Genomic DNA, 72089 nt, shown 5'->3' on the forward strand with positions numbered 1-72089 from the left:
TTCTATGCAAGGCAGACCCACCTGCCCGCTCAGGCTCTACAGACCATACCCATCACCTGGCCATTTGCTGTGTGGGGTCTGGACCTCGTCGGCCCCTTGCAGAAGGCACCCGGGGGCTACATGCACCTGTTGGTCGCCATCGACAAATTCTCCAAGTGGATTGAGGTCCGACCCCTAAACAACATCAGGTTCGAACAAGCGGTGGCGTTCTTCACCAACATCATCCATCGCTTTGGGATCCCGAATTCCATCATCACCGACAACGGCACCCAGTTCACCGGCAGAAAGTTCCTGGACTTCTACGAGGATCACCACATCCGGGTGGACTGGGCCGCCGTGGCTCACCCCATGACGAATGGGCAAGTAGAGCGTGCCAACGGCATGATCCTGCAAGGGCTCAAGCCGCGGATCTACAACGACCTCAACAAGTTCGACAGGCGATGGATGAAGGAACTCCCCTCGGTGGTCTGGAGTCTGAGGACAACGTCGAGCCGAGCCACGGGCTTCACACCGTTCTTTCTAGTCTATGGGGCCGAGGCCATCTTGCCCACAGACTTAGAATACGGTTCCCCGAGGACGAGGGCCTACGCCGACCAAAGCAATCGATCTAATCGAGAAGACTCGCTGGACCAGCTGGAAAAGGCTCGGGACATGGCCTTACTACACTCGGTGCGGTATCAGCAGTCCCTGCGACGCTACCACGCCCGAGGGGTTCGGTCCCGAGACCTCCAGGTGGGCGACCTGGTGCTTCGGCTGCGACAAGACGCCTGAGGGCGGCACAAGCTCACGCCTCCCTGGGAAGGGCCGTTCGTCATCGCCAAAGTTCTGAAGCCCGGGACGTACAAGCTGGCCAACAGTCAAGGCGAGGTCTACAGCAACGCTTGGAACATCCGACATCTACGTCGCTTCTACCCTTAAGATGCTTTCAAGTCGTTCATACACCTCGCTCATGCACAAAGTTTAGTCATCAAGGAAGGGTCAGCCTTGCCTCGGCAAAGCCCGACCCTCCCTCGGGGGCTAAAAGGGGGGAACCCCCTCTGCGTCAAAATTTTCCTCGGAAAAAGATCTTTTTTGCCAGAATGTCTTTCGTGCTTTTCGACTACTTCGAAAGTGGATCCTGAAAACGACGGAGTACACGTAAGCAGCCAAGGCTGACCGAGCCGAGGGATTCCTACGCCTCCGGGATACGGATACCTCACTCATCACCTTCTGCGATAAGTAACTCACGCTCGGATAAGTGATTCCGCGGACCGAACAAGTCTTCACGCTCGAAACCTCTTCTGCCGAAACGATTTTTCGGGCCTTCTCGACCACATCGATAGCAGAATCCTACGGACGAGTAAGAATACACGTAAGCGGCAAGGCCGACCGAGCCGAGGGATTCCTACGCCTCCGGGATACGGATACCTCACTCATCGCCTTCCGTGAAAAGTAACTCTTGCTCGGACAAGTAATTCTGTTACCGACAAACAAGTCCAGACACTTGAAACAAGAGGAAAACAAACGCAACTTTACAACACGACGACAGTATGTTTAGGCCTCGGCGGCCGCAGAAAACATACGCACACTACAAGATAACACGATCCTGCAGGCTCGGATCTTGACAGTTGAAGGGAGCAGCAGCACCCTCGGCGTCATCTACACCTTCGGCGAGGTCCGGCCTAGCCTCGGATGGAGACGCGGTCGGAGGATCTCCACTCCGAAGGACGACATCAGCACCACGCCCGGGCCATCGCTGCCAGGGTCTTCTCCAGGAATCCGGCTCGAGCGGATGGCTCGGCCGGCCACCCCGAAGCCTCAGCCAGCTGTCCCCCGAGGACATCAGCCTGGCTCGTGGCCTCTGCAACTCAACTCCGGCGTCGGTCCCGCCAGTGGACGACCCGGCCAGGCTCCGGCCGACCAAATCTTCTTTTCGAGCCAACTCTGCCTCTGTCCGTGCTGACACCGCTACCTCCGGCTTTGGCTCATCGAAGAGCGGTCGAGGGTTCCTTTAACTAAGCAAGAGAAGCCTCAGACAGCAAGGCCGACCGAGCCGAGGGATTCCTACGCCTCCGGGATACAGATACCTCACTCGTCACCTTCGCACGAGGCAACTCACACTTGGTGAAGCGGTTCAGATAGCCGACAGGCGAGTCTTAGTGCTCGAAATGAGGAAAAAACACGGCTCCGTGCCAAAGATACATACATGTTCAGGCCTCGGCAGCCACAATGAACAAACACCGACACTCAAGGTGCCATTGCAAACGGAACTCCGGTTCCGTCTTCGCGGGTATGAACAACCTCCACACCGGGGAGCCTGCGGGGCGACAAGCTTCGTGCGACTTGCCAGCGACCTCTGCAGCAGCAGCTATGGTCCCAGGACGGACGCAGCCACCAGAAGGCTCTCGTTCGCGTCCCCGCTCAAGGGACGCGAACCAGACATTAAAGCCACAGAGCTAGAGGTCGGTCCATAGGCGGCGCCGACGGCCTCGACGGAGGGGAAGCTTCCTCCAGCTGCCATCACGTCAGCACCGACGGCGGCGTCCGCCTCTCCGCCAACGCCGCACCGGCGAGCTCGGGGCGCTCCAAAGCGCACCGGCAGGTCCTCGCCATGAAAGCGAGGAGGAGGACGGAATGTTGCATCCTAGCTGGGCAGCAACAGTTCGCCTTCCCCGGCATGGCTGGAGGACGCCTCCTCCGCAGAGCTGGAGGATGGTTTCCACCACCAGAAGCTGGAAGAAGAGGTGGCCAGCCGACCCACGCGGGAGGTAGAGCCCCGGCTCACCTCGCTCTCCGCCCCAGCAAGGATGATGAAGATCCTTGAAGCTGAGGGCGGGACCAAGATCGCAGCCCGACTTGCTTCTCCCCACCCAGGGGCTGGTGGTCACCGTCTTGGGTGACCACCGACGAGAGGATGCGGCCGGGCTGCCTGATGAAAATCCTTGAAGCCGAACGATGGCTGAAAGGTACCAACTTCCACGAAGTTGCGTTCCTCCAACGACAAGGCGGAAGGATTGCGGGTGTTCCCCATCCGGGGGCTCGGAAGGTGGAAAGACGCGATGCATAAGGGAGCGCGAAGACATGGTCGCCTTTCAAGAGGGTCACCCTCCTTTTAAAGGCGACCCTCCCCACTTGCGTCCTCAGCCATCATGGGCTGAGCCTTCTCCAACACGCTCCAAGGTCCTCCCCCTACGACAGGGGCTGGGTCCCACGCGTCATGCAAGCTGGCCCAGGGCAGAAGAAGCCAAACCGCCGCGCGCGGTGCGCGCAACTGCCCAGCGGTAACAAGCATTCCTCCACTTTTGCCCAGACCAGCGGGTGAAAGGGCGGACAGCCATGCAGGCGGCATGCAACCGCGCCAAGTGGGCGCACCCCTTCGACTCCAACGCGCCCAGCATGGAGGCCCAGACCCACACGTCATGCAACCAGCGCGCCGGTTGCTACGTGCGAGCAACTGCACCGCCCCTCGCGCCACTACCGCGTCTCCTCGACTGCGGAACCAGTACCGCGACTCGAGGCAACCCTGCGTATGACCAAACAGTGCCAGTCAGGTGCATCGGTCACGGGCCAGTTAGCCGCGGGAGAAGGCGCGACGGTCGATGCAGCCAAAAATGGGCCGGCAGTAATGGCGGTGGCAGGCGGGCGGAAGCAGCGGTCACGTCGTCAGCCAAGCTCACATCCCATCCAGGGACAGCAAGGGAACCCTCTCTCGCGGCGTGAAGACGACGCGCCCGTGTTCCGTTCCTCGAACGGCTCGCACGCGCGCAACGGCTGCCCCGTGAACCACTCGCCCCGTCGCATTAACTCCGCGGCGGGACAGGCGACACCTTTGGCAGGAGAAGCGAGCGACGCTTCGCCTTCGCCATAACGACCGCGTCAAAAAAGGTGCACCACGTCGTTTCGATTTCGTATCCTTTTCCTTTTCCTCTTTCTCTCTCTTACAACAGGGACCGGGAAAGGGGATACCCCGAAAGGGATCCTTCTTCGCGAAGGAAACGGGCCCCGAGCCCCCCTACTGATCAGAGGTTCGAAGGCTGGCCCCTCAGAGGGGTTCAACAGCCGCCTCAGAGCGCTCGGGCTCCGCGCCCACTACTGGTCAGAGGTTCGAGGGCCGGCCTCTCGGAAGGGTTCAACGGCCGCCTCAGGCCACTCGGGCTCCGCGCCCACTACTGATCAGGGGTTCGTAGGCTGGCCCTCGAAGGGTTCACAGCCGCCTCAGACGCAGAGCGAGGGATGACCCTGGGTACGTTTGATACATAACCAAGGCTCGGGCTACGCTCCCGAGGTACCCTAGGACATTTTCGAGACCAGCGGGAACGATCTTGTAACGGAATCCCATCAGAGGGAGGCATCGAGCCCTCGGACCCTGTCAAAAGGGGACCGGGTCCGGCAGATCACCCGCAGGTACTTTTGGAGCGCGCCTCCGGGCCTCTAGCCGACCCCTAACAAATGGGGCACGGGCGTCCACTCGGATTACCCGTCAGCAGCTCACTGGAGACACCATGTTCGGCGCCCTCCAAGGGCAACATGGCGCTTTTCCCCCCTCCTCCTTGCGGAAAGGCGACGCAGGGGCGTATGTAAAAAAGTCGAGTCTGTCCTTGATCGTCCTCTCGCCCTGTGCGGAGGCTCGGGGGCTGTGCTCGCAAACCCGGCTCCGGCCAAACCATTGACAGCGTCAACATACCAGCCCTGAGAACTTGGGACCCGACCGTGCACCCGGGCTACGACCAGCTCGCATGAGGGAACAACCAGACCGACCGAAACATTGCAAAACACATTAAGACCTCGAAGGAGTCAAACCACTCCTCCGAGGCCTCGGGGGCTACACCCGGTGGGTGCGCTCGCGCGCACCCACCGAAACAAAACGCAACCGAGAAAGGCTGGCCCCCTTGCAAAAAAGTGCGACAAAAGCCTCCAAGCGAGTATTAACACTCCCTTCGAGGCTCGGGGGCTACTATCGGGGACCATAATTAGGGGTACTCTCAAGACTCCTAATCTCAGCTGGTAACCCTCATCAGCACAAAGCTGCAAAGGCCTGATGGGTGCGATTAAGTCAAGGATCGGTCCACTCAAGGGACACGATCTCGCCTCGCCCGAGCCCAGCCTCGGGCAAGGGCAGCCGACCCCGGAGGATTTATGTCTCGCCCGAGGACCCCCTCCAGCAACGGACACGCCTTCGGCTCGCCCGAGGCCTAGTCTTCACCAAGAAGCAACCTTGGCCAAGTCGCCACGCCGACCGACCGTATCGCAAGAGCATTTAATGCAAAGGTGGCCTGACACCTTATCCTGACGCGCGTCCTTCAGTCGACAGAGCTGAAGTGACCGTAGTCACTTCGCCGCTCCACTGACCGGCCTGACAAGAGGACAGCGCCGCCTGCGTCGCTCCGACTGCTGTGCCACTCGACAGAGTGAGACTGACAGCAGCCAAGTCCGGCCTCAGGCGCCATAGGAAACTCTGCATCGCCCGATGGGCTCGGACTCGGGCTCAGCCCCGGAAGACGACGAACTTCGCTTCGCCTGACCCCAGGGCTCGGACTCGGGCTCAGCCCCGGAAGACGACGAACTCCGCTTCGCCCGACCCCAAGGCTCGGACTCGGGCTCAGCCCCGGAAGACGACGAACTCCGCTTCGCCCGACCCCAGGGCTCGGACTCGGGCTCAGCCCCGGAAGACGACGAACTCCGCATCGCCCGACCCCAGGGCTCAGACTCAGCCCTGGCCTCAACCGACGGTCTCCGCCTCGCCCGACCCAGGGGCTCGGACTCGACCTCGGCCTTGGAAGACAGACTCGACCTCGACCTCGGAGGAGCCTCCACCTCGCCCAACCCAGGGCTCGGACCGACCACGTCATAGGAGGGGCCATCATTACCCTACCCCTAGCTAGCTCTGGCTACGGGGAACAAGACCGGCGTCCCATCTGGCTCGCCCCGGTAAACAAGTAATGATGGCACCCCGCATGCTCTATGACGACGGCGGCTCTCAGCCCCCTTACGGAAGCAAGGGGACGTCAGCAAGGACTCGACAGCCCCGACAGCTGTCCTTCCGCCAGGCTCCAGCGCTCCTCCGACGGCCACAACACCACACGAACCGGGTGCCAAAACCTCTCCGGCTGCCACGATGGCATGTACTTAGGGCGCTAGCTCTCCCCCGCTAGACACGTTAGCACACTGCTACACCCCCCATTGTACACCTGGATCCTTTCCTTACGCCTATAAAAGGAAGGTCCAGGGCCCTCTTACAGAGGGTTGGCCGCGCGGGGAAGGACGAGACGGCGCTCGCGTAAGCTGCTCGCTCCCTCCCGCGTGGACGCTTGTAACCCCCTACTGCAAGCGCACCCGACCTGGGCGCGGGATAAGCACGAAGGCCACGGGTTTCCCCTTTTTACGCATGTCTCCCTCCGGCTTCTTCCCCCCTTCGCGCTCCATCTCGCGCCGACCCATCTGGGCTGGGGCACGCGGCGACAATTTACTCGTCGGTCCAGGGACCCCCCGGGTTCGAAACACCGACAATTATGTTGTTGATCTACATACTATTTAATAGACTGGATGTTATCGGGTTTACTTATATTGGGGATTTGAAGCGAAGATAAAAGAGATGCGACATCGATCTCTCCATGTTTGACAACCTTCTAGTGGTGATCCACCGTATTATGACAAGAATTTCTCCTTCGCTTGACGCATGTAGTCTTCGTATTAATGTTGCTCATCGGTGAGAGCGCCTAGAGGAGGGGGTGAATAGGTGATCATGTATAAATAGCTTAACAAAACAAACTTGGACTAATATTGGATTAGTGAAAACCAAGTTTGAGAGAGAAGTGCTAGTGGAGTAAGCTTCTTCACTTAATTGCTCTTCACAAGGTGAGTATTAAACTTAGAGCAATTATGTAAGTGAAGTGAATAGATGTAACACCCTAAAACCCTATTTCTTTGGGATCTAGAGAAATTTTATCTCAAGAACTAAATAAAAATGTTTTCTAAGAAAATATGGGAGAAAAGAATCATCGTAAGACCAGAGGTACTTGTTGAATAAACTATATAGATAAAATACTTATAAAGAAATATATCCAACCTAAGGTAATTCTTTATGGTGAACCTTACTTTTCACAATATATATATAATGAATATTTTTGTTCTTCTAAATTAAACTTTTTAGCTTTGATCACACATTCAAAATTATTTGTGTATCGCATATGTGAAAATTACATAGCTAGAAATACTTGCAAAATAGAATAATAAATATATGTATATACAAATATAATGACATCTCATGCTGGTTCTTATGATTGTGCATTTAAACATGGGATGGAAATGCAAAAAGAAATCCAAATTTGAATTAAAGTTGAATGAAGAAAAAAAAATAGAAAAGAAATGGCAAAAGAAAAAGGAGGGAAACGAGGTTTTGGCCAAGACACTCAACCACGGCCTACACGGCCATTATTTTTTTCGGCCACCATGCATGCTTGCATTAGGTTTACACCAGCACGGCGTCAACAGCTCCTACACATTCTCTTCCGGTATGTCGCTGCACGTGGCCCTTGCGGTCAGACCAAATCTTCCTCACGTATCTAGCTCTAGTTTGTTGCAAACTCAGCACCGAGGCCGCCGGGTTTTCGCAACCGACTCCTATACCAGTATCCTTATCGGTCCCTGCGCGTGGATATAAAACCAGTCATGGCTGCACCCCTATCCTCTATAGAACCAGTGCCCTCGCCATCGTCAAACAGAACGAGTAGAAGAGAGAGAAGTCGTGAAGGATGGTCGATGCCGCAATGAGCACTTCTCGTCTGCGCGCCCAAGCAGGGAGCTATGTGTGGGCGTGAAGGGCATCAGCGCGAAGGAAATTCATGGCTGGAAACTATACGTCGACGTGGTGCCGCGCTGTACCGTGGACCAAGCACCTTCATTGCAATGAACGCTGGAAAGGTATGTCATCATGAACGCCATAGCCCCTGCTACGTTTTGTGGTAGCCAGCGATCGGTATTGGTCCCCGGGGAGCGTGGACGCGTGTACCGGCATGGCGCCGCCGCGCGGTGCTGTCGCGCCGCCGTCTCCGGGCTTCTATTAGAGAAGAACGGTTCAGTGTCGTTGATTGTGTAGCGGACGTCTCAGATCAGATCGGGGATAACGTTGGTGATAGGATAAGGTGAGCCGTTGGATAGGAATCACAAGCGTAGGAATCCGTCGCGGTTATTTTGTGTCCGGACCGTCGATCTTTGATCGAGTGACCCCTATTCCATACCGGTTCGATAAAGTGACGGTTTAATCTGGGCCCTCGACTTCGGATCGGACGGCTCTAGTTACCAGATACCCCTTCGGTCGGGATCTTTTGCTAAAGAGCCCCTAATCTTTGGCATATCCAACCCGTAGCCTGTGCGTAGTGTTAGAACATTAAACTCAGGTCCTAGAAATTTACAAACTTGACCCTGGACTTCTCTGGAATTGTGGCCGCAGCCCAGGGATTGATTAAATCAAGTAATTAATATAAGAAAATGATTTATAGTTTAAAAATAAATCAAGAGACTTGTTTAATTCATATTAAATCCATTTTAGCTCCAAATTGATCCATCCTAGTTTCTATAATTTTTTTTATATTATTGTTTATCACCTAGTGTCTTTGTTTTGACATGAAAACAATAATAAAATTAATTTCTTAATTAATCATATATCAAGCGCATAAAACCTTTAGAAATTCATAACTTAATAATCGTAGCTCCGAATTTAGTGGTTATTGTTTCTACGATCTCGTTAGAACGTGTAGAATATTCTTATATAGTTTTTTCTTATGTTTGGTGTGATGTTAATTTTGCCTATACCATGCTTGTTTGTATTGCTACGACTAGCGCGAGGTTACGAGCCACCTGAAGAGCAAGTTGGTACCTGGAATCTCAAGTGCCAGGCAAGTTGTGCCCTTGATCACTTCTTTTACCTAGTCATGTTCTGATTAATCATAATAATCTGCATAGGTTAATTTTGATGGGACCCAATAGGTTACCCCAGTTTGACTATCTTTATACCTTGATTACCACTACACTTTTTGGGTAGTACCTGCTATTGCTTTATGTGGTTATGGGTATGGAGATACATTTTATTCATGATTATACTTTTATTATCAGTTGTTATTTACTGTTCATGATAAGATCATTATGTTAATTGGAACATGGAGAACCACCCGGGAAAACAGTGCTACCACAAGGGTTTATGGACGCCCTTGGCTGACTAATTAGGAAAGCTAGTGGAGGACTACCTTACCCGAAAGGGGCAAGGGCAGTAGGGGAGTGGTCAGTGTAGGGATGCCCTTGGGATGATTTTGCTGCGATGGCGGTCATGCGGGGGATTCCTGCATTGGAGCTTCCTATAAACTGTAGCGGGTTTTCTGAAGCTAGTGGAACTTTGTAAATGCCTCGTAGTGTTACCCTGCCTCGCCTCCTCGGTAGAGGTGTATGAGATTGGCCGTCTCTTGGCAGATGGGTAACATGACTTGTGGGTAAAGATGCGCAACCTCTGCAGAGTGTAAAACTGGTATACTAGCCGTGCTCACGGTCATGAGAAGCTCGGACACTCACATGATTAATTTATGGAACTTTTGCCATATGCATTGCATCGCAGGTGATGTTGTTATTACTTTTGTTCTATTACTTAATTGGGTTGGTATTTACTTATACTTAGTAACTGCTAATAAAATTTTGACCAACATTAAAAGCAATGCTCAGCTTCAACCATCCTCTTTGGTAAGCCTTACACTTCACGTGAGCTCCCACCTTTGGCGAGTTCATGCACATTATTCCCCACAACTTGTTGAGCGATGAACGTATGTGAGCTCACTCTTGCTGTCTCACACCCCCCACAGGTCAAGAACAGGTACCACAGGATGAGGCGCATGGAGGATGCTGCGATGTGTCGTGAGAGGTCTAGGTCGTCGTCTCCCAGTCAACTTTGGGTTGCTGGACCGTTGTCTCCTTATAATGTAATTTTTTATTTTGTATAGAACTCGAGTTATGTAGTAAAGATGTGACATTCGATCCTGTGCCATGAATTATCATATGTGTGAGACTTGGTCCCAGCACACCTGGTGATTATGTTCACGCTCGGGCTTTGGACCCCCGAAACCCGGGTGTGACAATAGAGGTAGAGAGATTCGCACAAGAGTGAAGACAAGTGACACATTGATTTTATCCCGTGGTTCGGCTAAGTAAAATACTTGCCTACTCACATGTTGTGGCATCCCAACGAACGAGGACTGCACTCAACCCCTTTCAAGTGATCCAAAGATCAACTTGAATACCATGATTCTCTTTATCTAAACAATATCCTTTTATGAGGAATCTCCACACTTTAGAGTCTCTCGCACCTTACACAAAAGATCTCGAATGAGCACAAGAGTAAGGAGGGAATAACAATACACACAAAAGCGAGAGTTGCAGCACCAACACGCACACAAGACAAGAACGAGCACACGAAAGCAGTACATCGGAGTTACAACTCAGAAAAGTACTTGAATCTCTATCACAGTGAACCAGATGCATGAATGCGAAGTCTCGGCGTCTTAGGATGTTCAAGAGGTGCTTGGTGTACTATTCCATGCGCCTAGGAGTCCTTTTTATAGCCCCAAGGCAGCTAGAAGCCGTTAGAGCTCCATTTGGAAGGCCATAATTGCTTTCTGTCCGTGGGCGCACCAGACAGTCCGGTGCACCACCAGACGGTGAACAGTGCACAATTTCCTTCCTTTTCTGGCGAAGCCAACCGTTGCAGCCGCAGCCCCCCGTGGCACACCAGATAGTCCGATGGCACACCGGACAGTCCGGTGCGCCCTGGTGATCGTTGGCGAAGTCCACGTGTCGCCCGCTAATTGTGATGCCGATCGTTGGCGTGGGCGCGGATGTCACAGCGGACAATCCGGTGCGGCCTGGTGACCGTTGGCGAAGTCCACGCGCCACCCGTTGATTGCGCTGTCGATCGTTGGCGTGGGCACAAATGTCACATCGGACAGTCCGGTGCACATCGGACAGTCCGTGAATTATAGCCACGACTCCTCCAACTTTTCCCGAGAGCAGCTAATTCGTCGAGCGTGCCAGCCTGGGCACCGGACACTGTCTGGTGCACCGCAGGTTGGTGCGAGTGTGGCTGGCCGTAGACAAACTTCTCCAATAAAACTTCTTTTTGATTTGACAAGGTTCATAGCACTTAGTAGAATATGTTAGTATCAAAACAATTTACTAAGTCTAGAATCATACCTTACATTTCCATTTGCATTTGCATTTTTACACTTAGCACAAAACAATGTGTTGAGCATCTAATCACCAATACATTTATAGAAAATAGCCAAAGGGCACATTTCTCTTTCAATCGTCTGTCAGGCTTTCAACAAAGAGCTTTAGGATATTGTCTGGAGAGATATCAGTGTGATCTTTAAAACCGACCATTTGAGGGTCTGATTTTTAGCAGATCTAGACACCTGGTTCCCCAACGAAGTCGCCAAAAGTGTGTTGACATTGATCTGGGCGCCAAACAACGGAGATGGACAACCTGGCGGTGCTCTCCATGGTGAGAGCACCTAGAGGGGGGGTGAATAGGTGATTCTGTAAAACTTAAAACTTAACACCACAAACTTGATTAAGAGTTAGAACAATGGAATCAAGTGAGTAGAGAGGAGAGCTCTTGTGAAGCACAATAGACACAATAAGGACAAGCACAAGAGACACGAGGATTTATCCTGTGGTTCGACCAAGTACAAAACTTGCCTACTCCACGTTGTGGCGTCCCAACGGACGAGAGTTGCACTCAACTCCTCTCAAGTGATCCAATGATCAACTTGAATACCACTGTGTTCTTCTTTACTTTACTCTTTCCCGTTTGCGAGGAATCTCCACAACTTGGAGTCTCTCGCCCTTACAATAAGAATCACAATGAAGCACTAGAGTAAGGAAAGGAAGCAACACACTCAAATCCACAACAAACACACACACACAAGACCAAGACTTGAGCTCAAAAGAGTATCACAAGGTTCTCATTAGAACGGAGCTCAAATCACTAAGAATGTCGAACAAGTGTGCAAGAATGAAGTGTGAATGATCAACAATGCTCAAAGGTTGCTTGGTGTTCTCCTCCATGCGCCTAGGGGTCCCTTTTATAGCCCCAAGGCAGCTAGGAGCCGTTGAGAGCATTCCTGGAAGGCAATTCTTGCCTTCTGTCGCCTGGCGCACCGGACAGTCCGGTGCACCACCGGACACTGTCCGGTGTGGATTTCTTTCCTTCTTTGGCGAAGCCGACCGTTGGCGGTTCAGAGCCGTTGGCGCACCAGACACTGTCCGGTGCACACCGGACAGTCCGGTGCCCCCTTCTGACCATTGGCTCCGCCACGCGTCGCGCGCGGATTACGCGGCCGACCGTTGGCCCGGCCGACCGTTGACTCACCGGACAGTCCGGTGCACCACCGGACAGTCCGGTGAATTATAGCCGTACGCCGTTAATCGCTTCCCGAGAGCAGCCAGTTGACAGATGCCAGCCTGGCGCACCGGACACTGTCCGGTGCACCACCGGACACTGTCCGGTGTGGATTTCTTTCCTTCTTTGGTGAAGCCGACCGTTGGCGGTTCAGAGCCGTTGGCGCACCAGGCACTGTCCGGTGCACACCGGACAGTTCGGTGCCCCCTTCTGACCGTTGGCTCCGCCACGCGTCGCGCGCGGATTACGCGGCCGACCGTTGGCCCGGCCGACCGTTGACTCACCGGACAGTCCGGTGCACCACCGGACAGTCCGGTGAATTATAGTCGTACGCCGTTAATCGCTTCCCGAGAGCAGCCAGTTGACAGATGCCAGCCTGGCGCACCGGACACTGTCCGGTGCACCACCGGACAGTCCGGTGCACCCAGACTGCGCAGAGTCTTGGCTGCCTAGCCAAGTCTTTTCCAAATTGGTCTTTTCCTGTTTCTAGCACTTAGACACAATACATTAGTCCCAAAAAATGTACTAAGTCTTAGAAACATACCTTTACACTTGATTTGCACTTTGCCCACCATTTGGTATAGTTGAACACTTAAGCACTTGTGTTGGACACTAGATCACCAAAATACTTAGAAATGGCCCAAGGGCACATTTCCCTTTCACATGGAGGCACAAACGGTCCGCGACCTGAGCGTAGAAGCGACTCCTTCTCTGTGTACGTCCGAATAGTCTGCTTCGAAAACGGGGCAGCAAGTTCCTTGTTCGGTGGGAGATTTAGCGTGGACTCACTCCGAATGGTGAATCGCATGGACTCAAGCGGTTGATTTTGAGACGGTGGCTATACTGGTTCAGGCTTGCGCCCTAGTCCAATGTAATAATAATCGTAGTATGGATCTGGAACGTGTTACAACCAGTATGCTTGTATGTTCAGAAAAGAGGGGTCCTTCCCTTTTATAGTTCAAGGGCTGAACCTTACAAAGGAGACTCATATTCAGGAGACTTGTATTCCAGGGTCTTGCCTCCCGCTTGGAGGGGCATGCTGGTGGTCGTTGGTAGCGTGGCTCCTCTGCTACTCCCCATAAAGTCGTGCATAGCCGTACTCCTATCGTCGTGTACTGTCCCATCGGCTCATAGTATGGGTTCCCTTTTCCTGGTCTTCCGATGACAACATTCTCGTGATAGTGAGTGGGAGGGGGTCCCGCATGTCAGCTGCACGGAGCAGGTGGGTGTCGTGAAGCCTTGCCTGCCTCATGAGTCTGCGTCACTCGTTGGCATGTGTAGGTGTACACCTGGTATGACGTATCTGTTGTGTGCTACCCTATATTTGGGCAATTGTAGAAGTTCTGGTGCTGAGGTGTTTTATGAATAGGGTTGTTCGTCCCCTCGGAGATGTGAGAGCACGCCGAGGGCCATACTTGGGGTGGTGCGATCATTGTCGATAGCTGCCACTCAATATGCCTTCGACCCGTCATTCGGGCGAATGGTCACAACCTAGGGTGTTACGTCTTATCTCGGTCGTCGTAGACTTTGAGACGTTTGACTTGGATTTCTGTCTTGCTTCCCTTTTTGGGTTGGGACCTGGGTAGTCGTCCCGCGTGGAGTTGCTCGACGGGGATCTGGTCGGTCGCTCTGCCTCGCGGAGTTGCTCGATGGGGACCTGGTCGGTCGCTCCGCTTCACAGAGTTGCTCGGCAGAGACCTGGTCGATCACCCCACCTCACAGAGTTGTTCGACAGGGACCTAGTCGGTGCTCTGCCTTACAAGGTTGCTCGATAAGAAGGCTTTGGTTGGCTATAAGGTTTATAGACCTTATTTTGAGTACCGGTACCCGACAAAAACGGTCTCACCTCGGGTTCAGGGGTTTAATTCGTTTAGTTGCATCTTTGCTTGTGATATCTTATTTCTTTATTTTTGTTGATTCGTACAAATTTGTTGTTTTGTAACAAGCCGACAATGAACAAAAGGTTGGAAAATGTCTTATGTCCACAACGATTCCAAACTGTACACTTAATTGTTTCACAGAATTGATGAAGACAAAATACCTGCCTACATGGTCGTCCTAGGTGATTTTAACACGAAGGAGAACTCAGACCAAGGCGCTCAAGAGCATGCTTTGCGATTTGAAATGGGTTCTCTAGTGCCTACTGGTTCATCGGCGCTGGAAGTTTCGAACTGGCCCCGGGATCTGCAGTCGCAAATTTCGAAGAGATAGCTTGAACCCGAGAGAGTTTCAGTACAAGCAAAGTTACTGACAACTAGGATATTCAGAACTTCTGTAACAGAAGTAGCATACGCATATATAACCTTTTCCACTTACTGCTTGCTATTCGTTGTGCTCATGATCTGTTTTTTAGTAATCTAAAAGTGGAATTAAGTATGTGTATGTATATATTGACATAGCATGTAGGACCCGGAGAGTGGGACGTGCAATGTTTACTTGTTTATACGAGTTCATTGAAGCAGTACGTGTCGTATTAGGTTTATTTTGAATCAAATGTTACCCATTCCAGTTTGTTTTTGTAGTTTTACAACATATATGGCATATATTATGAAAAGGTATTTTTTGGTAATAAATCTAGAAACATAAGTATTACATTGTGTGAACCTACATAATCCTTTTTTTATATACGGTCAAAAATAAAGATGTGCACAGCATGTATGATTTAGGATGAAAGATGCACTAGTATACTAATGCGTAAGTAAAAATGAAGGGAGTATATCAACGAAACTGAGTTTGAGGGGCATCGAAAAGGGATGACAATGTTTTCCCCTCAGAAACAGCGAACGAAAAAACCACACGAGATCCATAGATAAAGCAGATCACCATCCGTTGTGTTGACGCCTTTTCGGAGCGCCAAATACCTAAGAGAACCAGTAGCGGTGTTCTCTGGTCAGGCGCGGACGGTCCGCGGCCCAGGGCCAGACGGTCCGCGACCTGGCGCGAGGCGGCGGTGCTCTCTGGTCAGGCGCGGACGGTCCGCGGCGCAGGGCCGGACGGTCCGCGACCTGGTGCAGGAGCTCGGGTTCCCTGCCTGACGGCCGGACGGTCCGCGCCCTAGGGCCGGACGGTCCGCGCGTGCGCAGGGGCGGCGGAAATCGCCGGCAGCGGCCTGGATCTCGCTCCCGGGAGGGACCCCGTCGGGGAGGAGAGATCCTAGGGGTTGTCTAGGCTCGGGTCGGCCGACCTAGACTCCTCCAATCGGCGTAGAGTCGAAAAGAGGCGAAGGATTTGGAGATTGAGAGGTTAAACCTAAACTAGACTAGAACTACTCCTAGGATAAAATGCGAATAAAAGTTGTATTGATTCGATTGTTGATGATTACAAATCGGCCGTAGACCTCTCTATTTATAGAGGAGGGGGGCTGGACCCTTTACACAACTGATTCCGAGCTAATCCCGCGAATATAGCTAACAACCGTAGCACAAAACTCGGAACCCTAATCTGTTCTGCGCACGCGCGGACCGTCCGGCCCACAGGCGCGGACCGTCCGGACCGCGGACCGTCCGGCCTCAGGGCCGGACAGTCCGCCGGCTCATTTCTGGTTCGAACATATGCCCCCCTGCCGTTTGGTGGAGCTGGGCGAACCAAAAGCAACTAACTCGATGTGATCACATCGGTTTTCTTAGGCATCTTGCCACATACTAGGATGGTACTGTTTGAGGAAACGTCCATTAAAAGCCTTAGGTAAATCCTTGCCTTGTAATGTTTGTAGTAAATAAGCGTTACCAGACATCACCTGCTTCACTTTATAAGGACCCTCCCAGCTTGGCGACCATTTCCCGAACTTTCGGTCTTTATTCCTTAGAGGTAGAATGGTCTTCCACACCAAGTCTCCTACTTGGAATGATTTTGCTTTGACCTTCTTGTTGTAGGCCCTGGCTACCATGATCTTGTCATTTTCTATTGCTCCCAAAGCTATCATCCTCTTGTCGGTCACCTCATCAATATTATCCATCATTGAATTATAATAATCAGTAGCAGTTAGATCATTTTGTCTGGCAAACCTAACAGCATTCAAACTTATTTCCACAGGTAACACTGCTTCCTGCCCATAGACAAGCTCAAAAGGAGATACTTTAGTAGCACTATGTTTAGATATTCTATGAGCCCATAAAGCTTCAGACAAAATCTTATGCCAATGTTTAGGATTATTAGATACCTTCTTCTTTATCAAATTAATCAACGTCCTATTACTAGACTCGGCCTGTCCATTGGCCTGAGCATAATATGGAGACGAATTAAGCAGCTTAATTCTGTATAATTCAGCAAATTCACGTACCTCCTTTGACATAAAAGAAGTACCTTGATCTGTAGTCAAGGTCTGGGGAATGCCGAATCTATGAATAATATGCTCAGTTATGAACTCAATTACCTCCTTGTGTGTCATGTTCTTTAGAGCAACGACTTCAGTCCATTTGGTGAAATAGTCAGTGGCAACTAACACAAACCGATGCCCCTTTGATGATGAAGGATGAATTTCTCCAATAAAGTCTAATCACCATCCTCTGAATGGCCAAGGCTTGATGATAGGATGTAATTCGGCTGCAGGGACCAACTATAGGTCGCCGAATTTTTGACACACTTGGCACCCCTTGTAGTACTTGAAACAATCAGCTGTCATACTAGGCCAATAAAAACCAGACCTTCGCAACAACCACTTCATCTTTGGAGCTGATTGATGGGTACCACAAATTCCTTCATGTACTTCGGCCATGGCTAATATAGCATCATCTGGGCCCAAGCACTTAAGCAGGACATCATTAACCGTTCGGCGGTAAAGTTCATCACTCATCAAAACATACTTGAAAGCTGTTCGCCGAATGTTCTTATCTGTCCTGATATTGGGATTTTGCAAATAATTAAGTATAGGTGTCCTCCAATCACTTGTATCGGCTTCATTGTCAGCCGAATCGATTAAGAGAACCTTTCTGGTAACCTCGGACGGTCCGACGTCAACACGTGGACGGTCCGCGACCTGGGAATTTGGCTCTGCACTGGTTATCAGATTTTCAGTTTTGTGAAATTTCCCTCTCTTTATCCGATAACCCGATGCATCTTGTGCCAAGTTGTTAGCTCTATGATTCTCAACTCTAGAGATATGCCGAATACTGAATTCGTCAAAAGAATGGATTATGCTCCAACATTTCTCAAGATAACTATTTAGAGTACCATCAAGACATTGATATTCTTCTAACACTTGTTGGACAACCAGCTGAGAATCACCAAATACCTTCACATGTTTTACTCCCATACCATTTAACAGTTCTAAACCGAATAGGAGGGCCTCATATTCAGCTTGATTATTAGTGCAATACGTTTTCAATCGGCTAGAGAAGTCAAAGGAGACATTACTTGGTGAAACAAGCACAATGCCAATTCCTTGCCCTTCATTGCAAACCGATCCATCAAAATATAAAGTCCAAGGAGTAATAGTGAGGTATGATATGTCTAGTTCATGAATATCATTAACCCGATGTTCTACAATAAAATCCGCTACGACTTGGCCTTTCATAGATTTCAATGGTTCATAAGCCAAGTCATATTCTATGAGTGCATAAGCCCACTTACCAATTCTACCACTCATAATTGGGTTATGCAACATGTACTTGATTACATCGGCTTGACCAGAAACAGTGCAATGACTAGACAGTAAATAACATCTACATTTGGTGCATGCATAAAACAAGCATAAGCATAACTTTTCAATAAAAGTGTACCTTGTTTCAGCATCCACCAACCTTCGGCTTAGATATGTCACCACATGCTCCTTTCCCTCAGTTTCTTGTGTCAGAACAGCCCCAATAACCTTGTCTTCAGCTGCAATGTATAATCTGAATGGTGCTCCTACTTGTGGTGCTTTTAACACGGGAGCCGAAGACAAGTATTTTTTAATGAGATCAAATGCTTCCTGCTGCTCTACCCCCAAGTGAATTCAGCATCATTCTTAAGCCGAAGGATAGGGGTGAAGGCATCAATCTTCCCGGCTAAGTTAGAAACAAACCTTCGTAAATAATTCACCTTGCCGAGAAACCTCTGCACTTCGACCTTACACGTCGGAGGCCCCACATTCCGAATAGACTTGATTCGGTCAGGGTCTATTTCTATACCATGTTCATGGATGACAAATCCTAAAAACTTCCCAGCCGACACTCCAAAAGCACATTTACGTGGGTTCATTTTTAAACCATACCGACGCATTTTATCAAAGGCTTTGCGCAAATCAGCTATATGAGAACTAAACTCAGCCGATTTGACTACAATATCATCAATGTAGACTTCCACAGTGTTTCCTAACAACTCATGGAAGATCAGATTCATAGCCCTCTGATAAGTAGCACCAGCATTTTTAAGACCGAATGTCATGACAACCCATTCAAATAAACCAATGAAGCCTGGACATATAAAGGCCGTTTTAGACGCATCTTCTTCGGCCATAAAAATATGATTATATCCGGCATTACCATCAAGGAAGCTAATAATTCTATTTCCTGATGCATTATTGATTAATGTGTCGGCTATGGGCATGGGATATTCATCTTTAGGAGTTGCTTTATTTAAATTACGAAAATCAATGCATACTCTAAGCTTATCTGACTCCTTCTTCTCCACCGGCACAATATCGGAGACCCACTCTGCGTATCTGCAAGGTCTAATAAAATTAGCTTCTAGCAACCGGTGGATTTCGTCCTTGATTCGTGGGAGAAGATCTGGACGAAATGTTCTAGCTTTCTGCTTGAAAGGTCTGAAACCAGGCTTAATAGGCAGCCGATGTTCGACAATTTCTCGGCTTAGTCCAGGCATTTCAGTGTAATTCCAAGCAAAACAATCTGAATATTCCTTCAATAGACCGATCATCTCATTTCTAGAATCGGTCTCCAGGGTCTTGTTTACAAAAGTCGACCTTGGAGTTTTACCATCTCCTATGTCAATCTCCTCCAAAGGATCGGCCGATGTAAACCCCTGTCCTAGTTTATCAAGATCTCTGAATTCCTCTATCATGTCCCCCACAGAGGAATCAGATGATCTTTGTGTGATGGCGGACTTTCCGGTCTCGGGGACCGGATCATCCGTAATACTGTCTTTTCGCTGTGGTGGATGTTCGGTCTTAAAGTCCGAACTCTTTTGTGAAAGACCAGACCATCCGGCCTTGGCGGCCGAACTGTCCGTGACCAAAGACTCATGAACTTTGTGTGTATTCATCATTTAACTTTATTTAGGATTTAGCCGATTCTCCATCAGCTCTAGCATTACAGGAATGAAACCTTTCTTATCTATACTTATGAATTGATAATCAGAAAAGTCTACTCCTGTGAGACATGTAGCAGTCTCATAGGTCCAGAGTACAGGGGCATCAGCCACAGCGATGCAGGCCGATACATCAGCATGTACTTGTTCTATGTCATCGCCTACCCATTGTATCAGCATTTGATGTAATGTAGAAGGTATACATTGATTGGCGTGAATCCAATCTCTGCCTAGGATTAAACTGTAATTTCCTTCTACATCAGCGACGAAGAATGCAGCAGCAAGGGTCTTAGTCCCGATGGTTAATTCAACGGACGTGACTCCCCTGGCTTTGATCGAACTATCAGTTCCAACACCGCTGAGGGTCATGTTGGTCTTGACAAGTTCGTCATCTTGTTTACCTAATTTTCTGTATAATGAATAAGGCATTAGATTTACAGCCGCCCCTCCATCTACCAACATCTTAGCAATCGGTATCCCATCAATGTGGCCACGCACGAAGAGCGGCTTTAAATGATTTACCGATTCTTTTGGTTTAGTAAAGGCGGCTTCTTTAGGACCAAAATCAAACTGGGCAACAACAGGTTCATCGTTGCCGATAATAGTACAATCGGCAGAAAATGTAATAATATTTACATCCATACCTGGGTGTTCTGGAGAAGCCTCGTAGTCGACCAGGTCTTCTCCCAGCAGGTCGTCCTCTTCCATTGATGTTGTCATGTCGTTGGAGGCTTCCTGGTGAACGGCGGACGGTCCGCGTGCGGTGGCCGGACGGTCCGCGCCTGGTGCAGGTTGTCCAGAGACTTCCTGGTGAACGGCGGACGGTCCGCGCGTAGGGGCCGGACGGTCCGCGCTTGGTGCAGATTGACTTTCTATTTCTGTGGCCGTTTGTTTTTTCTCAACGGCCTTCGGTCTCCATTTCTTTTGCGGTGGCGGGTATAATGGATGTGTGTCATTAAATGTCTTTTCCGCCTCCTTCTCTTGGCTCTCCTTTGCTCTTAGGCGCTGTAATTTTCTCTTTTGGGATCGTGTCAATCCCGCTGGGCACCATCGAGGCATGGAGTATTTTGGATCGGCTGTTTTGATGGTAGCCGTATCCTTTTCGGTTGCGTTGGCCGATTCGCCGAAAATCATCGGCCCTTTATTGTCTCCCTGTATGACAACATCTGTGGTGCCTATTTTGATGATGTCCCCTTTTGTTGTTTTTTGAGTTGCTGCAGGCATATGCCCCCCTGCCGGATTGGTCGGCCTTGAAGGCCGAGTAGTCCGGCAATCCTGTTGGGTTTGTGCCCGGTGACCGGATTGAGCAGTGCTCAATCGGTCTTGTACTGGTGGCGTCAACCTGTTGAAAACAGATGTTTGGGGTGCCCCCCAGGCGGGGTACTGTGGCATCCCAAATGGATATGGTGGCATGCCCCACATTTGATTTGGGACATATGGCGGAGGTAAATATGTGTACGGATATGGCATAGGTGGATATGGAGGTGGAGGTGTCCATGCAGGTATGTTAGGTCTCACTTGTATAGTATGACCTTTCATTTCTTCCGATTGGTGGGGTGGTCCAATCGGCCTGACCTGGCGCTGCTCATGCATGGGTGAGCGGGGTCGCTTTGCTGGCCGGTCACTGGGGCCGGCCTTCTTTTTAACGTATTTAGACAGTAATTGATCAAAAGTTGGGCCGGCTTTAACCAACCGACCAGCTGCTTTGAATGTATTTGTTTTCCACGTACCTATCTCTGGTCGTCGTGGTTTGAAAGTACGTGGACGTTGTGAATCCTGAGTACGGCCGGACCGTCCGCCGGAGCTCTCCGGACCGTCCGGTGGGGTCCCGGACCGTCCGCGCCTACGTGTCGGACCGTCCGGGATACGCAGCACGGGCTCCTGCATCTGTCTCTCTGTCTGCGCTTGCCCCCCAGTACTGGAGGCTGTGATGGTCACCTTTAGGGTCTCCCCTCCATCGGGAGTCTTCTCGGCCACCACTTTCCTGCAAGAAACTTTACGATCCCCATCGGCCTCTTTAGCATTGCCGATGATTGTCTCTTTGCCTTTGTCTTTATCGGCTGTGTTTGGCCGAACTAGGACTTTCTTGCCCTCGAAGTCAATCATGTTCATCGGAAAGGGCTCTGTATCCACCTGCATTTCCTGAAATTTCAATCGTCCTTCGTTAATGGCCGATTGAATCTGTCGACGGAATACATTACAATCATTAGTGGCATGAGAAAATGAGTTATGCCACTTGCAATATGCACGACGTTTTAGCTCGTCGGCGGATGGAACAATGTGATTTATTTTAATGTTGCCATTTTTAAGTAATTCATCAAATATTCTATCACACTTACCAACATTAAATGTAAACTTAACCTCCTCTTGTCGTTTCTTTTGAACCGGCTGTAAGGAGGCACAAGCCGAAGATTTGGCCTGCTTTGGCCAAACCATTTCAGCAGCATACACCTCTGCTGATTCGTCTTCTGAGCTACTTTGGTCGCATTCTACTACATGTACGTTGTGACGAATTGTTTTAGCAGTTTCTTTGCTTTGGCTTTCACAAGCCAAAGCTCTCTGGTGTAATTGTGCTAGTGTAAAGAATTGGATGCCTTCTAATCTTTCTTTTAAATAATATCGCAGACCATTAAAGGCTAATCCTACTAGTTGTTTCTCTGCTAAATGAATTTGAAAGCATCGGTTTCTTGTATCTCAGAATCTCCGGATGTAATCATTAACCGATTCATCTTTTGTCTGTCGCAACGACACTAAATCTACCAAATCCAACTCATAGTCACCGGAGAAAAAATGATCATGAAATTTTTGTTCTAGATCCCCCCATGATGAAATGGAATTAGGAGGCAAAGTGGCATACCATGCAAACGCGGTTCCTGTTAGCGATAATGAAAATAAACGTACGCGAAATGCCTCTGTGTCGGCCAATTCTCCCAATTGTGCTAAGAACTGGCCTATATGTTCGCGTGTGTTTTTCCCTTGATCACCCAAAAAATTTGCGAATTCGGGTATCCTGGTTCCCTGTGGGTATGGGTGATGATCAAATCGGTTGTCATAAGGTTTCCGATATGATTGCCCCCCAGGGACCATGCTTACTCCGAGCTTATCTCGGAACGCCCCGGCTATTTCTTCCCTTACTATATCAATGGCAGCCGGTGCGAGACCACCGGCTCTCTGGTCAAACATAGGTGGGGTTGGCTGGATATTAGCATGTTGTCTTTCTCCCCATTGGTTTGAGTTACGTGGTGCATTTTCATTTGCCCTATATGGGTCATAGGTTTGATCGTTTCTTTCCGGCCTCCTGGGTGGGGCCGGAAAGCTTTCCTGGGCTCTGGATCTTGAATTAATGGGTTGATGCATTGTATAGTGCGATGGGAAGTGCTGCTGGGACGGGTGAGGATTCCGGTAACAATCCTCCTCAAAAAGGTCATGTGCGGACTGTCCGGACATTGGCCCGGACCGTCCGTGATTATGTGCAGACCGTCCGTTGTTGTACGCGGACGGTCCGACTGGGTAGTTTAGATTTTGTGTCGTGTGTGGAGGTTCGGGCGCATATCTAGGTAACTCATTAAAAATCGGCCCGACTGTTGTTGGTCCGGATGGTCCGCGCTCACGTGCGGACGGTCCGGGCATGTGCAGATCGGCTGATTTGCTGCCGATTTGCGGTTGCTCAGGGTATGTGTCCATCGGCATCCCATAAAGGGGTTGTGACTGGTCGTGACAACCTGTAGCCGATGTGTTACGCGTGTTACCTCCTAACTCAACCTCGTGCGAAGGAAAATTTGTGATACTAGATTTATCAAATGCACGCACTAGTCTCTTAAGATCGCTTTGCATACCCCCTATGATGTTCTGCATTTGTTCACGCTGATCTTCTACATAATTTCTAAGAGATTGCAGATCGTTGGTATTACTTACATTGGAGATATCTGGCGTGGGTTGGAGCGAAGCCGGATCCGTCGCCCGATGTCGGACGACCTTGTTGTTCCTGTCCACTTTGAAGTTGGCCAAGAACTTTGCTTTCGCCTCCTGGATCATCCGCTCCTTGTGCTCCTCGAACTGGAGCTGCTCGTCAGCCGGCAAGGTTTCCCAAGTCGGCTCTATGATGTTGCTTGGAGAAATATCAGAGCTATCCCTTGAACCGGCCATTGAGGGCCGATTTGATGAGCTTAGATATGTCTTCCCCAGCGGAGTCGCCAAAAAGTATGTTGACGCCTTTTCGGAGCGCCAAATACCCAAGAGAACCAGCAGCGGTGTTCTTTGGTCAGGCGCGGACGGTCCGCGGCCCAGGGCCAGACGGTCCGCGACCTGGCGCGAGGCGGCGGTGCTATCTGGTCAGGCGCGGACGGTCCGCGGCGCAGGGCCGGACGGTCCGCGACCTGGTGCAGGAGCTCGGGTTCCCTGCCTGACGGCCGGACGGTCCGCGCGTGCGCAGGGGCGGCGGAAATCGCCGGCGGCGGCCTGGATCTCGCTCCCGGGAGGGACCCCGTCGGGGAGGAGAGATCCTAGGGGTTGTCTAGGCTCGGGCCGGCCGACCTAGACTCCTCCAATCGGCGTAGAGTCAAAAAGAGGCGAAGGATTTGGAGATTGAGAGGTTAAACCTAAACTAGACTAGAACTACTCCTAGGATAAAATGCGAATAAAAGTTGTATTGATTCGATTGTTGATGATTACAAATCGGCCGTAGACCTCTCTATTTATAGAGGAGGGGGGCTGGACCCTTTACACAACTGATTCCGAGCTAATCCCGCTTATATAGCTAACAACCGTAGCACAAAACTCAGAACCCTAATCTGTTCTGCGCACGCGCGGACCGTTCGGCCCACAGGCGCGGACCGTCCGGACCGCGGACTGTCCGGCCTCAGTCCGCCGGCTTATTTCTGGTTCGAACACGTTGGTTGGTCGCTCAAGCAGTCCTTCACTTCTACATTACCTATAGAATGAGTAAGAAAAGCCTGCCACCCTACGCCACGCCATGGCATCATTATTGCCGAGTTTAAATAGCCGGTCCCTTCCGTGCAGTGCCCATAGCGATACAATAGTTCTAGAACAGTGTTTGCAGTGCCTGCAACTAACAACCGTTGAAGTTGAACCGATCCTTGTCAATCTCAACGACGGTTCCATCCCCGATCAAATTCCACGCTACGCCATCACCCTCCACGAGCCAGCCCCGGCCCGCCCGTCCAGTCCACCGTGCCGTGCGGTCTGCAGTGCCGCCGCCGCGTCACTTTTGCCGTGCCACATAAACAAATCCGTCGCCGTTCGTGACGCGCTGGAGAAAGAGATCCCGTCCCGTCTGAACTCTTGTAAACCATGCGTTCTGCATGCGTCCCGTATCCTCGTCTGTTGCTGTTGGGGTCAGGTCAGTGTTGGCGGTCGCGGCACAGCACAGCACAGGCCTCCATGCAGTAACGCAATACAATACTACTGACCGCTGACTGCTGTGCTGTAGTATCGGTTCCCCGGGCCGTGTGCCTGCCGGGGAGGGGATACAAATAGTAGCGCGTGCCGTGCGTGTGACATTCTGAGTTCAGGGCCTGGGCTGCCGTTACCTTTGTTGGCGTTGGAAGTTGGACACAGCCCGCGGTACCGCACCACCGGCCCGGTTCGCGGTGCAATAAATTCGACGCGCCGCTGCCTGTGCGGCTGTGCCTGCCGCGCCGCTCGTCTCGACAGACACACGCCCACGGAGACTCGGAGAGGGAGGAGGGAGGGAGGAGGGGAGAGGCCGAGAGCACAGGGAACAGACAGACATGGTCACGGGATCCATGAAGCACCTCGTGCAGGTGGAGCCGGCAAGGGAGGCGGCGGCGGAGGGCGGGGCGCCATCGGCGGGGCCCACGTACCGATGCGCGGCCGGTGGCAACGCCGCGTCGCCGCCCGCCGTGCCGGGGCTCGAGTGCTGCTGGGACATATTCCGGTACGTCGTCCGTTTTCCGCGCGCCGCCGCGCGTGCGTCATCCTTCCTTCCTTCCCAGCCGTCCTTCTCTCGATTTTCTCCCCGCGCGCGCGCGCGCGCGTAGGCGTACAGATAGATCTGTTCTTGCCCCCCGGGATTCGCAATGCCAGGCTCCAGCCTGTGGGTTGCGCTCACCATCGATATGAACCCACCGCGATCCTCCGTAGGAACTACTCGTACTTTGTTTTCTTCCAAACCTGGTTCTGACGGGCTCGTGCGCGTCATGCGCCTCCGTGCAGCTTGTCCGTGGAGAAGTGCCCCGACAACAAGATGCTGGGCCGCCGCGAAATCGTCCACGGAAAGGTCGGTGATCGCGGCCCGCAGCCTGCTTCCATACCCGCGCCCGTGGGGGTTCCGTTCCATACCTGCGTGCATGCGGTGCTTTGGTTTTTAATGCTCTGCTGAATTCCACTGTCGCCTCTTTGTCTCACGCGTCCTCAGGCTGGCAGCTACACATGGCTGACTTACAAGCAGGTATACGACACCGTGCTCGATGTTGGGTCTGCCATCCGGAGCTGTGGCGTCGGCAAGGTATGGGCGTTTGCTTGGCTTATTGCGCGTGATCTTCCACGTTGAGAGGCTAGACCTGTTTGTTTATTTTCTACATTATTGGCCATGCTGATGTATCTATCGCTCGCTCACAGTTGCGTGTATGATTGTCTGCAGGGCGGCCGGTGTGGCATCTATGGAGCCAATTCTCCTGAGTGGGTCATCAGTATGCAGGTGCACTTATTGTACTAGCAAGCAATATCCGGAACCCAACTAGAAACATAGGATGATATTGTGTATTCAGCAGACACTGAATAAAAGAAAAGACAATTAGCCTCGTTGCTACAAGCCCTACTGATACAACTTTCTTGTTCCACCAAAGAAAAAGATGGCCAGAGCATTTAACTTTTCATAACGTGCTGGAATTTATTGGAAAGCAAAATTCTTCTTTAGTACATAGTTTTTGACTTGGTCAATTGTTTGGTCATTTTGGGGAGAACGTCTCTGGAGAAGTCTGTGTAAATTTCTGTCGATGTGGATGCCAGGATTCTACTATCTAACGAATATATTTCTGAATCCTTTTGTTTATTGACTATATCACAACTTTCACAATGCTACCCCCCCCTTTTACCATGTTGCTTATGCACTCCATTGCTTAATCGTTCAGGCCTGCAATGCCCATGGCATCTACTGTGTGCCACTATATGACACGCTTGGTAAGCTTTTTTGTTTGTACCGAACAATGAAAATTCTTCAGAATTATCATGTTCTCAAAGCAAATTGTCAAATCACAACATGTGTACACAGTCACACACGCATGCATGTTAAAGGTCCTATTTGGTAAGCTGATAACAATGGTCCACTGCATCTACTGTCAACTTTTATGGCTGTAGGTGCCGGGGCAGTAGAATTCGTATTGTGCCATGCAGAGGTACAAATTGCTTTTGTTGAGGAAAAGAAGATCGGAGAGGTATGCTTCTTGATTGGAACCATTTGATAACTTCTCTACCCTTGTCCGCATAGTAGAATTTGATGCAACTTAAAATTGTTGTTTTTTTAACCAGCTTATAAGTTGTCACTACAAAAACAAGACATGATTTTATCAACTATATCAACCCTATTAAGTTTTTCTCATATGACCTTTGTTGTGACAAAGAATGCTACAGCACGAATGTAAAAATATGATTTACATTTTTCTTATAGCGAAAAAGGTAACAAAACAATACATTATGTGTTAGTTTGATTTATTTGAATAACCCACAGTACATTGTATGTCTAACTTGCTCGATCTATCAAGAATATCTTGTGCTAGGCTCTTTGTTTGGGCATTTCAAATAATTCATTGTTTTTTCAGATGCTCAAGACATTTCCCAATGCGACCAAATATCTGAAAAGTAAGTTCGAGAAATTTTCTGGCTGTGTGGATAAGCTATAATGCAGTTGATTTGACTTACTGATAGTCATTCATTTTGTTTTAAGCACTTGTAAGCTTCGGTAAGGTTGATCCTGGGCACAAGGAAAAAGTTGAACAGAATGGCTTGTCCATCTACTCATGGGAAGAGTTTCTGCAACTGGTAAGGTTCTCCTTTCCTGACCAAATCACACATGGAATGAATAAGTGCTTAGTTACAAGAATATTAATAATGTGTTAAGGCATGTTTTTCATTTCAAATTTATACATTTTTGGGGGCATCCTTGCGAGAAATATGCCTTGATATATCAGTTAGAAAATTATTTTTTTTCTGTTCTACCAACAGGGAGGTAAAGAGAAGTTTGAACTTCCACCCAAGGAAAAGGATGACATATGTACAATAATGTACACCAGTGGAACAACTGGTGATCCTAAGGGAGTACTAATCTCGAACAAGAGCATTGTTACCATTGTTTCAGCAGTAGATGAGTTCCTCAACAACTCAAACGAGCAGGTAGGCCATTCACCCATTCATATTTTGCTTCTGTGTTTTTATCTCAATGCATCGTCTCGTCCTATAACAAGATATTGTTTTCTTCTATCAGCTTAACATGGATGACGTTTACATTTCCTATCTTCCGCTTGCTCATATATTTGACCGGGTGATTGAAGAGGTGTTCATTCGTCATGGTGCTTCAATTGGATTTTGGCGTGGGGTAAGGATACAAAATACATGTCCTACACTATTACTCACTATCTTTTTTATTAGCACAACAACAACAAAGTCTTTTAGTCCTAAGAAAATTGGAATAGCAAGAGTTGAAACCCAATAGAAACCATAGGTCAAGGTTCATACACATGAATACCTATTTTTCATGTACTCCTATTCAAGGCTAAATCTTTGGTTATATTTCATTCCTTTAAGTTTTCCTTTACTGACTCTTTCCATGTCAACTTCGTCCTTTTAATGTCTCTCTTCCTATTGCTATCGCGCTTTATAGTCCCACTACACACTGGTGCCTTTGAAGGTCCCTATTGAACATATCCAAACCATCTCAACCTGTGTTGGGCAAGCTTCAATTAGTGCTACTCTTAGCCTATCACGTATATCATCGTTCTGAACTCAATCCCTTCTTGTTTGACCACAAATACAACGCAACATACATATTTTCGCAACACTTATCTGTTGAACATGTCGTTTTTAGGTCAAATATTTTGCACCATACAATATAGGAGGTCTAATCATTGTCTTATAGACTTGTCTTTTAGCTTGTGTGGTACAATCTTTTCATACAAAACCATAGATGATTGATGCTACTTTAACCATCATGTTTTGATTCTATGGCTAACATCTTCGTCAATACCCCCTTCTCTTTGTAGCATTGGTCCTAAATACTGAAAGGTATTTTCCTTGGGCACTACTTGATCTTTCAAACTAATATCTCCTTCCTCATGTGTAATAGTGTCGAATTTACATCTCATATATTTGGTTTTATTTTTACCGAGTCTAAACATTTGGACTCTAAAGTCTCCTGCCACTACTCTAGTTTCCTATTTATTACTGTTTGACTTTTACCAATTAGCATTACATTGTCCGCAAAAAGTATACACCAAGGGATATCCTCTTGTATGTTCCTTATAACCTTATCCATCATTAAGAAAGAACGGCAAGGGCTCAAAGCTTATTCTTTTAATGTAGTTCTGTTCTAATCGAAAAGTCGTATGTGTCTTCATCACTTGTTCGAATACTACGCTAATAGGTATAGCTTTAACCATGCCATCTAAGTATTTCAAAAAAAAATCTCTTAGCACTCTAATCGTGGCCTTCTTGGGGTGCTTATGCACTAAATTACATTTAAGACCAAATCACCCTTGACAAGCTTAACTAAGATAATCCTATCTCCTTGCCTTATCACATCCACCACACTGTTCTTGAGGCTCTTATGATCTTATCAATCAAAACTCCTACTCTATTTGCTATTTGCAACTGTCCCCGTTTACCAAGACTTGAAGCTGGTATTGTCCACCTCTTTCGCCTTATGACCTTTCCGTTTAGTTTCTTGGAAGCATAAGATATTTACGTGTCTCCTAGTCGTTATCTCAACTTAACTTACCTGACCCTACATTCCAACTACCTTTTTTATTAGCGCAATTTGATCAATAAGCATTCTGCTCCAGGATGTCAAACTCTTGGTTGAAGACATTGGAGAACTCAAACCAACAGTTTTTTGTGCTGTTCCACGTGTTCTAGACAGAATTTATGGAGGTATACTGCAAATTGATTAAATATTCTTTTTACCGTGCCTTCTAGAAGAAATATTCATATACTGTTGTGTTATTCAAATTTTAATCAGGTACTGATGTTTTATTTCACTGATTCAGGATTGCAAGATAAAATTACAGCTGGTGGTTTCCTAAAGAAAACCTTGTTCAATGTTGCTTACAAATAGTAATGCTGTTTTTACATTCTATATACACCAAGGTACATCTCAGTTCATACAGTGATCAAACTCTTAACTTTTACTTCAATCGATTGTGTAGCAAACAAGGCAATATGTTGAAGGGAAACAAGCATGAAGAGGCTGCTGCCATGTTTGATCGCCTGGTCTTCACCAAGGTACGATGAAATGGCGAGAAATTATGATTTCAGAAGTCAGTTTGATCTCTTATTGGTACTTATTTACTGATTGGATTTTTTTTTGTATTCTATATAGGTGAAACGGGGACTAGGTGGAAGGGTTCGCCTGATTCTATCTGGCGCAGCTCCCCTATCTAGACATGTTGAGGAGTATCTGCGTGTGGTAACATGCTCCCATGTCCTTCAAGGATACGGTATTGTCATAAACATCGAAATATACAGTTCCAGATTGACAAAGAAATAAAAGCTACAGCGGTTGCCCAAAATGTCTGATAATCTTAATTGCATATGCTTTTCTCCCTCTCTAGGGCTAACGGAAACCTGTGCTGGGTCCTTTGTTTCCCTGCCGAACAACATGTCCATGCTGGGAACTGTCGGCCCTCCAGTCCCGTATGTCGAAGTACGCCTGGAGTCTGTCCCTGAGATGGGTTATGATGCACTGTCGAGCGAGACGCCTCGTGGGGAAATTTGCATCAGAGGGGACACCTTGTTCTCGGGATACTACAAGCGAGAGGACCTAACCAAAGAAGTCTTGGTCGATGGCTGGTTCCACACAGGTACCATCGGTCCCTGTTCCAGTATTCCTCCAGTGTCTGATCGGACGTGTCCATGTCAGCATCACTGTGAGTCAAGAAAATGTCAAGGGAAAGAAAATGTGAAGGGAACTGGTGCTTTCGTAGCCGTGCTTTGTCAACAATTTGCATTAACTCCCGGAAGATCATTGATAACTGTCTTGAAAGAGATCCTGATTTAACTTGCCATCAGAAATGCCTTTGAAATTTTCCCAAGTCTAACGTTTGTTCACTGCCAAATATTAATATTTACTGCAGGAGACATTGGTGAGTGGCAGTCTGACGGAAGCATGAAGATCATTGACCGCAAGAAGAACATCTTCAAGCTCTCACAGGGAGAGTACGTTGCGGTTGAGAATCTGGAGAACATCTTTGGTCAAACTCCTGCTGTTGATTCGGTACAGCTCAAAACAGTCTTCATCTACACAGTCTAAGTGTTCTGCAGCAAATGGTTACAAATAATTCCATAATCCATCTCTAAGTCTAAACGATACATCTTCAGATTTGGGTCTACGGCAACAGCTTCGAGTCGAGCCTGGTAGCAGTTGTGAACCCCAACACACAAGCACTGGAGCGCTGGGCAGAGTCGAACGGGGTAACTGGAGAATTTGCCACGATATGCGAAGACCCTAGAGCGAGAGAGTTCATCTTGGGAGAGCTTACAAAGATGGGTAAAGAAAAGAAGGTAATAAGACTGAAACCGAAAACGTCGTTCTCTATCTATTTTGAATGATTTTGCTCCTCGCAGTGGCCTCAGCAAATGATCTTATGTATCGTCGTTCTCTTAATCCTGGTGCAACAGCTCAAAGGCTTTGAGCTCATCAGGGCTGTTCATCTGGACCCCGCACCGTTCGACATGGAGCGCGACCTTATCACCCCGACGTACAAGAAGAAGCGGCCACAGCTGCTGAAACACTATCAGGTATGGCAGCAGTTTCAGATAACTCGCTTGGGCTAACGACGTCGGTGAAGCTTGACCTTCGTGTTAATGTTTTTGTCGCTTTTCGTGCAGACCATCATTGACGGTATGTACAATAGCATGAAGTAGGCTCTGCACGGCTCCACCTGTTGCCTCACGGCATGGAGAATCAAAATGCTTTGCTAGCCGTCACCTCGGCAAGCAGACTCCAATGTGAATTGAGATTATTTCATTAGATTGTGTCATTAAAAAGTTATGCTACATGATGTTAGCTAGGTTTTTTTTATCCCTCCTGGCTCCTGAAATTGGCGTACAAGCTGCGTGAATGCACCCGTGTCAGTGTTGCCATCTAAATACCTTAGATAAGCGTATGCCCTGTGCCTCGATTTTTTTAATTTTACCTTTTAAAAAAACATATTTACATCCCCTAGTGATCAAAACTTGACTTCAGACTCCAGGGGCGCCGAGATAATATGGCTTATGATGCCGAGATTGCATGCCCTATTGATGATATAGTGCTAATGTGGCAGCTACCTTAGTGTCACATATCTTGTTGCTAAGGTCCGACAGCTATATCTCGACGAGCATTTTTTTCCCTCGCTCGTCTCTCCCCTGCTCGAGCTCTCACTAGCATTTCATGTCTGACGAGCGCTGTCCACATAGGGCTGGGCAAAAAACCCCTAACCCGAACCCGGAATACCCGAACCCGAAATACCCGAAACCCGAATTTTGTTTGGGAATTTCGGGTAGCAACTTGCAAAACCCGAAATTATTTCGGGTAATTCGGGTATCACAATCGGGTACCCGAAATACCCGAATTACCCGAACTTTCATGTGTCATGTACTCATGTCATGCTTAATTATTAATTTGTACATCTATAATTATGTGTAAGTGTGCATAACTTGTAATTGTAGATTGCTTGTGTTTTATATGTCCATGTATATCATTATTCAAACTATATTTTTATACTAATTTAATAGGGTATATGTGTTTTTATGAAGCCAACACAATAATTCGGGTAGTTCGGGAATACCCGAACCCGAACCCAAAATTCCGGGTACCCGAATTTTCGGGTATTGAAAAACCCGTTGTAATTTCGGGTATCGATTCTCAAAACCCGAAATTTTTAAAACCCGAATTACCCGACCCGAAAATTTCGGGTAACCCGAACGCCCACCCCTAGTCCACATGCACGAAGGTAGCGCTGAAAAAAAGTTCGACACTCGTGGGCCAGCTAGCTTAAGACTAATGCTCCGTTTGGATGTTAATATTGGAGTGAATGAAATTGAATTGGGTTGAATACCAAATCAGAGATAGTATTGAAATAACATGTAACTCCAATTATATTGTTTGGATATCATTGAATTGTAGTTTGGAATTGTACGGTCTATTTCCACGTAACCGAGGGGTGAGGCTTTGTTTTGGAAGAGAGAGTTTCTAGTTATAGTCTAATTCCGGGGAATTGAGTCTTTGATTTCAAATCACAATTTCATGTGCAACCAAACAACAGAATTTAGGAAAGCTGATTCTAATTCCAATTATGTGATACAACATCTACATCCAAACGGGATATTAAGTGGCTTTAAGACGGCTTAATGATACGATGCTATGTTGTTACACTATTACAATTATGTTCTTAATTTATTTATTTTTATTTTTTATAGACCCAATGCTAGATATATAGTTTAAAATAAGTTGCTAAATTTTTATATATTCTTTTATTTGATGTATAATGAAAATATATAATCTCTACTATATAAAAGCACCAGTTTCAACGGTCGTCCTGCGTCATTTTTTATATAAAGCACCTTACACTTCTTTGAAATCTAATATGCAGTCCAACTTTAACGTTCATGACCATGCCCCGCCGCAACCCTTGCATACGCCACCGCCTCCTCCTCCCTCCCCGGAAATTTTCCTTACCGTCCATTCTGCCGTTATACAATCACAACCGCCCGATCCCGTGATCCAGTCCACGTGTGACAGTCGCGTCCTCTGTTTCTGCTCCTCGTTCAATCTGTTCTCCTCCCTGTTTCCTCCGCCTCCTCTCCCGCTATTCAGTTGCAGCGGTTGAAATAATCTTTGTGCATGGGTCTTAGTTAGTTTACTTAAGGTTGTTTTTTTATTCCCAGGTTAGGCGCATGGTCATCTGTTGGCTGTACGCAAGTGGAGCACTGACAAGCGCGTTTGTTCGCTTGGGTGCGCGTAGTTGTGGTCGTCATGCCTTGATGTGTGGGATGGCACACGAAGTGGAGGGATGTGTCGAGCTTCTCGCGTGGCCGTTGGCCACGTTCTGTTGAATCCTTTTTATTCAGTGAAACAGAGTCAAAAAAGTTGCGCAGTTTTACGCAGCACCAAAAATCTGAGTGTGTCCATTCTATTCGTGTGAGTTCTGTGTGTTTGTGAAAGGCTGCAGCGGGAGCTCGCCGACAACAGGAGGTTGAGTCTCCGGCAACAGTAGGTGTTCCCGCTCGGTGTCGCCGGCGTCACGGGTCCACATAAGTCCCTGTGGACCAGCTCCAGTGCGCGCTCCGCCCGCCACTGTGTCTGGTCAAGGAACGCCGTCTGTCGCTGCTTGCCGGCGAGACACGCCTCACAGAGTTGGTCCACCTGCTCGATGGATGGCAGTCCACGAACGAGCTCCTCTCGTGCCATCTTCCTCAGCGCCGGCATGTTGATGTGGTCGAGCCTGGCATGCCACCGCCACACTTTCTTCGCCGCGCGCTGCCAGGCACACCGGCCTGCCACGTTGACGTTGAGCACATACAGCTGGTTGCCTGCACGTGGGATCCTCGCCAGCAGTCGCCCCTCAGGCTCCGGAATCTCCATGCCACCGCGCCGGAGGTGGACGTCGTAGTCGGCCTCCTGTAACTGGCCGAGGCTCACGATATTCGTCGTGAGTAGCGGGATGTAGTAAACGCCGATGAAGGAGTGATGCTCGCCATTCTTGCACTTGAACAGCATGGTCCCGCGCCCTTTGAAAGGGAAATAGGGTCAAACATTTTCCTAAATAATTTTGGTGGTTGAATTGCCCAACACAAATTATTGGACTAACTAGTTTGCTCTAGATTATGAGTTCTACAGGTGCCAAAGGTTCATCACAAACCAATAAAAAATCCAAGAAAGGGTTCAAATAAAAAGAGCAAAAGACAACCGAAGGCTGTCCTGGTCTGGCGCACCGGACTGTCCGGTACACCAGGGAGTCCCACTCCGAACTTGCCACCTTCGAGAATTTGGGGAGCCACTCCGCTATAATTCACCGGATTGTCCGATGAAACACCGGACTATCCGGTGTGCTAGCGGAGTAACGGCTAATAAGCGCCAACGGTCGTCTGCAAAAGGTGAACAGTGAGCTACAGTGCGCGGACAGTGCGCGCAGAAGTCAGAGCAGGCGCAGATGGCGCACCGGACAGTGAACAGTGATTGTCCTGTGCACCACCGGACTGCCCGGTGGCCCCACAAGTCAGAGCTCCAACGGTCGAACCCTAACGGTTGGGTGACGTGGCTGGCGCACCGGACTGTCCGGTGCGCCCTTCGCAGACAGCCTTCCCCAACGGCCACTTTGGTGGTTGGGCTATAAATACCCCCAACCATCCACACTTCAAGGCATCCAAGTTTTCAGCCAACACATTCAATACAATGCATAAATAGAGTGAATCAAAATCTCTCGAAGTCCCAATTCCACTCAAAGCAATAGTGACTAGAAGAGAAAGTTTGCCGTGTTCATTTGAGCTCTTGCGCTTGGATCGCTTTTCTTCTTCCTCCTTTCTTGTTCTCAAGATCATTGTAATCAAAGCAAGAGACACCAAGTTGTGGTGGTCCTTGTAGTGGACTAAGTGTCCCATTTGATTGAACAGAAAAGCTCACTCGGTCTAGGTGACCGTTTGAGAGAGGGAAAGGGTTGAAAGAGACCCGGTCTTTGTGACCACCTCAACGGGGAGTAGGTTTGCAAGAACCGAACCTCGGTAAAACAAATCATCGTGTCATCCGCTCTTATTTGCTTATGATTTGTTTTTCGCCCTCTCTTTCGGACTCGACTTTATTTCTAACGTTAACCCCGGATTGTAGTTGTGCTTAAACTTTATAAATTTCAGATTTGCCTATTCACCCCCCTCTAGGCGACTTTCAATTGGTATCAGAGCTCGGTACTTCATTAGAGCCTAACCGCTCGAAGTGATGTCGGGAGATCACGCCAAGAAGGAGATGGTGACCGGCGAGAAGCCCGCTACAATCCACGGGAAGGCTCCATCAAAGGAGTCAGGCACCAAGCACAAGGAGGAATCCCCTCCACGCGTCAAGTCGCATCGGAGTGGCGACAAGAAGAAGAAGATGAAGAAAGTGGTCTACTACGAGACCGACTCTTTGTCGCCATCCACCTCCGGCTCCGACGCACCGTCCGTAACTTCTAAGCGCCATGAGCGCAAGAAGTTTAGTAAGATCCCCTTACGCTATTCTCGCATTTCCAAACGCACCCCTTTACTTTCCGTCCCACTAGGCAAACCACCGGTTTTTTACGGTGAAGATTATTGTTTGTGGAGTGATAAAATGAGGCACCATCTAACCTCACTCCATGCTAGTATTTGGGACATTGTTGAGTTTGGTGCGCAGGAACCATCCATGGGGGATGAAGGCTATGACTCGGATGAGGTAGCCCAAATCCGGCACTTCAACTCCCAAGCCACTACTATACTCCTCGCCTCTCTAAGTCGAGAGGAGTATAATAAGGTGCAAGGGTTGAAAAGTGCCACAGAGATTTGGGACGTGCTCAAGACCGTGCACGAAGGAGACGAGGTGACCAAGATCACCAAGAGGGAAACGATCAAGGAGGAGCTCGGTCGCTTCATGCTCAACCAAAGAGAGGACCCGCAAGCCATGTACAACCGGCTAAAGACCTTGGTGAACCAAGTGCGCAACCTCGGGAGCACAAAGTGGGATGACCATGAGATGGTCAAGGTTATTCTAAGATCACTTGTTTTTCTTAATCCTACTCAAGTACAATTAATTCGTGGTGATCCTAGATATAAGCTAATGTCTCCCGAGGAAGTGATAGGAAAATTTGTGAGCTTTGAATTGATGATCAAAGGCTCCAAGAAAATCATCGAGCAAGGCGCCTCCTCCACACCCGATGTACAACCGGTCGCATTCAAGGCGATGGAGGAAAAGAAAGAAGAGTCTACATCAAGTAGACTCCCTATCGACGCCTCCAAGCTCGACAACGAGGAGATGGCGCTCATCATCAAGAGCTTCCGCCAAATCCTCAAGCAAAGGAGGGGGAAGGATTACAAACCCCGCTCCAAGAAGGTTTGCTACAAATGTGGTAAGCCCGGTCATTTTATCGCTAAATGTCCTTTATCCAGTGATAGTGACAGGGATAACGACAAGAGGGGGAATAAAAAGGAGAAGAAGAGGTACTTCAAGAAGAAGGGCGACGATGCCCATGTTTGTCGGGAGTGGGACTCCAACGAGAGCTCCACCGACTCCTCCTCCGACGAGGACACCGCCAACATCGCCGTCAACAAAGGCCTCCTCTTCCCCAACATCGGCCACAAGTGCCTCATGGCAAAGGACGGCAATAATAAGAAGGTAAAAACAAGATCCTCCACTAAGTATGCAACATCTAGTGATGAAGCTAGCTCTAGTGATGATGAGGATAATTTATTTACACTTTTTGCCAACCTAAACATGCAACAAAAAGAAAAATTAAATGAATTAATTAGTGCTATTCATGAGAATGATGAACTCTTGGATAGCCAAGAGGACTTCCTTATTAAGGAAAACAAAAAACATGTTAAGGTTAAAAATGCTTATGCTCAAGAGGTAGAGAAAAATGAAAAATTGACTAGTGAGCTTAGTACTTGCCATGATATTATATCCAACCTTAGAAATGAAAATGCCAAATTGATTGCTAAGGTTGAGAAGTCTGATGTTTGTGATGATTCAATTGTTAGTCTTAAAAAATGATAATGCCAATTTGATTGCTAAGATTGACAATTTGAATGAATCTCTCTTTAGCCTTAAAATTGAGAATGAAAAATTAATTGCTAAGGCTAAGGAATTAAATGTTTGCAATGTTTCTATTTCCAATCTTAGAAATGAGAATGCTATTTTACATGCTAAGATTGATGAATTAAATGCATGCAAACCCTCTACTTCTAGTGTTGATCAAATTTCTATTTGCACTAGATGTAGAGACATTAATGTTGATGCTATCCATGATCACTTAGCTTTAATTAAACAACAAAATGATCACATAGCTCAACTTAGTGCCAAAATTAATGAGCATGACTTAGAAAATGAAAATTTTAAATTTGCTAGAAGCATGCTCTATAATGGGAGACGCCCTGGCGTTAAGGATGGCATTGGCTTCCAACAGGGAGACAATGTCAAGCTTAGTGCCCCTAAGAGATTGTCCAACTTTGTTAAGGGCAAGGCTCACATGGTTTAGGATAACGAGGGTTACATTTTATACCCTACCGGTTATCCCGAACACAAAATTAGGAGAATTCATTCTAGGAAGTCTCACTCTGGCTCCCATCATGCTTTTATGTATAAGAGTGAGGCATCTAGTTCTAGGCAATTCACTCATGCTAAATTGCCTAAAAGGAAACCTCCTACTGCATCAAATGAGCCCATTATTTCATTTAAGACTTTTGGTGCATCATATGTTTTAACTAACAAATCAGGCAAAATAGTTGTCAAATATGTTGGGAGCAAACACAAGGGCTCCAAGACTTGTGTTTGGGTACCCAAGGTGCTTGTTTCTAATGTGAAAGGACCCAAGACCGTTTGGGTATCTAAGAACAAGGCCTAAATTTGTTTTGTAGGTTTATGCATCCGGGGGCTCAAGTTGGATCATCGATAGTGGGTGCACAAACCACATGACTGGGGAGAAAAGAATGTTCTCCTCCTATGAGAAAAACCAAGATCCCCAAAGAGCTATTACATTCGGGGATGGAAATCAAGGTTTGGTCAAAGGACTTGGTAAAATTGCTATATCTCCTGACCATTCCATTTCCAATGTTTTTCTTGTAGATTCTTTAGATTATAACTTGCTTTCTGTTTCACAATTATGCAAAATGGGCTACAATTGTCTTTTTACGGATGTAGGTGTTACTGTCTTTAGAAGAAGTGATGATTCAATAGCATTTAACGGAGTATTAGAAGGTCAGCTATACTTAGTTGATTTTAATAGAGCTGAACTCGATACTTGCTTAATTGCTAAGACTAACATGGGTTGGCTCTGACATCGCCGACTAGCCCACGTTGGGATGAAGAATCTTCATAAGCTTCTAAAGGGAGAGCACATTTTGGGACTAACAAATATTTATTTTGAGAAAGACAGGATTTGTGGCGCATGTCAAGCAGGGAAGCAAGTTGGTGCCCATCATCCACACAAGAACATCATGACGACCGATAGACCGCTTGAGCTACTCCACATGGATTTATTCGGCCCGATCGCTTACATAAGCATCGGCGAGAGTAAGTATTGTCTTGTAATTGTGGATGACTATTCTCGCTTCACTTGGGTGTTCTTTTTGCAGGAAAAATCTCAAACCCAAGATACCTTAAAGGGATTCTTGAGACGGGCTCAAAATGAGTTCAACTTAAGGATCAAAAAGATTAGAAGCGACAATGGGACGGAGTTCAAGAACTCTAAAATAGAAGGCTTCCTTGAGGAGGAGGGCATCAAGCATGAGTTCTCTTCTCCCTACACACCACAACAAAATGGTGTAGTGAAGAGGAAGAATAGAACTCTACTTGACATGGCGAGGACCATGCTTGATGAGTACAAGACTTCGGACCGGTTTTGGGCGGAAGCAATCAACACCGCTTGCTACGCCATTAACCGTCTCTACCTTCACCGAATCCTCAAGAAGACATCCTATGAACTCCTTACCGGTAAAAAGCCTAATGTTTCATATTTTAGAGTCTTTGGTAGCAAATGCTTTATTCTTGTTAAAAGAGGTAGAAAATATAAATTTGCTCCTAAGGCTGTAGAAGGCTTTTTACTTGGTTATGATTCGAACACAAGGGCATATAGAGTCTTTAACAAGTCCACTGGACTAGTTGAAGTTTCTTGTGACATTGTGTTTGATGAGACTAATGGCTCTCAAGTAGAGCAAGTTGATCTTGATGAGCTAGATGATGAAGAGGCTCCGTGCGTCACGCTAAGGAACATATCCATTGGGGATGTGTGTCCTAAGGAATCCGAAGAGCCTCCACAAGCACAAGATCAACCATCTTCCTCAATGCAAGCATCTCCACCAACTCAAGATGAGGATCAAGCTCAAGATGATGAAAATGAAGATCAAGAGGAGCCACCTCAAGAGGAGGACAATGATCAAGGGGGAGATGCTAATGATCAAGACAAGGAAGATGATGAGGGTCCAAGACCGTCACACCCAAGAGTCCACCAAGCAATCCAACGAGATCACCCCGTGAACACCATCCTCGGCGATATTCATAAGGGGGTAACAACTAGATCTCATGTTGCTCATTTTTGTGAACATTACTCTTTTGTTTCCTCTATTGAGCCATACAGGGTAGAGGATGCACTAAGAGATTCGGATTGGGTGTTGTCAATGCAAGAGGAACTCAACAACTTCACGAGGAATGAGGTATGGCATTTAGTTCCACGTCCTAATCAAAATGTTATAGGTACCAAGTGGGTATTCCGCAACAAGCAAGATGAGCATGGTGTGGTGATAAGGAACAAAGCACGACTTGTGGCCAAGGGTTATTCACAAGTCGAAGGTTTGGATTTCGGTGAAACTTATGCACCCGTAGCTAGGCTTGAGTTAATTCGTATATTACTTGCCTATGCTACTTACCATGGCTTTAAGCTCTATCAAATGGACGTGAAGAGTGCCTTCCTCAATGGACCAATCAAGGAAGAGATCTATGTTGAGCAACCTCCCGGCTTTGAATATAGTGAGTACCCTAACCATGTTTATAAACTCTCTAAGGCGCTTTATGGGCTCAAGCAAGCCCCAAGAGCATGGTATGAATGCCTAAGAGATTTTCTTATCGCTAATGGCTTCAAAGTCGGAAAAGCCGATCCTACTCTCTTTACTAAAACAATTGCAAATGATTTGTTTGTATGCCAAATTTATGTTGATGATATCATATTTGGGTCTACTAACAAATCTACTTGTGAAGAGTTTGGTAGGATAATGGTTCAAAAATTCGAGATGTCAATGATGGGGGAGTTGATGTATTTTCTAGGATTTCAAGTCAAGCAACTCCAAGAGGTCACCATCATTAGCCAAACGAAGTACATTCAAGACATTCTTACCAAGTTTGGGATGAAGGATGCCAAGGCCATCAAGACACCCATGGGAACTAATGGGCATCTTGACCTTGACATGGGAGGTAAATCCGTAGATCAAAAGGTATACCTGTCGATAATAGGATCTCTACTCTATTTATGTGCATCTCGACCGGATATTATGCTTTCTGTGTGCATGTGTGCAAGGTTCCAAGCCGATCCTAAGGAAGTTCACCTTAGGGCCGTGAAGAGAATCTTGAGATATTTAGTTCATACACCTAAGTTTGGACTTTGGTACCCCAAGGGATCCTCTTTTGATTTATTAGGATATTCCGATGCTGATTGGGCAGGGTGCAAAATTGATAGAAAGAGCACATCAGGGACTTGTCAGTTTTTGGGGAGATCCCTAGGCTATTGTTGCGTGCAATTGCTTTGGATGAGGCAAACCCTTAGGGACTATGGCTACAAATTTAGCAAAGTCCCTCTCCTATGTGATAATGAGAGTGCAATCCGCATGGCGGACAATCCCGTTGAGCACAGCCGCACTAAGCACATAGCCATTCGGTATCACTTTTTGAGGGATCACCAACAAAGGGGGATATCGAGATTGCATATGTTAGCACCAAAGAACAATTAGCCGATATCTTTACCAAACCACTAGATGAGAAAACCTTTACCAAACTTAGGCATGAGCTAAACATTCTTGATTCTAGGAATTTTGATTGATATTTTGCACACATAGCTCATTTATATACCTTTGATCATATCTCTTTTATGTCTATGACTAATATGTTTTCAAGTGTACTCTTATGCTTAGTCATAGAATTGAAAGGGAAATGGAGTATTCGGCAAAGACGACGCTTCCACTCAACTCCATCGGTATTAATTCCTCTTTGCCGGTATTCCGCAAGCTCTCCACATTGGTATAATCTTCACTCATATTTATTTGCCATTGGGAGAAAGTAATGAAGGGCTTGTATTTCACTCACAAGTATCCGTTTTTGGCGATTCATGCCAAAGGGGGAGAAAGTATGAGCCCAAAGCAAAAGGACCGCACCACCACCGTATTCTAAAAATGAAGTTTTCAAATTGATATCTTATTGTATTCAAAAAAGGGGGAGAAAGTATCTTCAAAATTTGTAAAACCCTCTTGAACACTAAGAGGAGAATTTCATTCAGGGGGGGGTTTTGTTTAAGTCAAAGGAAAAGCATTTGAAACAGGGGGAGAAAATTTCAAATCTTGAAAATGCTTCTTTCAGTCTTATTCATGTACCTTTGATTATTTGCAAAAGTTTTTGAAAAAGAATTTTACAAAGAATTTGCAAAACAAAACTTATGATGCAAGTGTGGTCCAAAATTTTAAATAAGAAGAAAACAATCCATGCATATCTATTGAAATAATTATATTGGTTTCAAATCAAAGCAACCTTTTGCACTCACCTTATGCAAACTAGTTCAATTCTGCACTTTTATATTTGCTTTGGTTTGTGTTGGCATCAATCACCAAAAAGGGGGAGATTGAAAGGGAAATAGGGTCAAACCTTTTCCTAAATAATTTTGGTGGTTGAATTGCCCAACACAAATTATTGGACTAACTAGTTTGCTCTAGATTATGAGTTCTACAGGTGCAAAGGTTCATCACAAACCAATAAAAAGTCCAAGAAAGGGTTCAGATAAAAAGAGCAAAAGACAACCGAAGGCTGCCCTGGTCTGGCGCACCGGACTGTCCGGTGCACCAGGGAGTCCCACTCCGAACTTGCCACCTTCAGGAATTTGGGGAGCCACTCCGCTATAATTCACCGGACTGTCCGATGTGCCAGCGAAGTAACGGCTAACAAGCGCCAATGGTCGTCTGCAAAAGGTGAACAGTGAGCTACAGTGCGCGGATAGCGCGCGCAGAAGTCAGAGCAGGCGCAGATGGCGCACCGGACAGTGAACAGTTGAGAGCACCTAGAGGGGGGGGTGAATAGGTGATCCTGTAAAACTTAAACTTATAGCCACCAAAAACTTGTTTAAGTGTTAGCACAGTAATTGCCAAGTGGCTAGAGAAGAGTCTCAACACAACACAACAACCACACAGATATCAATCACAGAGATGGCACAGTGGTTATCCCGTGGTTCGGCCAAGACCAACGCTTGCCTACTCCACGTTGTGGCGTCCCAACGGACGAGGGTTGCAATCAACCCCTCTCAAGCGGTCCAAAGACCAACTTGAATACCACGGTGTTGCTTTGCTTTTCTTAATCCCGTTTGCGAGGAATCTCCACAACTTGGAGCCTCTCGCCCTTACAAAAGATGTTCACAAAGAAGCACAGAGCAAGGGAGGGATTAGCAACGCACACAAGACACAAAAATCAGAGTGTCAACACGCACACAAGTCGCAACAAGAGCTCGCAACACAACCCAATGAGTTCACAACTCAACTAGAGCTCTATATGCTATCACAATGAAACAAATGTGCGGAATCGATGTCTTGGTGCTTAGGAATGTTGTAAGAATGCTTGGTGTGCTCCTCCATGCGCCTAGGGGTCCCTTTTATAGCCCCAAGGCAGCTAGGAGCCGTTGAGTACATTCCAGGAAGGCAGTTCTTGCCTTCTGTCGCCTGGCGCACCGGACAGTCCGGTGCGGATTTCTTTCCTTCTGTGGCGCAGCCGACCGTTGGCGCCTGAGAGCCATTGGCGCACCGGACAGTCCGGTGCCCCTTCTAGCCGTTGGCTCGGCCACGCGTCGCGCGCGGATCGCGCAACCGACCGTTGGCCCGGCCGACCGTTGGCTCACCAGACAGTCCGGTGCACACCGGACAGTCCGGTGAATTATAGCCGTACGCCGTTAATCTTTTCCCGAGAGCGACGAGTTCGCCTGTGAACGACTCATCGGACTGTTCGGTGCACCACCGGACAGTCCGGTCATTTATAGCCGTACAGCGCCGTCGAAGTCCCGAGAGCAGCAAGTTCGCCAGAGTCTGTCTGGCGCACCGGACACTGTCCGGTGCACCACCGGACAGTCCGGTGCACCCAGACAGAGCAGACTTTGGCTGTACAAGCCAAGTCATATCCAATTCGATTTTTCCTGTTTCTAGCACTTAGACACAATACATTAGTTTCCAAAACAATGTACTAAGGCTTAGAAACATACCTTTACTCTTGATTTGCACTTTGTCCATCCATGGGCATAGATTTACATTTAAGCACTTGTGTTGGCACTCAATCACCAAAATACTTAGAAATGGCCCAAAGGCACATTTCCCTTTCAATCTCCCCCTTTTTGGTGATTTATGCCAACACAACATAAAGCAACTAGAAAAAGTGCAATATCAAAGCAAATGAACACTCAAAATTGTTTTGATTCATATTTGGCATATATGGATCATTCTTTGCCACCACTTGGTTTGTTTTTGCAAATCAAACTCAAATTTCTATCTCTAAGTCAAATTCACATGTAGAGACATAAAGAGAGGTATTCCAAAAGAATTTGATCAAGAATTTCAAAAACTCCCCCTTTTTCCCATAATCAACACTTCTCCCCACAATAGGCCAACTTTTGACAAAAGAGACAATACAAGAGTTTTGACAAACCAAAAGCTCTATTCTACTATTTTCAAAATTTCTCAAGTGGTAGCTGATCCATCTATTGCTTTGGCCTTTATTTTCTCCCCCTTTGGCATCAAGCACCAAAACGGGATCAATCTTGGCCCTTTAACCCCATTGCCTTACCAAAATCTTCAAATAAGAGTACCAAGGCAATAAGATTATAGAGATGAACTTGGAATAAGTTACCCTCTCATCGGAGTGCAGTGGAAGTCTTGCATGGTCCAAGTTCACCTTTTCCCTTTCAATTCTCCTTCGAGACTAAATCAGGCAAACTCAAGCACATGGTTAGTCTCAAAGGGTCAAGTTGTAACACATCTCCCCCTAAATATGTGCATCACTTGCAAAAGGACTTGTGAGGTCCGGGGAGTGCTTGTACAACTTGAGCACCATCAATAAGCAACAAAATGCATATGGAACATGATCAAAGGCATAAATACATGCATGCTATAAATCAATCCATGTTCCGCGAATCTAGGACATTTAGCTCACTACGCAGCCTGCAAAAGGTCTTCTCATCTAAAGGCTTAGTGAAGATATCGGCTAGCTGGTTCTCGGTGCTAACATGAAACACTTCGATATCTCCCTTTTGCTGGTGGTCTCTCAAAAAGTGATGCCGGATGTCAATGTGCTTTGTGCGGCTGTGCTCAACAAAATTTTCCGCTATTCGGATAGCACTCTCATTGTCACATAGGAGTGGGACTTTGCTCAGGTTGTAGCCAAAGTCCCGGAGGGTTTGCCTCATCCAAAGTAGTTGCGCGCAACACTATCCTGCGGCAACGTACTCGGCCTCAGCGGTGGATAGGGCAACAGAGGTTTGTTTCTTAGAACTCCATGACACCAGGGACCTTCCTAGGAATTGGCACGTCCCCGATGTACTCTTCCTATCGACCTTACATCCAGCATAGTCGGAATCTGAATATCCAATTAAGTCAAAGGTAGACCCCTTTGGATACCAGATCCCGAAGCAAGGAGTAGCGACTAGATATCTAAGAATTCGCTTCACCGCCACTAAGTGACACTCCTTAGGATCGGATTGAAATCTAGCACACATGCATACGCTAAGCATAATGTCCGGTCTACTAGCACATAAATAAAGTAAAGACCCTATCATTGACCGGTATGCTTTTTGATCAACGGACTTACCTCCTTTGTTGAGGTCGGTGTGTCCGTCGGTTCCCATCGGAGTCTTTGCGGGCTTGGCATCCTTCATCCCAAACCGCTTGATCAAGTCTTGCGTGTACTTGGTTTGAGAGATGAAGGTCCCATCCTTGAGTTGCCTCACTTGGAACCCAAGGAAATAGCTTAACTCGCCCATCATCGACATCTCGAATTTCTGAGTCATCACCCTGCTAAACTCTTCACAAGACTTTTGGTTAGTAGAACCAAATATTATGTCATCGACATAAATTTGGCACACAAAAAGATCACCATTGCAAGTCTTAGTAAAAAGAGTTGGATCGGCTTTCCCAACCTTGAAAGCATTAGCAATTAAAAAGTCTCTAAGGCATTCATACCATGCTCTTGGGGCTTGCTTAAGTCCATAGAGCGCCTTAGAGAGCTTACACACGTGGTCGGGGTACCGTTCATCCTCGAAGCCAGGGGGTTGCTCCACGTACACCTCCTCCTTGATCGGCCCGTTGAGGAAAGCGCTCTTCACATCCATTTGGAACAACCTGAAGGAATGGTGAGCGGCATATGCTAGCAAGATACGAATTGATTCTAGCCTAGCCACAGGAGCAAAAGTCTCCTCAAAATCCAAACCTGCGACTTGGGCATAACCTTTTGCCACAAGTCGAGCCTTGTTCCTTGTCACCACCCCGTGCTCGTCCTGTTTGTTGCGGAACACCCACTTGGTTCCCACAACGTTTTGCTTGGGACGAGGCACCAGTGTCCAAACTTCATTACGCTTGAAGTTGTTTAGCTCCTCCTGCATGGCCAACACCCAGTCCGGATCTAGCAAGGCCTCTTCTACCCTGAAAGGCTCAATAGAAGAGACAAAGGAGTAATGCTCACAAAAATTAGCTAATCGAGAACGAGTAGTTACTCCCTTGCTAATGTCACCCAAAATTTGGTCGACGGGATGATCCCTTTGAATCGTCGCTCGAACTTGGGTTGGAGGTGCCGGTTGTGCTTCTTCCTCCATCACATGATCATCTTGTGCTCCCCCTTGGTCACACGCCTCTTCTTGATGAACCTGTTCATCATCTTGAGTTGGGGGGTGCACCATTGTTGAGGAAGAAGGTTGATCTTGCTCCAATTGTTCCTGTGGTCGAACCTCGCCAATCGCCATGGTTCGCATTGCGGCCGTTGGAACATCTTCTTCATCTATATCATCAAGATCAACAACTTGCTCTCTTGGAGAGCCATTAGTCTCATCAAATACAACGTCGCTAGAGACTGCAACCAAACCCGATGATTTGTTGAAGACTCTATACGCCTTTGTATTTGAGTCATAACCTAACAAAAACCCTTCTACGGCTTTGGGAGCAAATTTGGAATTCCTACCCTTCTTCACTAGAATGTAGCATTTACTCCCAAAAACTCGAAAATACGAAACATTGGGTTTGTTACCGGTTAGTAGCTCATACGACGTCTTCTTGAGGAGGCGATGAAGGTAGACCCTGTTGATGGCGTGGCAAGCCGTGTTCACGGCTTCCGACCAAAAGCGCTCGGGGGTCTTGAACTCTCCAAGCATAGTCCTCGCCATATCGATGAGCGTCCTGTTCTTCCTCTCTACCACACCATTTTGTTGTGGTGTGTAGGGAGCGGAGAACTCGTGCTTGATCCCTTCCTCCTCAAGGAACTCCTCCACTTGAAGGTTCTTGAATTCGAACCCGTTGTCGCTCCTTATCTTCTTCACTTTGAGCTCAAACTCATTTTGAGCTCTCCTTAGGAAGCGCTTGAGGGTCCCTTGGGTTTCAGACTTATCCTGCAAAAAGAACACCCAAGTGAAGCGGGAAAAGTCATCAACAATAACTAGACCATACTTACTTCCTCCTATGCTTAGATAGGCGACGGGTCCAAAGAGGTCCATATGTAGCAGCTCCAGGGGTCTTGATGTGATCATCACATTTTTGGTGTGATGCGCTCCTCCCACTTGTTTACCTGCTTGACACGCTGCACAAGGTCTATCTTTTTCGAATTGCACGTTAGTCAAACCTATCACGTGTTCTCCCTTTAGAAGCTTGTGAAGGTTCTTCATCCCCACATGAGCTAAGCGGCGATGCCACAGCCAGCCCATGCTAGTCTTAGCTATTAAGCATGCATCTAGACCGGCCTCCTCTTTTGCAAAGTCAACCAAATAGAGTTTGCCGTCTAGTACACCCTTAAAAGCTAGTGAACCATCACATCTTCTAAAGACAGACACATCTATATTTGTAAATAGACAGTTATATCCCATATTGCATAATTGACTAACAGATAGCAAATTATATCCAAGAGACTCTACTAAAAATACATTAGAGATAGAGTGCTCATTTGAGATTGCAATTTTACCTAGCCCTTTTACCTTGCCTTGATTCCCATCACCGAATATTATTGAATCTTGGGAATCTTTGTTTTTGACGTAGGAGGTGAACATCTTCTTCTCCCCCATCATATGGTTTGTGCATCCGCTGTCGATAATCCAGCTTGAACCCCCGGATGCATAAACCTGCAAGGCAAATTTAGGCTTGGGTCTTAGGTACCCAACTCATGTTGGGTCCTACAAGGTTAGTGCAAATATCCTTAGGGACCCAAATGCAAGTTTTGTCTCCCTTGCATTTTGCCCCTAACTTCCTAGCAACTATTTTCCTATCCTTTCTACAAATAGCAAAGGAAGCATTTAAAGCACGATAAATTGTAGAAGGTTCATTCATTACTTTCCTAGGAGCATGAATAATATTCTTTCTAGGCACATGATGAATAGCATTTCTCCTAGACATATCTCTACCATGCATATAGGAAGAACTAGAAGCAAACATGGCATGAGAATCAAAATCATCATAAGCATTATAACTCCTATAAGCATTTCTAGTTTGTCTCCTATCATGGTACATAAAAGCATGGTTCTTTTTAGCACTACTAGCCATAGGAGCCTTCCCTTTCTCCTTGGCGGAGATAGGAGCCTTATGGCTTGTCAAGTCCTTGGCTTCCCTCTTGTAGCCAAGTCCATCCTTAATTGAGGGGTGTCTACCAATTGTGTAGGCATCCCTTGCAAATTTTAGCTTGTCAAATTCATTCTTGCTAGTCTTAAGTTGGGCATTAAGACTAGCCAATTCCTCATTTAATTTGGAAATTGAAACTAAATGATCACTACAAGCATCAACATCGAAATCTTTACACCTCTTACAGATTGTAACATGTTCTACACAAGAATTAGATTTACTAGCTACTTCTAGTTTAGCATTTAAATCATCATTAACACTTTTTAAAGTAGCAATGGTTTCATGACAAGAAGATAATTCACTAGAGAGCATTTCATTCCTTTTAATTTCTAGAGCAAGAGATTTTTGTGCACTAACAAATTTATCATGCTCCTCATATAAAAGATCCTCTTGTTTTTTTAGTAATCTATTCTTGTCATTCAAAGCATCAATCAACTCGCCCTTGGCCTTCTTGTAATGCTTCTTCTTCTCCCTTTTGTTCCCCTTTTCCTGGTCACTTTCATTATCGGGACAGTTAGCAATGAAATGACCAATCTTACCACATTTGAAGCACGAGCGCTTCTCCTTTGTCTTGGTCTTGCTTGGCTGTCCCTTGCAACCTTTAAGCGCCGTCTTGAAGCGCTTAATGATGAGGGCCATCTCCTCATCATTGAGCCCGGCCGCCTCAACTTGCGCCACCTTGCTCGGTAGCGCCTCCTTGCTCCTCGTTGCCTTGAGAGCAATGGGTTGAGGCTCATGAATAGGACCGTTCAACGCGTCGTCCACGTATCTCGCCTCCTTGATCATCATTCGCCCGCTTACGAACTTCCCAAGAACTTCTTCGGGCGACATCTTGGTGTACCTAGGATTTTCACGAATATTGTTCACCAAATGAGGATCAAGAACGGTAAAGGACCTTAGCATTAGGCGGACGACGTCGTGGTCCGTCCATCGCGTGCTCCCGTAGCTCCTTATTTTGTTGACAAGGGTCTTGAGCCGGTTGTATGTTTGGGTTGGCTCCTCGCCCCTTATCATCGCGAATCGTCCAAGCTCGCCCTCCACCAACTCCATCTTGGTGAGCAAGGTGACATCGTTCCCCTCATGAGAGATCTTGAGGGTGTCCCAGATCTGCTTGGATTGTCCAAGCCGCTCACCTTATGATACTCGTCCCTGCACAAAGAGGCTAGCAACACAGTAGTAGCTTGTGCATTTTTATGAATATGTTCATTAATAAACATGGGACTATCCGTACTATCAAAGTGCATTCCACTCTCTACAATCTCCCATATGCTAGGATGGAGAGAGAACAAGTGACTACGCATTTTGTGACTCCAAAATCCGTAGTCCTCTCCATCAAAATGAGGAGGTTTACCAAGTGGAATAGATAATAAATGAGCATTTATACTTTGAGGAATACGAGAGTAATCAAAAGAAAAGTTCGAATTGACCGTTTTCTTTTTCTCGTAGTCGTCGTTGTCCTTTTGGGAGGAGGAAGATTCATCGCTGTCGTAGTAGACAATTTCCTTGATGCGCCTTGTCTTCTTCTTCCTCCCGTCTTTTCTTTTGTGGCCCGAGCCTGAGTCGGTGGGCTTGTCATCATTGGGCTCGTTGACGAAGGACTCCTTCTCCTTGTCGTTGATCACCATCCCCTTGCCCTTAGGATCCATCTCTTCGGGCGGTTAGTCCCTTTCTTGAAGAGAACGGCTCTGATACCAATTGAGAGCACCTAGAGGGGGGGTGAATAGGTGATCCTGTAAAACTTAAACTTATAGCCACCAAAAACTTGTTTAAGTGTTAGCACAGTAATTGCCAAGTGGCTAGAGAAGAGTCTCAACACAACACAACAACCACACAGATATCAATCACAGAGATGGCACAGTGGTTATCCCGTGGTTCGGCCAAGACCAACGCTTGCCTACTCCACGTTGTGGCGTCCCAACGGACGAGGGTTGCAATCAACCCCTCTCAAGCGGTCCAAAGACCAACTTGAATACCACGGTGTTGCTTTGCTTTTCTTAATCCCGTTTGCGAGGAATCTCCACAACTTGGAGCCTCTCGCCCTTACAAAAGATGTTCACAAAGAAGCACGGAGCAAGGGAGGGATTAGCAACGCACACAAGACACAAAAATCAGAGTGTCAACACGCACACAAGTCGCAACAAGAGCTCGCAACACAACCCAATGAGTTCACAACTCAACTAGAGCTCTATATGCTATCACAATGAAACAAATGTGCGGAATCAATGTCTTGGTGCTTAGGAATGTTGTAAGAATGCTTGGTGTGCTCCTCCATGCGCCTAGGGGTCCCTTTTATAGCCCCAAGGCAGCTAGGAGCCGTTGAGTACATTCCAGGAAGGCAGTTCTTGCCTTCTGTCGCCTGGCGCACCGGACACTGTCCGGTGCGGATTTCTTTCCTTCTGTGGCGCGGCCGACCGTTGGCGCCTGAGAGCCGTTGGCGCACCGGACAGTCTGGTGCCCCTTCTAGCCGTTGGCTCGGCCACGCGTCGCGCGCGGATCGCGCAGCCGACCGTTGGCCCGGCCGACCGTTGGCTCACCGGACAGTCCGGTGCACACCGGACAGTCCGGTGAATTATAGCCGTACGTCGTTAATCTTTTCCCGAGAGCGACGAGTTCGCCTGTGAACGACTCACCGGACAGTCCGGTGCACCACCGGACAGTCCGGTGATTTATAGCCGTACAGCGCCGTCGAAGTCCCGAGAGCAGCAAGTTCGCCAGAGTCTGTCTGGCGCACCGGACACTGTCCGGTGCACCCAGACAGAGCAGACTTTGGCTGTACAAGCCAAGTCATATCCAATTCGATTTTTCCTGTTTCTAGCACTTAGACACAATACATTAGTTTCCAAAACAATGTACTAAGGCTTAGAAACATACCTTTACTCTTGATTTGCACTTTGTCCATCCATGGGCATAGATTTACATTTAAGCACTTGTGTTGGCACTCAATCACCAAAATACTTAGAAATGGCCCAAAGGCACATTTCCCTTTCAACAGTGACTGTCCAGTGCACCACCGGACTGTCCGGTGGCCCCATAAGTCAGAGCTCCAACGGTCGAACCCTAATGGTTGGGTGACGTGGCTGGCGCACCGGACAGTGTCCTGTGGCGCACCGGACTGTCCGGTGCGCCCTTCGCAGATAGCCTTCCCCAACGGTCACTTTGGTGGTTGGGGCTATAAATACCCACAACCACCAACACTTCAAGGCATCCATGTTTTCAGCCAACACATTCAATACAAGAGCTAGTGCATTCAATACAAGACACAAATAGAGTGAATCAAAATCTCTCCAAGTCCCAATTCCACTCAAAGCAATAGTGACTAGAAGAGAGAGTTTGCCGTGTTCATTTGAGCTCTTGCGCTTGGATCGCTTTTCTTCTTCCTCCTTTCTTGTTCTCAAGATCATTGTAATCAAAGCAGGAGACACCAAGTTGTGGTGGTCCTTGTAGTGGACTAAGTGTCCCATTTGATTGAACAGAAAAGCTCACTCGGTCTAGGTGACCGTTTGAGAGAGGGAAAGGGTTGAAAGAGACCCGGTCTTTGTGACCACCTCAACGGGGAGTAGGTTTGCAAGAACCGAACCTTGGTAAAACAAATCATCGTGTCATCCGCTCTTATTTGCTTGTGATTTGTTTTTCGCCCTCTCTTTCGGACTCCACTTTATTTCTAACGCTAACTCTGGCTTGTAGTTGTGCTTAAACTTTATAAATTTCAGATTTGCCTATTCACCCCCCCTCTAGGCGACTTTCACCCTTCAATCTCCGCCACGGAGTCATCGCCAAACCGCATAGAATCAGACACCACCGTGTCCAGATCCGCGAACGCCGACCGAGACCCTGTCATGTGGTTCGAGGCTCCGATGTCACAGATCCAGGACCTGGGGTCCCGCTCCTCCTTCACACCGAGCTGGACGAAGACCTTCTCCTGCCGTAGATGCACCAGTCCGCCGGATCCCGTCGACGCCTTCATTTCGTCTCTAGCCCACGTCGCTGTGTGAGCCCATGGGCCCGCCACCGCTGCACTGGGTGTGGCTGGGTCCATCGATGTGGCGCCGGCGGTCCCTGGTCGCGCCTAGGATGCGATGCGGGGTGTGGCCATGGCCGCAGGAGTGGGCGCTCGTGGGGCCACCATGGCTGCGTTGAGTGTGGCTATGTCCAGCGTGGTGCCTCCGGATGGGACGCGTGGTGTAGCCGTGGCCGCAGCTGAGGAGGATGTCGGTGGAGGCGGAGAAGAGGACGGCGGTACACCACCTGAAGACCTTCGAGTGCATTGTCTATGTCAAGAATACGACACCGCACCTGAAGAAGATGGAGGATCATGGCTGCAAGATGATTTTCGTCGGGTATGAGCGCGGGTCTAAGGCATATCGAGTCTACGATCCGGCCACGAGGCGCGTGCACGTGACGCACAACGTGGTCTTTGATGAGTCTGCCCAGTGGGACTGGTCGGAGGGAGCTAAGACTGGCACTGGCGCGGATCATGGCAGCGACGACACGTTCACCATCCAATCTGGGGTGGTGGCGGGGCAAGGAGGTATCCAGGTGGGGGCATCGGTGGCTGCTATACAGCATATGATGACACCAGGAACGCCAAGGGAGGCCGGAGTAGCTTCTCTGGGTGTGCAGTTCACCACACCACCTGCTGCGTTTGACGAAGAGTTGGACGCCCACCATGACGACGATGCACCACTACGGTTCCGAAAGGTGGAGGACGTCACCGGCACTGCATCGACACTGGGGTATGTCGCGCGCGCTCTGTGGAGCGAGCAACTCTTTGTAGTGAGTGTGGAGGAGCCAAGCTCGCTGGCGCATGCTGAGCAAGACCCATTGAAAGTCGCCTAGAGGGGGGAGTGGATAGGTAAATCTGAAATTTACAAACTTAAGCACACACTACAAGCCGGGGTTAGCGTTAGAATTAATTTCGAGTCCAAAAGAGAGGGAAAACAAATCAACCAAGAAATAAAGCGGATGAACACAGTGATTTGTTTTATCGAGGTTCGGTTCCAAAGAACCTAGTCCCCATTGAGGTGGTCACAAAGACCGGGTCTCTTTCAACCCTTTCCCTCTCTCAAACGGTCACTTAGACCGAGTGAGCTTTCTCCTTAATCAAACGGGTCACTTAGACCCGCAAGGACCACCACACACTTGGTGTCTCTTGCTTTGATTACAAGTCACTTGAGAATAAGAATGAGAAGAGAAGAAAGCACAATTGCAAAAGCCAAGCGACAAGAGCGACAAATATCACATAGATCACTCTCTCTCTCAAGTCACTAATCACTAATGATCACTTGTCTAAATTGTGGAACTTGTAGAGATTGGAAGCTTTGATTGTGTCTTGGAATGGATTGCTAGCTCTTGTATTGAATGTGAAGGATTGGAATGCTTGGATATAGTGAATGGAGGTGGTTGGGGTTGTATTTATAGCCCCCAACCACTTCCTAGCCGTTGCTCCTTTTCTGCCGACCGCGGATGGTCCGCGCCACTAGTACGGACGGTCCGCGCGTGCACATCAACGGCTGAAATCGCAACGGTCAGCAGTAACGGCTATATCAATGGCTATATATCATTTAATGCATCGTCAGATGTCAGATAAAGGCAGTCGCGGACGGTCCGGTCATGCACCCCGGACGGTCCGCGAGGACGCTATAATTCATTTTGCTGAACCCGTCACCTTCGGGTTTTTTCGGTTCTTCACCGACCGAACGGTCCGCGCCTGAGGCCGGACGGTCCTTGCTCGGCCTCGGACGATGCTTGCTTTTCCATCGGACGGTCCGTAGTGTAGACTCGTGTTTATGCAGTGTTCCTGTCCGAGGGTCACCTTGGTGTCACGGACGGTCCGCGCTTAGTCTGTTTTTCCAAAAAGCTTCTCCTGTCCGGAATAATCTACGGTATTCCGGACAGTCGATTTAGAATAGTTGTAGATGAACTTATGCACCTGTGAAATGATGAACTAGGCAAACTGGTTAGTCCACAAGGTTTGTGATGGTCGTCAAACACCAAAATCGATTATAGGAAATATTGAGACTATTTCCCTTTCAATCTCCCCCTTTTTGGTGATTGATGCCAACACAAACCAAAACAAATATAAAGTGTAGAAATGTAACTAGCTTGCATTTTGACAGATGTGCATAAGTTATTTTGAAATGAAAGTATTTCTAAGTATATAAGTTTGATTTGATATTTAACATTTTGGACCACATTTGCACCACTTGTTTTGTTTTTGCAAATTCTTTTGGGAAAATCTTTTCAAAGTCTTTTTGCAAATAGTCAAAGGTATATGAATAAAATTGCAAGAAGCATTTTTAAGATTTAAAATTTCTCCCCCTGTTTCAAATGCTTTTCCTTTGACTTTAAACAAAACTCCCCCTGAATTGAAATTCTCCTCTTAGTTTTCAAGAGGGTTTTGATAGATACCAATTGAGACATAATTTCTAGAGGAATACCAACAAGATACCAATTGAAAACTTTATTTTGAAAATTTTGAAATTGGTGGTGGTGCGGTCCTTTTGCTTTGGGCTTAATATTTCTCCCCCTTTGGCATGAATTGCCAAAAACGGAGTTTGTTGTGAGCCCTTTTACTTTCTCCCAATTGGTATGAGTAATAAGAGTGAAGATTATACCAACATTGGAGAGTGGTGCGGAGTGACGGCGAAGGGTAAATGATACCGGTAGAGTGGAGTGGAAGCCTTGTCTTCGTCGAGTACTCCATTTCCCTTTCAATCTACGACTTAGCATAGAAATACACTTGAAAGCACATTAGTCGTAGACATAAAAGGGAGATGATCAAAAGTATCTGAATGAGCTATGTGTGCAAAGTGTCAATCAAAGTTCCGAGAATCAAGAATGTTTAGCTCATTCCTAAGTTTGGTAAAGGTTTTCTCATCTAATGGTTTGGTAAAGATATCAGCTAGTTGTTCTTTGGTGCTAACATAAGCAATCTCGATATCCCCCCTTTATTGGTGATCCCTCAAAAAATGATACCGAATGGCTATGTGCTTAGTGCGGCTGTGTTCAACGGGATTATCCGCCATGCGGATTGCACTCTCATTATCACATAGGAGAGTGACTTTGCTCAATTTGTAGCCATAGTCCCTGAGGGTTTGCCTCATCCAAAGTAATTGCGCGCAACAATGTCCTGCGGCAATATACTCAGCTTTGGCGGTAGAAAGAGCTACTGAATTTTGTTTCTTTGAAGCCCAAGACACCAGGGATCTTCCCAAAAACTGACAAGTCCATGATGTGCTCTTTCTATCAATTTTACACCCTGCCCAATCAGCATCGGAATAACCTATTAAATAAAAAGTGGATCCCTTGGGGTACCAAAGACCAAACTTAGGTGTATAAACTAAATATCTCATGATTCTTTTTACGGCCCTAAGGTGAACTTCCTTAGGATCGGCTTGGAACCTTGCACACATGCATACAGAAAGCATAATATCCGGTCGAGATGCACATAAATAGAGTAAAGATCCTATCATCGACCGGTATACCTTTTGATCTACGGATTTACCTCCCGTGTCGAGGTCGAGATGCCCATTGGTTCCCATGGGTGTCTTGATGGGCTTGGCATCCTTCATTCCAAACTTGGTAAGTATGTCTTGAATGTACTTAGTTTGGCTGATGAAGGTGCCCTCTTGGAGTTGCTTCACTTGAAATCCTAGAAAATACTTCAACTCCCCCATCATAGACATCTCGAATTTTTGAATCATAATCCTACTAAACTCTTCACAAGTTGATTTGTTAGTAGACCCAAATATGATATCATCAACATAAATTTGGCATACAAACAAATCATTTGCAATGGTTTTAGTAAAGAGTGTAGGATCGGCTTTTCCGACTTTGAAGCCATTAGTGATAAGTAAATCTCTTAGGCATTCATACCATGCTCTTGGGGCTTGCTTGAGCCCATAAAGCGCCTTTGAGAGTTTATAAACATGATTAGGGTACTCACTATCTTCAAAGCCGGGAGGTTGCTCAACATAGACCTCTTCCTTGATTGGTCCATTGAGGAAGGCACTCTTCACGTCCATTTGATAAAGCTTGAAGCCATGGTAAGTAGCATAGGCAAGTAATATACGAATTGACTCAAGCCTAGCTACAGGTGCATAGGTTTCACCAAAATCCAAACCTTCGACTTGTGAATAGCCCTTGGCCACAAGTCGGGCTTTGTTCCTTGTCACCACACCATGCTCATCTTGCTTGTTGCAGAAAACTCACTTGGTTCCTACAACATTTTGGTTAAGACGTGGAACTAAATGCCATACCTCATTTCTTGTGAAGTTGTTGAGCTCCTCTTGCATTGCCAGCACCCAATCCGAATCTCTTAGTGCATCTTCCACCCTGTATGGCTCAATAGAAGACACAAAAGAGTAATGTTCACAAAAATGAGCGACATGAGATCGAGTTGTTACCCCCTTATGAATATCGCCGAGGATGGAGTTCACGGGGTGATCTCGTTGTATCGTTTGGTGGACTCTTGGGTGTGGCGGTCTTTGTACTTCTTGATCATCTTCCTTGACTTGATTATTGTTATCTGCCCCTTGATCATTGTCCTCCTCTTGAGGTGGCTCATCCTCTTGATATTTATTTCCATCATCTTGAGCTTGATCCTCATCTTGGGTTGGTGGAGATGCTTGCATGGAAGATGATGATTGATCTTAAGCTTGAGTGGGCTCTTTGGATTCCTTAGGGCACACATCCCCAATGGACATGTTTCTTAGCGCGACGCATGGAGTCTCTTCATCATCTAGCTCATCAATATCAACTTGCTCCACTTGGGAGCCATTAGTCTCATCAAACATAATGTCACAAGAAACCTCAACTAATCATGTGGATTTGTTTAAGACTCTATATGCCCTTGTGTTTGAATCATAACCAAGTAAAAAGCCTTCTACAGCCTTAGGAGCAAATTTAGATTTTCTACCTCTTTTAACAAGAATAAAACATTTGCTACCAAAGACTCTAAAATATGAAACATTGGGCTTTTTACCAGTTAGGAGTTCATATGATGTCTTCTTGAGGATTTGGTGAAAGGAAAAGCCGGTTGATGGAGTAGCAGGCGGTGTTAATTGCCTCAGCCTAAAACCGATCCGGAGTCTTGTACTCATCAAGCATGGTCCTCGCCATGTCCAATAGAGTTCTATTCTTCCTCTCCACTACACCATTTTGCTGAGGTGTGTAGGGAGAAGAGAACTCATGCTTGATGCCCTCCTCCTCAAGAAAGCCTTCAATTTGAGAGTTCTTGAACTTCATCCCGTTGCCGCTTCTTATTTTCTTGATCCTTAATCCAAACTCATTTTGAGCCCATCTCAAGAACCCCTTTAAAGTCTCTTGGGTTTGTGATTTTTCCTGCAAAAAGAACACCCAAGTGAAGCGAGAATAATCATCCACAATTACAAGACAATACTTACTCCCGCCGATGCTTATGTAAGCAATCGGGCCGAATAAATCCATGTGGAGTAGCTCAAGCGGCCTGTCGGTCGTCATGATGTTCTTGTGTGGATGATGGATGCCAACTTGCTTCCCTGCTTGACATGTGCTACAAACCCTGTCTTTCTCAAAATGAACATTTGTTAGTCCCAAAATGTGTTCTCCCTTTAGAAGCTTGTGAAGATTCTTTATCCCAACATGGGCTAGTCGGCGATGCCAGAGCCAACCCATATTAGTCTTAGCAATTAAGCAAGTATCGAGTTCAGCTCTATTAAAGTCAACTAAGTATAGCTGACCCTCTAATACTCCCTTAAATGCTACTGAATCATCACTTCTTCTAAAGACAGTAACACCTAAATCCGTAAAAAGACAGTTGTAACCCATTTTGCATAATTGAGAAACTGAAAGCAAGTTATAATCTAAAGAATCTACAAGAAAAACATTGGAAATGGAATGGTCAGGTGATATCGCTATTTTACCAAGTTCTTTGACCAAACCTTGATTTCCATCCCTGAATGTAATAGCTCTTTAGGGATCTTCATTTTTCTCGTATGAGGAGAACATCATTTTCTCCCCTGTCATGTGGTTTGTGCACCCGCTATCAATTATCCAACTTGAGCCCCCGGATGCATAAACCTACAAAACAAGTTTAGGCCTTGTTCTTAGGTACCCAAATGGTCTTGGGTCCTTTCACATTAGAAACAAGCACCTTGGGTACCCAAACACAAGTCTTGGAGCCCTTGTGTTTGCCCCCAACATATTTGACAACTACTTTGCTGGATTTGTTAGTCAAAACATAAGAAGCATCAAAAGTTTTAAATGAAACATTGGGTTCATTTGATGTAGTAGGAGTTTTCTTTTTAGGCATTTTAATGTGAGTGGAATGCCTAGAGCTTGATGCCTCATTCTTATACATAAAAGCATGATGGGAAATATAATGAGACTTCTTAGCATGAATTCTCCTAATCTTATGCTCAGGATAACCAGCAGGATATAAAATGTAACCCTCGTTATCTTGAGCCATGGGAGCTTTGCCCTTAACAAAATTGGACAATCTCTTAGGGGCATTAAGCCTTACATTGCTTCCCTGTTGGAAACCAATGCCATCCTTAATGCCAGGGCGTCTCCCATTATAGAGCATGCTTCTAGCAAATTTGAATTTTTCATTTTCTATTTCATGCTCATTGATTTTAGCAGTAAGTTGAGCTATGTGATCATTTTGTTGTTTAATTAAGGCTAGGTGATCATGGATAACATCAACATTAACATCTCTACATCTAGTGCAAATATAAATATGTTCAACAGTAGAAGTAGAGGGTTTGCAAGATCTTAATTCCTCTGTCTTAGCATATAAAGTAGCATTCTCATTTCTAAGACAGGAAATAGAATCATTGCAAACATTTAAATCCTTAGACTTAGCAATTAATTTATCATTTTCAATATTAAGGCTAGAAATTGATTTATTCAATTTGTCAATCTTAGCAATTAAACTAGCATTATCATTTTTAAGATTGACAAGAGAATCATCAAAAACATTTAACTTCTCAACCTTAGTAAGTAATTTGGCATTCTCAGTTCTAAGGTTAGAGATAGTGTCATGGCAAATGCTAAGCTCTTTAGATAAATTTTCATTTTTCTCTACTTCCTAAGCATACACATTTTTAACTTTAACATGCTTTTTGTTTTTCTTAATAAGGAATTCCTCTTGGCTATCCAAGAGTTCATCCTTCTCATGAATGGCACCTATCAATTCATTCAATTTTTCTTTTTGTTGCATGTTTAAGTTGGCAAAAAGAGCAAGCAAATCATCTTCTTCATCACTAGAGCTACCCTCATCACTAGATGTCGTATATTTAGTGGAGGCTCTAGATTTTACCTTCTTCTTTTTGCCGTCCTTTGCCATGAGGCACTTGTGGCCGACATTGGGGAAGAGGAGGCCCTTGGTGACGGCGATGTTGGCGGTGTCCTCATCAGAGAAGGAGTCGGTGGAGCTCTCATCGGAGTCCCATTCCCGACACACGTGTGCATCACCGTCCTTCTTCTTATAGTACTTCTTTTCCTTTCTCCTTCCCTTCTTGTCGTCGCCCCTGTCACTATCGCTTGATAATGGACATTTAGCAATAAAATAATCGGGCTTACCACACTTGTAGCACACTTTCTTGGAGCGGGGTTTATAATCCTTCCCCCTCCTTTGCTTGAGGATTTGGCGGAAGCTCTTAATGATGAGCGTCATTTCCTTATTGTCGAGCTTGGAGGCGTCGATAGGGAGCCTACTTGATGTAGATGAAAGGGAAATGTGCCCTTGGGCCATTTCTAAGTATTTTGGTGATTGAGTGCCAACTCAAGTGCTTAAAATGTGAATTTATGCAATGGATGAACAAAGTGCAAATCAAGAGCAAAGGTATGTTTCTAAGTCTTAGTACATTGGTTTTGTGTACTAATATATTTATCTAAGTGTTAGAAACAGAGAGAAGAAGAAAAGGAGATTGTTGGCTGTGTACAGCCAACAGGCTGTTTCGGTCTGGGGCACCGGACTGTCCGGTGGTGCACCGGACAGTGTCCGGTGCGCCAGGCTGCCTCGACCTAAAGACGCCGCTCTCGGGAATTTGCCGACGGCGTACGGCTAAAATTCACCGGACTGTCCGGTGTGCACCGGACTGTCCGGTGAGCCAACGGTCGGCCGCGGAATCTGCGCGCGACACGTGGTCTGGCCAACGGTCGGAAGGAAGCACCGGACTGTCCGGTGTGCACCGGACTGTCCGGTGCGCCAGATCTGCAACGGTCGGCAACGGTCGGCTGCGCTGTTTAAGGAAATAAATCGGGCACCGGACAGTGTCCGGTGTGCACCGGACTGTCCGGTGCGCCCGATGACAGAAGGCAAGGATGGCCTTCCAGTTTTGTTCTCAACGGCTCCTAGCTGCCTTGGGGCTATAAAAGGGACCCCTAGGCGCATGGAGGAAGACACCAAGCAACCTAAGAGCATTCTTGATCATCCACACTCATTCTTTGCGCATTCGTTTGTCATTCTAAGTGATTCGAGCTCCGTTCTTGTGAGAACTTTGAGATAGTCTTTTGAGCTCGATTCTTGGTCGTGTGTGTGCGCATTTTGCTGTGGATTTGTGTGTGTTGCTTCCCTCCCTTACTCCGTATTTCTTTGTGAATCTCAAGTGTAAGGGCGAGAGACTCCAAGTTGTGGAGATTCCTCGCAAACGGGAAATTGAAAGGAAAGCATAACACTGTGGTATTCAAGTTGATCATTGGATCACTTGAGAGGAGTTGAGTGCAACTCTCGTCCGTTGGGACGCCACAACGTGGAGTAGGCAAGTTTTGTACTTGGCCGAACCACGGGATAAATCACTGTGTCTTCTCTGTGTTGAAACTCCTTGTGATTACCATATTGTGCAAGATCTTCTCTCTAGCCACTTGGCATTAACTGTGCTAACACTTAATCAAAGTTTTGTGGCTTAAGTTTTGAAGTTTACAGGATCACCTATTCACCCCCCTCTAGGTGCTCTCAATTGGTATCAGAGCAGTTCTCTTCAAGAAAGGGACTAACCGCCCGAAGAGATGGATCCTAAGGGGAAGGGAATCGTGATCAACGACAAGGAAAAGGAGTCCTTCGTCAACGAGCCAAAAGATGACAAATCCAACGACTCCGGCTCGGGCCACAGACGTAAAGATGGGAAGAAGAAGAAGACAAGACGTATCAAGGAGATCGTCTACTACGACAGCGACGAGTCTACTTCTTCCCACAAGGACGACGACAACGACTACAGGAAGACGGTCAATTCGAACTTTTCATTTGATTATTCTCGTATTCCACATAGTTCGAATTCGCATTTGCTTTCCATTCCTCTTGGCAAACCTCCACACTTTGATGGGGAGGACTACGGATTTTGGAGTCACAAAATGCGTAGCCATTTATTCTCTCTCCATCCAAGCATATGGGAGATTGTAGAGAGTGGAATGAAATTTGATAGCTCGGATAGCCCTATGTTTATTAACGAACAAATTCATAAAAATGCACAAGCTACTACTGTGTTGCTAGCCTCTTTGTGCAGGGACGAGTACAATAAGGTGAGCGGCTTGGACAATGCCAAGCAGATATGGGACACCCTCAAGATTTCTCACGAGGGGAACAACATCACCATGCTCACTAAAATGGAGTTGGTGGAGGGCGAGCTTGGAAGGTTTGCAATGATAAGGGGCGAGGAGCCAACCCAAACATACAACCGGCTCAAGACCCTTATCAACAAAATAAGGAGTTATGGAAGCACGCGATGGACGGACCATGACGTCGTCCGACTATTGCTAAGGTCCTTTACCATTCTTGATCCTCATTTGGTGAATAATATTCGTGAGAATCCCATGTACACCAAAATGTCGCCCGAAGAAGTCCTAGGAAAATTCGTCAGCGGGCGAATGATGATTAAGGAAGCAAGGTACGTAGACGACGCCTTGAATGGACCAATCAACGAGTCGCAACCTCTTGCTCTCAAAGCAACAAGAAGCAAGGAGGCGCTACCTAGCAAGGTGGCACAAATTGAGGCAGCCGGACTTAATGATGAAGAGATGGCTCTCATCATCAAACGCTTCAAGACGGTGCTAAAAGGTCACAAGGGGCAGCCAAGCAAGACCAAGACAAAAGGGAAGCACTCATGCTTCAAGTGCAGTAAGATTGGTCATTTTATCGCTAACTGCCCCGATAACGATAGTGACCAGGAACAGGGGAACAAGAGGGAAAAGAAGAAGAATTACAAGAAGGCCAAGGGCGAGGCACATATCGGAAAGGAGTGGGATTCGGATTGCTCCTCCGACTCCGACAATGAAGGACTCGCCGCCACCGCCTTCAACAAGTCATCTCTCTTCCCCAACGAGCGTCACACTTGCCTCATGGCAAAGGAGAAGAAAGTAAGTACTCGAAACTCTACTTATGCTTCTTCTAGTGAGGATGAGTCTAGTGATGATGATGACATAGACTATTCATACTTATTTAAGGGCCTAGACAGAACCAAGGTAGACAAAATAAATGAATTAATTGAAGCCTTGAATGATAAGAATAGGCTTTTAGAAAAGCAAGAGGATTTGCTGTATGAAGAACATGACAAATTTGTAGAAGCACAAAAATCACTTGCATTAGAGATTAAGAGAAATGAAATGCTTTCTTGTGAGTTGTCTACATGTCATGATTCAATTGCTAGTTTAAAGAGCAAAAATGATGATTTAAATGCTAAGCTAGAAAAATCTAGTAAATTAACATCTTGTGTAGAACATGTTGTGATTTGCACTAGGTGTAAAGACTTTAATGTTGATGCTTGTAGTGAACACCTAGAGTGCATTTCTAAATTAAATGATGAAGTAGCTAGTCTTAATGCCCAACTTAAGACTAGCAAGAGTGATTTGGATAAACTAAAATTTGCAAGGGATGCCTACACAATTGGTAGACACCCCTCAATTAAGGATGGGCTTGGCTTCAAGAGGGAAGTCAAGAACTTGACAAGCCATAAGGCTCCCATCTCCGCCAAAGAGAAAGGGAAGGCCCCTATGGCTACTAGTGTTAAAAAGAACCATGCCTTTTTGTATCATGATAGGAAAAATTCTAGAAATGCTTTTAGAAGATATGATGCTTTTGATTCACATGCTTATGATTCTTATGCTATGACTGCTTCTAGTTCTCATGTTGTGCATGATAGAAAAGTTGGTAGGAGGAATGTTGTTCATAATATGCCTAGGAGAAATGTTGTTAATATTCCTAGGAAAGTTAATGAGCCTTCTACAATATATCATGCTTTGAATGCTTCCTTTGCAATTTATAAAAAGGATAGAAAGGTAATTGCTAGAAAGTTAGGGGCAAAATGCAAGGGTGATAAAACTTGCATTTGGGTCCCTAAGGATATTTGCACTAACCTTGTAGGACCCAACAAGAGTTGGGTACCTAAGTCCCAAGCCTAAATTTGCCTTGCAGGTTTATGCATCCGGGGGTTCAAGCTGGATTATCGACAGCGGATGCACAAACCATATGACGGGGGAGAAGAAGATGTTCACCTCCTACGTCAAGAATAAGGATTCCCAAGATTCAATAAATTTCGGTGATGGGAATCAAGGCAAGGTAAAAGGGTTAGGTAAAATTGCCATTTCTAATGAGCACTCTATCTCTAATGTGTTTTTAGTTGAGTCTCTTGGTTATAATTTGCTATCTGTTAGTCAATTATGCAACATGGGGTATAACTGTCTATTTACAAATGTAGATGTGTCTGTCTTTAGAAGAAGTGATGGTTCACTAGCTTTTAAGGGTGTATTAGACGGCAAACTTTATTTAGTTGATTTTGCAAAAGAAGAGGCCGGTCTAGATGCATGCTTAATAGCTAAGACTAGCATGGGCTGGCTGTGGCATCGCCGCTTAGCACATGTGGGGATGAAGAACCTTCACAAGCTTCTAAAGGGAGAACACGTGATAGGTTTGACTAACGTGCAATTCGAAAAAGATAGACCGTGTGCAGCTTGTCAAGCAGGTAAACAAGTGGGAGGAGCACATCACAGCAAGAATGTGATGACCACTTCAAGACCCCTGGAGCTGCTGCATATGGACCTCTTCGGACCCGTCGCCTATTTGAGTATAGGAGGAAGTAAGTATGGTCTAGTTATTGTTGATGACTTTTCCCGCTTCACTTGGGTATTCTTTTTGCAGGATAAGTCTGAAACCCAAGGGACCCTCAAGCGCTTCCTCAGGAGAGCTCAAAATGAGTTTGAGCTCAAGGTGAAGAAGATAAGGAGCGACAACGGGTCCGAGTTCAAGAACCTTCAAGTGGAGGAGTTCCTTGAGGAGGAAGGGATCAAGCATGAGTTCTCCGCTCCCTACACACCACAGCAAAATGGTGTGGTAGAGAGGAAGAACAGGACGCTAATCGACATGGCGAGGACTATGCTTGGAGAGTTCAAGACCCCCGAGCGTTTTTGGTCGGAAGCCGTGAACACGGCTTGCCACGCCATCAACTGGGTCTACCTTCATCGCCTCCTCAAGAAGACTTCATATGAGCTTCTAACCGGTAACAAACCCAATGTATCTTACTTTCGTGTATTTGGGAGCAAGTGCTACATTCTAGTGAAGAAGGGTAGAAATTCTAAGTTTGCTCCCAAAGCTGTAGAAGGGTTTTTATTAGGTTATGACTCAAATACAAAGGCGTATAGAGTCTTCAACAAATCATCGGGTTTGGTTGAAGTCTCTAGCGACGTTGTATTTGATGAGACTAATGGCTCTCCAAGAGAGCAAGTTGTTGATTGTGATGATGTAGATGAAGAAGATGTTCCAACGGCCGCTATACGAACCATGGCGATTGGAGAAGTGCGGCCACAGGAACACGATGAACGAGATCAAACATCTTCCTCAACTATGGTGCTACCCCCAACTCAAGACGATGAACAGGTTCATCAACAGGAGGCGTGTGATCAAGGGGGAGCACAAGATGATCGTGTGATGGAGGAAGATGCGCAACCAGCACCTCCAACCCAAGTTCGAGCGATGATTCAAAGGGATCATCCCGTCGACCAAATTCTGGGTGACATTAGCAAGGGAGTAACTACTCGATCTCGATTAGTTAATTTTTGTGAGCATTACTCCTTTGTCTCTTCTATTGAGCCTTTCAGGGTAGAGGAGGCCTTGCTAGATCCGGACTGGGTGTTGGCCATGCAGGAGGAGCTCAACAACTTCAAGAGAAATGAAGTTTGGACGTTGGTGCCTCGTCCGAAGCAAAATGTTGTGGGAACCAAGTGGGTGTTCCGCAACAAACAGGACGAACACGGGGTGGTGACGAGAAACAAGGCTCGACTTGTGGCAAAAGGTTATGCCCAAGTCGCAGGTTTGGATTTCGAGGAGACTTTTGCTCCTGTGGCTAGGCTAGAGTCTATTCGTATCCTGCTAGCATATGCCGCTCACCATTCTTTCAGGCTGTTCCAAATGGATGTGAAGAGCGCTTTCCTCAACGGGCCGATCAAGGAGGAGGTGTACGTGGAGCAACCCCCTGGCTTCGAGGATGAACGGTACCCCAACCACGTGTGTAAGCTCTCTAAGGCGCTCTATGGACTTAAGCAAGCCCCAAGAGCATGGTATGAATGCCTTAAAGACTTTTTAATTGCTAATGCTTTCAAGGTTGGGAAAGTCGATCCAACTCTTTTTACTAAGACATGTGATGGTGATTTGTTTGTGTGCCAAATTTATGTCGATGACATAATATTTGGTTCTACTAACCAAAAGTCTTGTGAAGAGTTTAGCAGGGTGATGACGCAGAAATTCGAGATGTCGATGATGGGCGAGTTGAACTACTTCATTGGGTTCCAAGTGAAGCAACTCAAGGACGGCACCTTCATCTCCCAAACGAAGTACACGCAAGATCTGCTAAAGCGGTTTGGGATGAATGACGCCAAGCCCGCAAAGACTCCGATGGGGACCGACGGACACACCGACCTCAACAAAGGAGGTAAGTCCGTTGATCAAAAAGCATACCGGTCAATGATAAGTTCTTTGCTTTACTTATGTGCTAGTAGACCGGATATTATGCTTAGCGTATGCATGTGTGCTAGATTTCAATCCGATCCTAAGGAGTGTCACTTAGTGGCGGTAAAGCGAATTCTTAGATATTTGGTTGCTACGCCTTGCTTCGGACTCTGGTATCCAAAGGGGTCTACCTTTGACTTAGTTGGATACTCAGACTCCGACTATGCTGGATGTAAGGTCGATAGGAAGAGTACATCGGGGACGTGCCAATTCTTAGGAAGGTCCATGGTGTCATGGAACTCTAAGAAACAAACCTCCGTTGCCCTATCCACCGCTGAGGCCGAGTACGTTGCCGCAGGTCAGTGTTGCGCGCAACTACTTTGGATGAGGCAAACCCTCCGGGACTTTGGCTACAATCTGAGCAAAGTCCCACTCCTATGTGACAATGAGAGTGCTATCCGCATGGCGGAGAATCCTGTTGAGCACAGCCGCACAAAGCACATAGACATTCGGCATCACTTTTTGAGAGACCACCAGCAAAAGGGAGATATCGAAGTGTTTCATGTTAGCACCGAGAACCAGCTAGCCGATATCTTCACTAAGCCTCTAGATGAGAAGACCTTTTGCAGGTTGCGTAGTGAGCTAAATGTCTTAGATTCGCGGAACCTGGATTGAATTGTAGCATACATGTATTTATGCTTTTGATCATGTTCCTTGTTGCATTTTGTTGCTTATTATGGTGCTCAAGTTGTACAAACACTCCCTGGACCTCGCAAGTCCGTTGCAAAGTGATGCACATGTTTAGGGGGAGATGTGTTACAACTTGACCCTTTCGAGACTAACCATGTGCTTGAGTTTGATGATTTAGTCTCGAAGGAGGATTGAAAGGGAAAAGGTGGACTTGGACCATGCAAGACTTCCACTGCACTCCGATGAGAGGGTAACTTATTCCAAGTTCATCTCTATGATCTTATTGCCTTTGTACTCTTAATTGAAGATTTTGGTGAGGCAATGGGGTTAAAGGGCCAAGATTGATCCCGTTTTGGTGCTTGATGCCAAAGGGGGAGAAAATAAAGGCCAAAGCGATAAATGGATCAGCTACCACTTGAGAGATTTTGAAAATAGTAGAATAGAGCTTTTTGTTTTAGCAAAACTCTTTTATTGTGTCTCTTGTCAAAAGTTGGCTTCTTGTGGGGAGAACTGGTGATTATGGGAAATAGGGGGAGTTTTTGAAATCTTTGATCAATCTCTTTTGGAATAACTCTCTATATGCTTCAACATGTGTGTTTGACTTAGAGATAGAGATTTGAGTTTGATTTCAAAAACAAACCAAGTGGTGGCAAAGGATGATCCATATATGCCAAACATGAATCAAAATAAATTTAAGTGTTATTTGAAGTGGTTTTGCACTTGTTCTAGTTGCTTTATGTTGTGTTGGCATAAATCACCAAAAAGGGGGAGATTGAAAGGGAAATGTGCCCTTGGGCCATTTCTAAGTATTTTGGTGATTGAGTGCCAACTCAAGTGCTTAAAATGTGAATTTATGCAATGGATGAACAAAGTGCAAATCAAGAGCAAAGGTATGTTTCTAAGTCTTAGTACATTGGTTTTGTGTACTAATATATTTATCTAAGTGTTAGAAACAGAGAGAAGAAGAAAAGGAGATTGTTGGCTGTGTACAGCCAACAGGCTGTTTCGGTCTGGGGCACCGGACTGTCCGGTGGTGCACCGGACAGTGTCCGGTGCGCCAGGCTGCCTCGACCTAAAGACGCCGCTCTCGGGAATTTGCCGACGGCGTACGGCTAAAATTCACCGGACTGTCCGGTGTGCACCGGACTGTCCGGTGAGCCAACGGTCGGCCGAGCCAACGGTCGGCCGCGGAATCTGCGCGCGACACGTGGTCTGGCCAACGGTCGGAAGGAAGCACCGGACTGTCCGGTGTGCACCGGACTGTCCGGTGCGCCAGATCTGCAACGGTCGGCAACGGTCGGCTGCGCTGTTTAAGGAAATAAATCGGGCACCGGACAGTGTCCGGTGTGCACCGGACTGTCCGGTGCGCCCGATGACAGAAGGCAAGGATGGCCTTCCAGTTTTGTTCTCAACGGCTCCTAGCTGCCTTGGGGCTATAAAAGGGACCCCTAGGCGCATGGAGGAAGACACCAAGCAACCTAAGAGCATTCTTGATCATCCACACTCATTCTTTGCGCATTCGTTTGTCATTCTAAGTGATTCGAGCTCCGTTCTTGTGAGAACTTTGAGATAGTCTTTTGAGCTCGATTCTTGGCCGTGTGTGTGCGCATTTTGCTGTGGATTTGTGTGTGTTGCTTCCCTCCCTTACTCCGTATTTCTTTGTGAATCTCAAGTGTAAGGGCGAGAGACTCCAAGTTGTGGAGATTCCTCGCAAACGGGAAATTGAAAGGAAAGCATAACACTGTGGTATTCAAGTTGATCATTGGATCACTTGAGAGGAGTTGAGTGCAACTCTCGTCCGTTGGGACGCCACAACGTGGAGTAGGCAAGTTTTGTACTTGGCCGAACCACGGGATAAATCACTGTGTCTTCTCTGTGTTGAAACTCCTTGTGATTATCATATTGTGCAAGATCTTCTCTCTAGCCACTTGGCATTAACTGTGCTAACACTTAATCAAAGTTTTGTGGCTTAAGTTTTGAAGTTTACAGGATCACCTATTCACCCCCCCCTCTAGGTGCTCTCAGTAGACTCCTCTTTCTTTTCTTCCATCGCTTTGAATGCGACGGGTTGCACCTCGGGTGTGGAGGTGCCGTCTTGCTCGACGATTTGTTTGGAGCCTTTGATCATCAACTCAAAGCTCACAAACTTTCCTATAACCTCCTCGGGAGACATTAGCTTATATCTAGGATCACCACGAATTAATTGAACTTGTGTAGGATTACGAAAAACAAGTGATCTTGGAATAACCTTGACCATTTCATGGTCATCCCATTTGGTGCTCCCAAGGTTGCGCACTTGGTTGACCAAGGTCTTGAGCCGGTTGTACATTGCAGCTCCTTTCCTTGGTTGAGGATGAATAGACCGAGCTCCCCCTCGATCGTCTCCCGCTTGGTGATCTTGGTCACCTCATCCCCTTCGTGCACGGTCTTTAGCACGTCCCAAATCTCCTTGGTGCTCTTCAATCCTTGCACCTTATTATACTCCTCTCGACATAGAGAGGCGAGGAGTATAGTAGTGGCTTGGGAGTTGAAGTGCCAGATTTGGGCTACCTCGTCCGAGTCATAGCCTTCATCCCCCACGGATGGTACATGCGCTCCAAACTCAACAATGTTCCAAATGCTAGCGTGGAGTGAGGTTAGATGATGCCTCATTTTATCACTCCACATACAATAATCTTCACCGTAAAAAACCGGTGGTTTGCCTAATGGGACGAAAAGTAAAGGAGTGCGTTTGGAAATGCAGGGATAGTGTAAGGGGATCTTACTAAACTTCTTGCGCTCTTGGCGCTTAGAAGTGACGGATGACGCATCGAAGCCAGAAGTAGATGGTGACAAAGAATCGGTTTCGTAGTAGACCACTTTCTTCATCTTCGTTTTCATGTCGCCACTCCGATGTGTCTTGGTATGTGAAGGGGATCCCTTCATTTTGTTGTCGGACTCCCCCGATGGAGCCTTCCCATGGCTTGTAGACTTGTCACCGCAGATCATGATCTCCTTCTTGGTGTGATCTCCCGAAATCACTTCGAGTGGTTAAACTCTAATGAAGTACCAGGCTCTGATACCAATTGAAAGTCGCCTAGAGGGGGTGGATAGGCGAATCTGAAATTTACAAACTTAAGCACACACTACAAGCCGGGGTTAGCGTTAGAATTAATTCCGAGTCCGAAAGAGAGGGAAAACAAATCAACCAATAAATAAAGCGGATGAACACGGTGATTTGTTTTACCGAGGTTCGGTTCCAAAGAACCTAGTCCCTGTTGAGGTGGTCACAAAGACCGGGTCTCTTTCAACCCTTTCCCTCTCTCAAACGGTCACTTAGACCGAGTGAGCTTTCTTCTTAATCAAATGGGTCACTTAGACCCCGCAAGGACCACCACACACTTGGTGTCTCTTGCTTTGATTACAAGTCACTTGAGAATAAGAATGAGAAGAGAAGAAAGCACGATTGCAAAAGCCAAGCGATAAGAGCGACAAATATCACACAGATCACTCTCTCTCTCTCTCAAGTCACTAATCACTAATGATCACTTGTCTAAATTGTGGAACTTGGAGAGATTGGAAGCTTTGATTGTGTCTTGGAATGGATTGCTAGCTCTTGTATTGAATGTGAAGGATTGGAATGCTTGGCTGTAGTGAATGGAGGTGGTTGGGGTTGTATTTATAGCCCCCAACCACTTCCTAGTCGTTGCTCCTTTTCTGCCGTCCGCGGACGGTCCGCGCCCCTGGTCCAGACAGTCCGCCCCTGCACATCAACGGCTGAAATCGCAACGGTCAGTAGTAACGGCTATATCAACGGCTATATAGCATTTAATGTGTCATCAGATGTCAGATAAAGGCAGTCGCGGATGGTCCGGTCGTGCACCCCGAACGGTCCGCGAGGACGCTATAATTCATTTTACCGAACCCGTCACCTTCGGGGTTTTCGATTCTTCACCGACCGGATGGTCCGCGCCTGAGGCCAGACGGTCCGCGCTCGGCCTCGGACGGTGCTTGCTTTTCCATCGGACGGTCCATAGTGTAGACTCGCGTTTATGCAGTGTTCCTGTCCGAGGGTCACCTTGGTGTCGCGGACGGTCCACCGCAAGGGCCCGGACTGTCCGTGCTTAGTCTGTTTTTCCAAAAAGCTTCTCCTGTCCGGAATAATCTACGGTATTTCGGACAGTCGATTTAGAATAGTTGTAGATGAACTTATGCACCTGTGAAATGATCAACTAGGAAAACTGGTTAGTCCACAAGGTTTGTGATGGTCGTCAAACACCAAAATGGATTATAGGAAATATTGAGACTATTTCCCTTTCACCCATGCTGGCGTAAGGCGATGGAGGAGGAGCTGCGCGCCATCGAGGAGAACCGAACCTGGACACTCACTAAGCTGCCTCTTGGCCGGCGCGCCATCGGGCTCAAGTGGGTGTTCAAGGTCAAGAAGGACGAGCATGGTGCCGTGGTGCGAGATAAGGCGTGACTCGTCGTAAAGGGCTACGCTCAACGCTAAGGGATTGACTACGACGAGGTGTTTGCACTGGTGGCTCGCTTGGAAGCTGTGCGGCTGCTGCTGGCGTTGGCGACGCAGGAAGGATGGCAAGTCCATCATATGGGCATCAAGACAGCGTTCTTGAATGGCGATCTCCAGGAGGTATATGTGAAGCAAGCACCTGGGTTTTCTCAGCCTAGACAGGAACACAAGGTATATCTGCTGCACAAAGCTTTATATGGTTTGCATCAAGCACCTGGAGCATGGAATCAGAAATTGGATGAGAAATTAGGTGTTCTGGGTTTTATTAAGTGCCCTTCTAAGCATGCTATCTATTGCCGTGGAGATGGAGCTGAAAAACT

The 72089-nt window shown here is 47.0% G+C and overlaps 1 protein-coding gene across 1 annotated transcript; it reads left to right on the top strand.

Moving 5' to 3' along the window:
* The first annotated feature begins 25317 nt into the window (after positions 1-25317).
* Positions 25318-31936, top strand: LOC100383523 (putative AMP-dependent synthetase and ligase superfamily protein). The gene is made up of 19 exons (NM_001176171.1): positions 25318-25580; positions 25859-25922; positions 26061-26150; positions 26286-26342; positions 26776-26824; positions 27002-27078; positions 27463-27502; positions 27588-27682; positions 27866-28033; positions 28125-28235; positions 29698-29785; positions 29902-29968; positions 30061-30136; positions 30234-30351; positions 30466-30714; positions 30988-31127; positions 31232-31414; positions 31532-31651; positions 31742-31936. The coding sequence occupies exons 1-19, from the start codon at positions 25414-25416 to the stop codon at positions 31775-31777; spliced, it is 1995 nt and encodes a 664-aa protein (NP_001169642.1). The 5' UTR covers positions 25318-25413; the 3' UTR covers positions 31778-31936.
* The last annotated feature ends 40153 nt before the right edge of the window (positions 31937-72089 follow it).

Source organism: Zea mays, chromosome 3 (genome assembly GCF_902167145.1).
Source record: "Zea mays cultivar B73 chromosome 3, Zm-B73-REFERENCE-NAM-5.0, whole genome shotgun sequence".
Lineage (NCBI taxonomy): Eukaryota > Viridiplantae > Streptophyta > Magnoliopsida > Poales > Poaceae > Zea > Zea mays.

What these genes read in the sequence shown, in the direction of transcription:
- LOC100383523 (NM_001176171.1), top strand. Translation starts at nt 25,414, where the DNA reads ATGGTCACGGGATCCATGAAGCACCTCGTGCAGGTGGAGCCGGCAAGG. An exon ending in CAATTGGATTTTGGCGTGGG is followed by an intron (nt 28,236 to 29,697) that starts GTAAGGATACAA and finishes ATTCTGCTCCAG; the next exon opens with GATGTCAAACTCTTGGTTGA. An exon ending in TTCAATGTTGCTTACAAATA is followed by an intron (nt 29,969 to 30,060) that starts GTAATGCTGTTT and finishes TCGATTGTGTAG; the next exon opens with CAAACAAGGCAATATGTTGA.